The sequence below is a fragment of the Macaca thibetana genome, chromosome X, assembly GCF_024542745.1.
Source record: "Macaca thibetana thibetana isolate TM-01 chromosome X, ASM2454274v1, whole genome shotgun sequence".
NCBI classification, from domain to species: domain Eukaryota; kingdom Metazoa; phylum Chordata; class Mammalia; order Primates; family Cercopithecidae; genus Macaca; species Macaca thibetana.
The window spans coordinates 101897966-101970054 of record NC_065598.1 but is presented as its reverse complement, the minus strand read 5'-3'; positions in this window follow the sequence as shown (position 1 = coordinate 101970054).

The following is a 72089-nucleotide window of genomic DNA, read 5'->3' as shown; positions in this document are numbered from 1 at the left end:
CAACCCTGAACTGTTCACCCTGCACTGCCTTGCCTTTCCCACAGAAATTCCAATAATGCCTTGGCCTAAGGGTCCCTTTTTCCTGTCTTCTGCCTCCTGACCACCCTACTATCTTCACTATGTGTCTCTGAGTGACATGGCATGCCTCTTGTCTCCAGGACCTGTGAGTATAATAGCGTAATCAACTTTTTTTCTTGAGTCTCTTTTCTGTCTCCTTTTGTGGCTGTACCTGACTGACCATCTCATAAAATAATACAAAACAGATGTGCTCCCAAAAAATATGAAAGCAGGTATTAAGGCTGTCTACAGAGCACTGAAGCAAACTTAAGTAAAAGTAGAATGAGGCCTTCCACCTTCAAAACCTTGTCTTTTCCCTTTCTAATCCTCTACTCTGGTCACCAACGACTTCATTTTTGTCCTTTAAACAGATTCCAGTTCTTTGTTCAATTTTCTCCCTTTCCTCTCTTAATTTTTATTTTTTCATTAGGAAATATTGCCAACCTAGACAATAGAACATAGAATATTTTATCTATGTACCCATCACTCAACTAAAGCAATATCACATTACAAAAGCACTTGAGGGCCCCCATGTACCCCCTCCAATTAAATTCTCCTTTGTCTCTCTTCACAAGTCACAGCTACTAAAATGTTTATTGTTCTCATACATTACTTTCTGCATCCTACATAGGCATACATCACACTCATACATTCCTTTTACTACATACATATGCACTAATAGTTAATTTGTGGTGATGGTTTTGAATGTTTTTAAACATTTTTTTCTTGTAAGACCATTTAGAGACATAAATAAATCTTTCCACACTAAAAGCCTGTGTTCTTTTATAAACCATAAACTCAACCTCACAGACTTTCACTTACACTGTCTAGCCAGGGCTTTTCATGGTCCCCACACTACAGAGGCTCCACACCTGCCCTTTTCCAGTCTCACCTTTCTGCAAGCAGCCAAGAGTTCAGTGTTTGGGGTCACGAGAATCTATGCACTCGCTCAGAACCTGTGCCTTCCACCCCTAAACATGCTTCGGTTATCTGGAACCCTGAATTTGCTGTCCAAGTGGCCCCAAACCCCAAGAGGCCTGCAGGTTCCTGTTCACTGAGACTTGTGCTTCTGAAAGTTAAGTGCACTGTCAATGTATTCTGTCAGCACTGAGAGGTAACGAAGAGGTGGGTGGGCTTCAGTATCCATATATATCATATATATATGCATATTGTAGCCACTTGAGGTGAGGAATGGAGCTCAGAGTATGCAGAGAAGTGCTGAGGCATGAGGGGGATCTGGGGCCTGGGATGCAGTATAGGGGTCTGAGGGTGTGGATCTGCTCTAGCTACATCACTGGAACAGAACTTTGAGGTGTTCAAGTATCATGGACAGACCCTAAGTTGACCCCCAATAATCCCAACCTTCTGGCATTCACAGTCTTGAATAATTCCCTCCCCTTCTATTGGGCAGAGCCTGTGACTTCATTCTAAAAATGAATAGAAAATATTTGGAAATATATGGCAATAGGAATAGAAAATATATGGCCAAGGTGATGGGATGTCACTCTTGTTACGAGATTTTTACGTACACACACACACACACACACACACAGCCCTTCTTTGTGTGGTTCATTTTTATGCCACGATGAACAACCAATTCACTGGGCCCAAGAGAGGGCATCCCTGGAGGTTTCAGGTACTTAAGAGGCATAGCCTGGCACCTCACCCAACTATTCCTGATATATACCTGTTACTGAAAGTTCTATGTTTCTAAATTTCTTCCATAAACTAAATAAGAAAAAAGATCTTTAAAATACACCAAGTATTCTAAATTTAACACTGCCTTTCAGATTGATAAGAAGGTATATCTATCATGATAGGAAAGATATTATATTTAACAGTTTATTAGTTGATTTGAACCTTTCAGATATTTGTACACATGGCACATAGGCCTCCAAATGAGCTCTTGCCTAGAACCCTGCAAATATTACAAAAGGTACAGATGATCTAGTTTAAATATTTGGTCTCTTACTCCTTCCTCTCCCTCACTGCTTGTCACAGTTTGTTGCCTAAGCGCAGAAACAGTGCTGCCCCTTGGTTCAGAAACGGCTTCTTCAGCTTGATCCCATAGTCCCTTTTTCTGTGGGCTTGGAGCAACATACCTAGTCCCTGGGCAAGGCTAAAGTATAACCACCAACTGTTCTGCCACTCTAACCATGCTCCACTGCATCCACCTTCTTTCCCACACATCTTGCTTTCTCCCCAAATTCAAGGCCTAAATCCTCTTTCTCAAGACTACTTCTTTCCCATGCCAATAGCCACCTGGAGGAGGCTATCTGCCATCAGTTGGATCAGGCACACAATCCTTCTTAAGAATGCTTTGCTTCTCTGACAATGCTCAGGTCTGAACTGTCAATGTCCTTTTTTATTGTTCTCCACTGCTACATGCAGGTTGAGATAAGCTACAGAAGGGTTTTGTTTTTGTAATTTAGTTTTTCATAGAGCAGAGACCAAGGAAGCTATAAAGAACCTGGCAACTCATCAGAACGTGCTTCTTGATATCTAGATATTCTTTACTTCTTCATTAAGCAACAGTTTTATTGCAAACTTTTGAAAAGAAAATATTAATAGGAAAATTCCAACTTTACATTGGTTCACTATAAGAAAAAGTAAAGGCGTGGGAGGTGTAATAGCTACCTGTCACAATTATCTGGATAAGGGTATCACCCCAAATAAGCTATTTTCCATGAAAAATATAAGGAAATATAATCATTTATATCACCTATAAGGTCCTGAAAATGCTCTATGCAGCATCCTGATTTGCAACCATCACTGCAAAGGCAGTGCACTCAACACTCAGAAGCACAGAACCAGTGAATAGAAGTCTACAGGTTGCTTGGAACTTGGGGTTTGGGGCTCGGGAACACTTGGGCAGAAAATTCAGGGACCCGGGCACCTGGAGCATGTTTAGAGGAAGGGGGTATGGGTTCTGAGTGTACCCATCCCCTAAACTCCATACATTAGACTCTTGGCAATTTGCAGAGAGATGGGGCTGAAAGAGGGCAGATGTGGAACCTCTGAAGCATTAAGTAAATGAAAAGCCCCTTTGAGCCTGGATATCAGAGCAGTATTGTATTTAACAAGTGGTTCAGCATAGGCACTGGGATAGCCAGCCTCCAAGGTTGTTTTGGTGATCCCTGCCTCCTGGTGTTCATGTCCTAGTGTAGTGCTCTCTCTCATTTAATAGAGCTGAGACATATGTGACAAAACATTTGTATGTATTAATAGCAATAGGCAACTAATACACCTGCTGGTACTAAGTGTAAGTTGCTGCAGTAACTAAAACCTAAAATTGGGGAATGGCTTTGAAACCAGACAGAGGGCTGAAGCTGGGAGGAGTTTGAGGGGAGTATTAGTGAAAGTCAAAGATACTTGGACCAGACTGTTATCAAAAACCTGACGGTCATTGTGAAAGTTGTCTCAGAAAGCTTAAATGGAAATGAGAAAAACGTTATTGGAATCTGGAGGAAAAGGATGCCTTGTCACATATTGCAATAATGTGGGGAGTAGAAAATCTACACCTACTGAAATGCGTGATATAACAAAGGAGATTTTCAGACACAGTGTTGAAGGTGCCCCCTGGCTGCTGCTTCTTGTTTGTAGGAAAATGTGTGAAAAGAAAGTTTAACTAAATGAAGGACTTTAGCTTAAACAAAAAGGAGGTAGCACTTATTGCTTTCAAAATTCCTAGCCTTTCTTAAATGGCAAATGATGCCAAAATTAAGAAAAGGATTTTGGGCAAAGAGCAAATCTAGAAGCCATCCAGGAAAATAAGAGTTATAAAGATGAAGCCAAAGGAATGACTATAAAGCCTCAGAAAGATCTGGGCAGTGCCTCAGAGATCCTTTAAATGAAGCAATATGCCTTCTAAGAAGTTTAAGGGTGTTGCTCCTAAGCAGTCTCAGCAACAGCCCAAGACCCAAACTGCTTATGTCAAAGAGAATTATGGATATGTATTTTGTCTAATGGAAGTGAACCCCAATAAGATTCCTAGAAAGACCATGTAGGACTTTTAAAAAATGTTAGCAGAAAGAGTGCCAGCTAAGCAGAAACCAGTCAAGACCAATCTGATGCCCTTCAAATGATACTGCATAGACAAAATCCAATTTGGAATGTCCTTTCATTTTAAATAATGGTGACCAAAGGCCCTGTGCTTTTTGTGATTCCAGCCATATCATAAGGAATACTGCCTGTTGCTACATGATAATACATTTTAGTATGTCAACACTGGTGACAAAAAAGGAGTGTGGTTGGATTATGCTAACTTCATTTTAACAGATATTTATCAGTGTGTTTTGGGGGCAGAGATAAAATCTTGTAAAATCCTGATGATTTAGAAGTTCACTCTCTAGAGGTTAAGGGAGATAGACACACATCCCACTCTCCTGGCTTATTAGGTTTCTGCTGCTATCTTTATCAAAACTTCCTTACATGTGATTTGTTTCTTTTTTCTTACTGATTTCAGGATCCTATTATTATTATTATTATTATTATTATTAACAGCATAATATATCTTGGTGTAGAATTGTTTGAGTCGAATCTTATTGGAAACCTTGACCTTCCTATACCTGGATACTTATATCTTTCCCCAGATTTAGAAAGTTTTTTGCTATTGTTTCTTTAACCTTTTTTATCCCCTTTGCCTCTCTGTCCTTCTTGAACTCTTATAACTTGAAGATTTGCTTTCTTGATGTGGTGCCATAAATCCTGTAAGCTTTCTCCATTTTGTTGCATTCTATTTTTCCTCTTTTGACTGTATATTTTCAAATAATCTGAAGACAGATTATTTTCTTTAGTTACAGATCTGTTTTTCCCCTTGTTCAATTCTGCCATTGATGCTCTTCTATTGCATTTTTCATTCTATCCATTGCATTTTCCAGGTCTGGAATTTTTGTTAGATTTTTCAAAAATAATCTCAATCTCTCTGTTAAATTTCTCATTTTGTTTGTTTATTATTTCCCTGATATTATTAAATTGTTCTTCTGTATTTTTTCTGAGGTTTGCTAATCTTCCTTAAAACAATTATTTTGAATTTTTTCCCTGGTACTTGGTATCTTCTTTCTCAAAGAAATGAAGACTAACTGCCAGAGGAAAAAAAAAAAAAGCAATTAAAATAATTGAAATGAAAATGAAAGTTGGCATTTTCATTTCTTTGAGGTCATCTACTGGGAGATTCTGGCATTCTTCTGGTGGTGCTATTTCTCCTTACTTATTCACATTTCTGGTTGCCTTACATTGATGTCTGCACATTTGAAGAAGTATGGACTTATTCCCATTTTTGCAGACTAATTTTTCTGAGAAAGCCCTACATGAGTCAAACCTTCTAGAGATTCTGGGCAGGCCATCTGGTGTGGCCCATGGGTAGACTTGCTTCTGGAGTCTGGAAGCAGTCTGGCCTGGTACCTGCATTAGTAAGTGGGTGGGCCTGGTGTCTGATTCCACTGGTTTGGACCAGGAGCCTGGATCCATGGGGATGGACCTGTTTATTTGGCTTGTAGGGGTGGGCTTGAGCTTGAGTCCTCATGGACAGACTTGGAGCCTGTAACCTTGGTGGCTGGCCTAAAGCCTGGGTCCATAGGGTCTGGCCTGGAGTCTAGGTAAACTGGGATAGATCTGGGCCCTGGGTCTGCTGGATCAGGCTGTGGCTCTGGATACTCTGGGGCCTGGGGACTCAGAGACCACCCCAGAGCCTGGAGCCAGCCTGGTCCTGTGGCAAGTGTGAAGCCTGGGTTTGTGAGAACTGGTCTGGAGCCTGGTAGTAAGAGTGATAGTCTGGTGACTGGTGACACAGAGGCTGACCTGAAGCTTTGGGCCATGAGGACAGTCCTGGATCCAGGGTCCCTTGGGGCCAGTATGGTACCTGAGGCTGAGGCCAATAGTACTCACCTGGTGCTGAGATGGGCCTGGAGCTTAGGGCTGTGTGAGTTGACCTGGCTCTCGGCTGTTCTGAACCCTGGGGCAGGCCTGGTGCCTCGGGTTGCAGGGGGCTGGCTTGGTGCTGGGTTGACCTGGAGCCTGTATCCACAGAGGCTGACCTGGAGGCTGGGTCCATAGGTGCTAGCCTGATAACAAGGGCTGTGGGAGCTGTTCTGTTGCTGGGGCAAGCCTGAGGCCTCGGACCATTGGGGTCAGCTCAGATGTGGTCTATAGCCCAGGGTTGCTGGGGCTGGCCTGGCCCTGGGATGGAAACTAGAACCTGAATCTGTGGGGGCTTGCCTAGCATTGGGGTGGGCCTGAAGCCCTAGGCTACTGGAGTTGTTTTAGAGTGTAGGGCTGCTGGTGGTGTTGGCCTGGAGGTGGAGTGGCCCAGAGACTGAGTCAGCCAGGCAAGCCTGGAGCCTGGGGCTATGGGATGCAGCCTGATGCTGAGTTGGCCCTGGAGACTCAGTCCATGGGTACTGGCATGGAGTTTAGGGTATTAGCAACATGTCTGGTACTGGGTTTTACTTGGGTGGCCCAGTGTTGAGGGCCAAGACAAAGTGCAATGTTCACTTCCCTCTCCTTCCCCCAAGTAGGGATTATCTCTCTCCATGTTGTGCTGCTATGGTTGGGGGAAAAGGTGATGTGGGTAATGTAAAACCGTTCTTCCTACCCTCTTCAATGAATCTTTTCTTATTTATGTGCCACAACCATGTGCTGTAATCTCTCACGTGGTTTCTTTAGCTCTTGTGAAGATATTTTCATGCGTGGATACTTAGGCAAGTTGACGTTTCTGTGGGGGGATAAGTGCTAGAATGTCCTATTCTCCCATCCTGCTGACATCTGTCTGTCTGTCTCCTGCATGTCTTTCTTTATGTTTCCTGCTTAATTGTGCTTACTAAAACCTCCAGTACAATTTTGAATATAAGTGGCAAGAGCAGACATCGTTTTCTGTTCTTAAACTTGGGGGAAATCTTTCCATTTTTTTTCTTTTTTATTGTACTTTAAGTTCTAGGGTACATGTGCACAAAGTGCAGGTTTGTTACATATGTATACTTGTGCCATGTTGGTGTGCTGCACCCATCAACTCCTCAGCACCCATCAACTCGTCATTTACATCAGGTATAACTCCCAATGCCATCCCTCCCCCCTCCCCCCTCCCCATAACAGGCCCCAGTGTGTGATGTTCCCCCTCCAGAGTCCAAGTGATCTCATTGTTCAATTCCCAACTATCAGTGAGAACATGCGGTGTTTGGTTTTCTGTTCTTGCGATAGTTTGCTGAGAATGATGGTTTCCAGCTGCATCCATGTCCCTACAAAGGACACGAACTCATCCTTTTTATGGCTGCATAGCATTCCATGGTGTATATGTGCCACATTTTCTTAATCCAGTCTGTCACTGATGGACATTTGGGTTGATTCCAAGTCTTGGCTATTGTGAATAGTGCCGCAATCAACATACGTGTGCATGTGTCTTTATAGCAGCATGATTTATAATCCTTTGGGTATATACCCAGTAATGGGATGGCTGGGTCATATGGTACTTCTAGTTCTAGATCCTTGAGGAATCGCCACAGTGTCTTCCACAATGGTTGAACCAGTTTACAATCCCACCAACAGTGTAAAAGTGTTCCTATTTCTCCACATCCTCTCCAGCACCTGTTGTTTCCTGACTTTTTAATGATTGCCATTCTAACTGGTGTGAAATGGTATCTCACTGTGGTTTTGATTTGCATTTCTCTGATGGCCAGTGATGATGAGCATTTTTTCATGTATCTATTGCCTGTATGCATGTCTTCTTTTGAGAAATGTCTGTTCATATCCTTTGCCCACTTTTTGATGGGGTTGTTTGTTTTTTCTCATAAATTTGTTTGAGTTCTTTGTGGGTTCTGGATATTAGCCCTATGTCAGATGAGTAGATTGCAAAAATGTTCTCCCATTCTGTAGGTTGCCTGTTCACTCTGATGATAGTTTCTTTTGCTGTGCAGAAGCTCTTTAGTTTAATTAGATCCCATTTGTCAATTTTGGCTTTTGTTGCCATTGCTTTTGGTTTTTAGACATGAAGTCCTTGCCCATGCCTATGTCCTGAATGGTATTACCTAGGTTTTCTTCTAGGGTTTTTATGGTTTTAGGTCTAACATTTAAGTCTCTAATCCATCTTGAATTAATTTTCGTATAAGGGGTAAGGAAGGGATTCAGTTTCAGCTTTCTACTTATGGCTAGCCAATTTTCCCAGCACCATTTATTAAATAGGGAATCCTTTCCCCATTTCTTGTTTTTCTCAAGTTTGTCAAAGATCAGATGGCTGTAGATGTGTGGTATTATTTCTGAGGGCTCTGTTCTGTTCTATTGGTCTATATCTCTGTTTTAGTACCAGTACCATGCTGTTTTGGTTACTGTAGCCTTGTAGTATAGTTTGAAGTCAGGTAGCGTGATGCCTCCAGCTTTGTTCTTTTGACTTAGGATTGTCTTGGCAATGTGAGCTCTTTTTTCCTTCCATATGAACTTTAAAGCAGTTTTTTTTTCCAATTCTGTGAAGAAAGTCATTGGTAGCTTGATGGGAATGGCATTGAATCTATTAATTACCTTGGACAGTATGGCCATTTTCACGATATTCATTCTTCTTATCCACGAGCATGGTATGTTCTTCCATTTGTTTGTGTCCTCTTTTATTACACTGAGCAGTGGTTTGTAGTTCTCCTTGAAGAGGTCCTTTACATCCCTTGTAAGTTGGATTCCTAGGTATTTTATTCTCTTTGAAGCAATTGTGAATGGAAGTTCATTGATGATTTGGCTCTCTGTTTGTCTGTTACTGGTGTATAAGAATGCTTGTGATTTTTGCACATTAATTTTGTATCCTGAGACTTTGCTGAAGTTGCTTATCAGCTTAAGGAGATTTTGGGCTGAGATGATGGGTTTTTCTAAATATACAATCATGTCATCTGCAAACAGGGACAATTTGACTTCTTCTTTTCCTAACTGAATACCCTTGATTTCTTTCTTTTGCCTGATTGCCCTAGCTAGAACTTCCAACACTATGTTGAATAGGAGTGGTGAGAGAGGGCATCCCTGTCTTGTGCCAGTTTTCAAAGGGAATGCTTCCAGTTTTTGCCCATTCGGTATGATATTGGCTGTGGGTTTGTCATAAATAGCTCTTATTATTTTGAGATACGTTCCATCAATACCGCATTTATTGAGAGTTTTTAGCATGAAGGGCTGTTGAATTTTGTCAGAGGCCTTTTCTGCATCTATTGAGATAATCATATGGTTTTTGTCTTTGGTTCTGTTTATATGCTGGATTACATTTATTGATTTGCATATGTTGAACCAGCCTTGCATCCCAGTTTTATACCATTAAGTATGATGGGGGAGAGGGTTTAACAGATGCTATTTAACAGGTAAGAAATTTCCCTTCTATTCTTTGTTGAATGTATTTCTTATGAAAAGTGGTTTGATTTTTGTCAAATATTTCTTCCTGCATCTATTGAGATCATTATGTAATTTTCTTTAGGCTATGAATATGGTGCATTACTATTTCACTATTTATTGGGTTGTTAAACTGTGCCACAGTATAGAATATAACACGAGGGTGGCCAATATTAAAAGGTAGATAAGTGCCAACTGGGGAAGGAACTAGTGAACTATTTGAGGTTGCTGAGAGTAGTATTATGCACATCAGGCTCAAGTGATAGAGTGTTTCTTATAGCAAGAAGAGTGAGGAGGTACACGCAAGTTCCAGTCCCTGTTAATATGTTAGTTCCTATGGCTAGTGGGTCAGTTAGGCAGCCAACTCAGGCACTGTGACTTCATGTACCCCATTTCATGCTGCAGTGGAAGGACCCCATCCCCTCTCTTGTGGGGTCTGAGATGCAGAAAACTGAGGGCATGCCTTGGGGACACTCAGGCATACACTTAAGCAGAAAAAGAGTATACATCAAGGTCAGAAGAGGGAAAGATATCCCCTCACAAGATGATAAGCCCAGCATAGCCTGTGAAGATTTTTCATCTTCCAGTAAGGAAATGTTCCAGGCCCAAAGCTCATTCTTATGCAGCCAAGTGGGGGTTGACGGATTGGGCATGACTGCCTTTCCCAACAATTGCACTGACTGATTCTCATATGTTAATTGCTGTTGCATTCTAAAAATAAATTCCACATAGTTATAGTGCATAATCATTTTCATATGTTGATGGATGAGTACTGATAATATTTTGTTCATGATATTTATGTCTGTATTCATAGGGGGTTTTGAGCTTTAGGTCTTTTCATGTTATATCTTTGTCTTTGGTATCAGGGTAATATTGGCTTCATAGTATGAGTTAAGAAATGTTTCCTCCTATCTTTTTTTTTTTTTTTTTTTTTTTTGAGACGGAGTCTCACTCTGTTGCCCAGGTTGTAGTGCAGTGGCGTGATCTCGGCTCACTGCAAGCTTTGCCTCCCGGGTTCATGCCATTCTACTGCCTCAGCCTCCCGAGTAGGATGGTCTCCGTCTCCTGACCTTGTGATCCGCCTGCCTCGCCCTATAAAAGTGCTGGGATTACAGGCATGAGCCACCGTGCTGGGCCTCCTCCTATCTATTTTTTGAAAGAGTTTTAAAAGATTGATGTTAAGTTTTATTTAAATGTAGAGTAGAATTACCTAGTGAAGCCATTTGGACCCGGGCTTTTCTTTGTGGGAAGCTTTTTGATTAGTAATTCTATCCTCTGTTAGGGGTCTGTTCAGATTTTCTATTTATGTTTTAGTTGATTTTGGTACTTTGTGTCTTCCAGGTAATTTGCGCATTTCATTTAGGAGATATAATTTGTTGGCATAAAATTTTTCAAAGTACTCCCTTGTAATCCTTTTTAATTTTGTGGCATCAGTAATGATATTCCTTCTTTTATTTCTGATGTTTTAAATTCAATTTTTCTCAAGTTTTTCCTTAGTCAATCTAGCTAAAGATTTGTATCTTTTGTTGAACTTTTTAAAGAACAAAACCTTTTTGTCACTGGTTCTCTGTATTCTTTTTCTATTATCTATTTTACATATTACTACTCTTATCTTTATTATTCTATTTCTTGGGCTGACTTTGGGTATATTTACATCTTATAAGTTTTGATAAATTTTCCTTTCATTCGTATATAATTATTTTATAATTTCTAATGTAAGTTCTTCTGTGATTCATAGGTTATTTAGGATTATGTTGTTTAATTTCTATGAATTTTCCACATCTTACTTTTATTGATTCATACTTTCATTCCATTGCCTTCAGAAAAATTACTTAGCATGATTTAAAATATTTTAAGTTTATTGATGCTTGTTTTACAGCCTAATATAAGGTCTATTCTGGAGAATATTCCGTGTCCATTTGAGAAGAATATGTATTATGCTGTTGAGTAGATTCTTCTAGATGTCTATAGATCTAACTCATTCATAATGATGTTCAAATATTCTAATTTCTGTTTCATCTTCTGCCTAGTTGTTCCATCCGTTTGTGAAAGTAAACTGTTGAAGTCTCCAACTATTGTTGTTGAATTGCATATATTTTTTTCTTCAGTTGTATCACTTTTTGTTTCAGACATTTTGATACTCTGTTCTTTGGTACATATATTTATATTTGTTAACTCATTCCTATGAATTGACCCTTTAATCATGAACTGTCTTACTTCATCTCTGTTTGATAACTGTATCTTAAGGTCTGTTTTGTATGATACGGTAGCAAATGCACCTTTGGTCACTCTATGGTATATATATTTTCCATCCTTTTACTGTCACTCTATTTTGAATCTGAAATGTGTCCCATGCAGACAGAATAATTGAATTGTGGTTTTTAAAATCCATTCTACAAATTTGTCTTTTGATTAGAGGACTTAGTCTATTTACATTAAATGCAATTACTGATAAGATAGGATTTATGTGGGATATTTGGATATTTCTTTACCATATGTTTTATGTCTTTTTTTCCTCCATTTCTTCATAGTTCCTTACTTTATGTTAAACACATAGTTTTACTATACTATTATAATTGCCTTATTGTCAGTTTCACTATATTTTTAAGTTATTTTCTTATTGGTTGCTCTAGGATTTGCAATTGGCATTTTAGCTTAAAACAATCTAGGATGGATTAAGAACCAACTTAATTTCAATAGAAAACAAACCTTTTGTAACTATTAGCATTTTCTCCTTCTTTCTTTGGGCTATTATTGTCATATAAATTTCATCCTTACATATTATAAGCCCATCAGTGCATTTTAATAATTATTGTTTTCTATGATGTCTTTTAAATCAGACAGGAAAAAATACAGAAACAAACAGAAATTCACCTACACTGTCTTTACATTTACCTATCTATTTACATTTTTTGGTGCTCTTTATCATTTTATGTAGAGTTACTGTCTAGTGTCCTTGCATTTCAGCCTGAAAGATTCCCTTTAATACTGCTTGTAGGACAGGTCTGCTAGTGACAGAATCTCTGTTTTTTTCAGTAAAAGTCTTAATCCTTCTTCAAATTTGAAAAATAGTTTTTATATAGACATAGAATTGTTGCGGACAATCTTTTTCTTTCAAAACCTAAAATATATCATCCCACTGCCTTTGGGCCTCCATAGTGGTTGATGGGAAGTCAGCTATTCATCTTATTGAGAATCTTTTATATGTAATAAGTTTATTCCCCTTGTTGTTTCTAGATCTGTTTGTCTTGGGCTTTGGAAATTTAATTATATTGTGCCTAGGTGTGTCTCCTCTGAGTTTACTCTACTGGTATGACATTGAACTTCTTGAATGCATAGGATAATGTTTTTTCAATTAATTTGGGAAGTTTTGACCATTATTTCTTATACACTCTTTCTGCCCCTTCCTCTCTTTCCTCTCCTTCTAAGAATGCCTTATTTTTGCCCCATAGGTTTCTAGATCTACAATTTTCTTCATTCCTTTTTCCCCCTGTTCTTCTGTCTGGATAATCTCAAGTGACCTACCTTCAAATTTGATGATTCTTTTTTTTTTTTTTTTTTTTTTTTGCTAGCAAATCGGCTATTGAGCCCCAGTGGGAAATTTTTCATGTTGGTTACTGTACTTTTTGAATCCAGAATTCTGATTTTTCCTTTTTAAATAATGTCTCTTTCTTATAGTCTCTATTAGGTGAAATATTGTTCTTTCCTTTAACTATTTGAACATATTTATAATAATTTATTTAAACTCTGTGATAAACCCAGTGTCTGGGCTTCAGCAGTAACAGTTTCTATTGACTTGTTTCTTTGTTCATGAGCCATGCTTTCTTGGTTCTTTGCATATTTTATAGTTTTGTTGTTGTTATTGTTTTAGTTGGACCTTTTAAACAATAGGATGTGGCAACTCTGGAAATAAGATTCCGTCTCCCTCCCCAAATTTGTTGTCTGTTCTTATTTTTATTCTTGTTTTCTTACATAGTAACTTTACTCAAATAATTCTTTAAAGCCTGGATACTTTGTCACCTGTGGCCACTGAATTCTCTAACAATGATCAGCTAATGATTAGACAGACATTTCATTAAGTGGCTTGAACCAATAAGTCTTTTAGGTGTAACCTAGGTTCTTTGTGTTTATATTTCGGGATGCCTTTAACACTCAGTTAGGCAGTCTATTATCTTGCCTAAGCTTTCATTTTCTGCTTGTTCAGAGCCTCAACATCAGTGATAGATGAACGCTTAGGGCCTTCTCAGGTATTTCCTGAGTATGCACACAGTTCTGCACATGCTCATGGCCTTTCAGATCTCATTTATATTGGAACTTTTCAAAACATTCTGTGGAAATTTCTTTTGTCACTTTTTCATTTTAAGGTTTTTTGATGCTTCTTGTTAGTCCTCACTGATATCGTATTACCACGTCTGGAAGCTGCAATGTTAAACAATTGCTGCTGAATGTTTTTTCAAATGTGCTAAGGGCAGGCCAGTTTACACAAAATAGATGCTTCAGTGAGATAAAATGAAGTCATGTCTGCAAGTGGAGCATTTCAGAGAGCTGCCAGATGGGTCAAATAATAATCTCTGAGGTTAGAATTGTAAGGGAGCTCTAATCTTGTTTTGCTCTTCCACTGGTTGCCAGGCTACAGGTTTCTCAGGTAACATAAATGAAAAGCTGTTGGTTCTGAAGGCTACCACAGATCTTGGATGACAGTCAGATTAGGCCAAGTTGAAATGCAACAAAGCTTGCTGTTCATAGTAATATTTGCCCATTTTTCTTAAATAAATGTTTTTTGGATGATTGAAAGCCTTTGGTTCATTTCAAGAGTTCTTAAAAGTTGATTTTGACAATTCTTTTTTTCCAGTGTTCTCATTGCTTTTTGGAGGTCCTTACTCTACCATCCCAGAATTGCTTCTCTCTTTCCTACTTTCTCTAAATGTTCCTTTCAGTTGTGGAATTTCCATTTGGATTTATTTACCACGTACTTCTAACCTATTTTGCTTTATAGATTCCCAAATTATGTTGTCATGTACTTAAGTGCTTATGATGATTAGTTATTTAATTGGAATGAAATTTCCCTCTAAGTTCCTTGGAAAGCTATTTGTCATAAATTATACTATTTCTTGTATAGACTTTGCTATATTTATTTTGTCATTGGTCATATATGCTATATTTTCTTTCTCTTTAAAAGTTTTTAAAATAATGTTTAATTGAATATTTGAACAATAACTGCATTCACCTTATAAACATTTTAAAATTATAGAAATACTAAAGTCCTGTTTCATTATCTATCACCATTCTCATTCTCTCTGTCTTCATATGTTACTTCATCATCACATTATGGGGTATAATTCAAGACCTATGTTATGTGCATTAACATGACTTTGTGCACTACAAAAATATATATTTTCCTTGTATGTATCTGTGCGTTTTAAACAAAGGATATAATTTAGCACTTATTGATTTACAATCTTATTTCCACTTGAGTTGTCTTGCCATTACTTATATTTACATCAGTCTCATTCTTTTTAATTGTTACATAATAATTCATTTTCTGGGTAGACCATAGATTTTTATTCTTTTACACTTTGATACACACTTTCATTTTATGAAGGAACATTTTATTGTTATTACAGAAAATAATACAGTGAATAACCCTGTAAACATCTCTTTATGATCATGGGATACCCTGTGTCTTGACCACCAGTGAGGACTGTCAATAGGTGATACAATTACATACCTATCTCACTCACCCTAGAAGTGATAATGAATGTCTTAACTTTGGCAAAGGATGAAATGATTCTTGCCTTTTTATCTCAAAAGACCATTCAGTGATTACAGTTACAGGAATTTTGCAATTCTCATCCATGTCAGGGTCATTGAAACTGGGGAGATAAATTAGGATCTTTAAGAGGAAATTGGCCTGCTGAACTGGTGATAGAAATAAGAGTTTTGTAAATAGAATGTATATTGAAACAGAGGATGCATTATAAAGTTTAAGTAATATGTTGCAGACAAAACTAGAAATAATATATTGGGATTTCTTTCAAGTATGCTTGTTCTTCTAATAGTAAGATGATTTATGTCTGGAAACATTCTTTTGAAAATGGTTTGTTTTAGGAATGCTTGCAAATAGGAGCTTTAATTGTGAAAAATTTGGTGGTATGAATTGTGCAAGTATTTGTGCACCTAAGGTTATTTTGAATGTCAAAACCTTGTGTAAATTTTTCTTTCTGAAATAGGATATTTTACGTACTTTAGTTAATATTTGCCATTTAAATGTTGTTTATTAGTAACCACAAACCACAAAATGAGAAAGGCCTTCAAAAAACCAAAACCTTACAAAAGGAATTTGTCAGCTAGAATTGGTGTGCGTGTGTGTGTGTGTGTGTGTGTGTGTGTGTGCATGCATGCATTTAGGCTTAAGGCATAAAGCATAAAGCTGACAGTGGGGCAAAGGGCAGAGAGATTATTACCTAACTGCTTCTGCATATTGACTCAGATGGCATTTCTGTAGGTCTGAGAACTGAAATCTAACTTTTATCCTAGACATTTCATTTTTTAACTAGATATCAAGCGGTTTAATCAGATAGTGAGATAAATCGTCCGTATTAAAAGGGGAAAATTGGAATCTTTCATTTGGGAATTCTATTTCTCCTTCCTCCTTACCTCCCTCCCTCCCTCCTCCTCCCTCCCCCTCCCTCTTTTCCTTTCTTCCTCCCTCCCTCCCTCCTTCCCTCCCTCCCTCCCTCCTTTCTTTCTTTCTTTCTTTCTTTCTTGCTTTCTTGCTTTCTTGCTTTCTTGCTTTCTTGCTTTCTTGCTTTCTTGCTTTCTCTTGCTTTCTTGCTTTCTCGCTTTCTTTTCTTCCTTTCTTCCTTTCTACCTCCCCTCCCCTCCCCTCCCCTTCCCTTCCCTTCCATTCCCTCTTTCGACAGAGTCTTGCTCTGTTGCCCAGGCTGGAGTGCAATGCTACGCTCTTGGCTCACTGCAACCTCCGCCTGCCTGGTTCAAGCGATTCTCCTGCCTCAGCCTCCTGAGTAGTTGGGATTACAAGCATGCACTGCAACGCTTGGCTAATTTTTGTATTTTTAGTAGAGATGGAGTTTTGCCATGCCGGCCCGGCTGGTGGGAATTTTATTTCTTGACCAATCTAATTTGACTATGAAGTTATTTAGTGGTTTTGCTAGTTGTATTTTTTCCTTTTTGTTATGAATTGTCTTTTCTAACTTAGCTGCCAGGGAAAAGTGGGTTAGTAAAATACTGAGGTATTTGATGGTAGAGAACACCCCAGAACCTCTGAGAATTTGAGGTCCTAGGTGCTATAATAATTACATACATATGTTACATACATACAATAGAATGCTAATACAGATGTTAAGAAAATGAGGTTGAAGGGAGTGTAAGTATTCATATTCCTTTGTAGGGAAGGGATATGAAATAATATCAAGTAATATGGTAAAGGCATATTCCAGAATGGCCTGTATTAAATGATTCCATTTGTGGAGAAGAAAAGAAAACACAATAAAACTGATAAAAACATGATACTATTTGGGTACAAAGATAATGTCCTCTTTACGTGTCTCTGCTAAATTTGATGAAACTTTCTAGGCACTCAAAAAAGTTTCATACATATATTGTGGCTGTCATTGACTGAATCTAGTTTCAATGTCGCATTAAAATTCACTCTGTAGTTTTGGCTTTGACATTTATATCTAATACATGCATGTGTGTGTGGTGTATGCATCTGTCTCTGTGTATGTATATATGCATCTATGTGTATACACATTCACATATATGTGTATATCATCTCTTTATATGTGTATATATATGTATTTACATATGTTTGTATACATGCATGTATATTTATATATGTATGCCTATGTTTGTGTGTATATTTGCATATATGTATAAAGACAGACTGATAGAGACAGAGAGAGAGCAGAGAAAGATGGACAGAATTACAGTATTGATATTTTCAAATACAGTTCATGATAAAGTATGAAGCATAGTTATGCCTGGCATTTTAGCTTCTGTAATGAAAATGGAATTTCAAGCAGAGAAGGAGATGAAGACTGGTGAAGAGAGGACACTGTCTATCTCTGAGTCAGGTAGACCTGGGTTCCAATATTTTTTTCACCACTTACTAGGTATGTGACCTTGGGCACATGCTGAACAGTGTCCTTTTCTACAGATTCTTTACAATGATGTATCATCTTATCCTTTTCTCAGTTTGTCAAGCAGAAGAGGTGAACAAAGTGGAATCCCATGTTTATTTATATTTGTGTTTCTATAATTATTATGGGAGTTGACTTTAAAAAATCTATCCATTACTTATTTTAATATTTGTGGTTTTATCTTTAAAAATTGAGGCATCCCAATAAATTTCATGCTTTGTTCCATGAAAGTTGTAAACATATTAGTTATCTCACAAGAAAGTAGCAATTGTAAGCTGTTATGTCTAATCTGAATCCTAATTTACCATTGACCCATGGATGCTCTGGGATAAACTTGGACTTCTTTGCCATCCACTCTATGCCTTGATGCTGCCTCTTGCTATACATGTTTAACTCTTTATCAAATGTTGTTGTGAATGTAACTCTATATTTCATTTAACATTTTCTTGTGATGTTCTGCATTACATCACTCTTCTTTTTTTAAAATCAACTTTTTGAGGTATCATCTATGTAAAATATATCACACTTGGTTTTGCAATCAATGTATCGATGAATTTTGATAAATGTATCCTAGAGGTACAATTGAGCTATAGAAAGTTTCCATTAGCCAAAAAAGTGCATTCCTGCAACTTTGTATTTTATTTCCTTCTAAATCCCCACCTGAGGAAACCATTGATTTCATTTGTATCACGATAAGTAGTTTTATTAGTTTTATCTGTCTTAGAGCTTTGGTATATGTAGACTAAAATGGTATATGCTTATATGCGTCTGTTATTTTTATTCAGCATATTTTTAAATTTCATTCTATTATCAGTAGTTCATTCCTATTCATTGTACAGTAGTGTTTTGTTGTTATGAATATTTGACAATTTCTAATCTGTTTGTTGAAGATATTTGTTTATCATTTATCATTGTTATCTTCATGCCTTAATGAAGAATAATACTCTTAGTTTGACAGACTCTTGTACAAGTCTGCTGCAAAATACCTAGGAGTAGAAATGCTGCATCATATGTTAAATGTACATTTAACTTTATAAGAAAATTCCAGTTTCACAGTAGTCATACCATTTTATACTTCCATGAGTAATATATGAGGTTTCCAGTTGTTCCACAATCTTGCCATCATGTAGTAGTTTCAATCTTTTAAAATTTATCCATTGGGGGTCCACATGGAAATAAGGATGGAAATAATAGCCACTGGGACTCCAAAAGTGGGGAGGGTGGGAAGAGGGCTAGGGTTGAAAAATCACCTATTGGGTACTATGTTCACTATTTCCATGGTGAGCTCACTAGAAGCCCCATCCTTACCATTATGCAATATATCCATGTAACAAACCTGTACATTACCCTCTGAATCTAAAAGAAAATAAAATAATGAAAAAATAAAATTTAGCCATTGAATTTGGTATAAAATAGTATGTCATTATGATTTCAATTGGCATTTCCCTGAAGAGTCATGATGCTGAGTAATTTTTCATGTGATTAACGACCATTCATATATCTTACTTGGTGTAGGTGTCACTATCAGCTTCTAGCCTCCTGTTCTGGAATGTGGTGATCATTTCACAATTTATAAGCATATCTAAATATCAACTTGTACATCTTAAATATAAACAATATTTATATCAATGCTATTTCAATAAAGCTGTTTGATAAATTCGATAGATGATGATAGAACCACACACACCAAAACAACCTTTGTACTATTATATTGTAAGATTCTCGATTACATTCTATATAATCCATTAGTCAGATATATGTATTGTGCATGATTCTCCCTGATTGTCATTTCTATTTTTGTTTTCCTTAGATTGCCATTTAAAAATCAGAATATTCTTTAAAAGTTCAATTAATCAATTTTTATTTTATGCAATACCTTTTGTCACCACGCTCAGAAATCCTTGCCTATTCCATGGTTGCAAAGGATTTATTTTCTGTTTTCTTCTAGAGGTGTTGGCTTAGATTTTACTTTTATGTCTAAAACTCATTTTGAATTAATGTTTTTTCATGATTTAGGTAGGGGTCAAGATTCATTCATTTCCATACAGATATTTAGTTTATCCAGCAATATTTGTTAAAAAGATTTTCATTTTACCATAGAATTATACTAGTTCTATGGTTAAGAATCAATTCTTTATTTATATCTAAGTTTCTTTCTGATTGCTCTATTGTCTTCAATTTATCTGTATGTTTATCTTTACATTAATATTTGTAGTAACTTTTTTGGTTACTTCAGTTTTGTCTTCAGCCTTGAAATACTCCTACTTTTGTCTTTTTTTTTCTGTATTGTTTTGGATGTTCTAAGCATTTCCATACTATTAGGTTCATCATGTTAATTTATACAGAAAAGCCTGTTGGGATATTGATTGGGTTTTGATTACATTTGTAGATCAGTTTGAGGAAAGTGGACATCTTAAGATTACTTAGCCTGCCAGTCTATAAACAGCAATTTATTTCTCAATTTCTATTTTCTCAATTTATTGAAATTTCTCAAAAGCAATATTTGGAACTTTTCATTGTAGATTTCTTGAATTAGTTTTAAAATTCAACTTTGTTAAGCTATAATTTTATGGAAAAAGAATTTACTTATTTTAAGTAATCAATGGGTATTAACAAATGTATATACCCATGCAACCAGTCACCACAATACTCAAATACACCCAAAATTTATAGTTATTTATCTTTAAGTTTATGTTTAGTTTGTTCACACTTACAGTGAATTTAGGACCTGAGTGGATGTGTATAACCATTATCACAATACGAATTCTGAACATTTCCATCCTACCTAAAAAAATCTCTGGTGCTTTTGCTACGTAGCCAAGCCTTTCCCAAGCCCCTAAAATCCTGGAAGACATTGATTTATTCTCCTTAGAGGTTTCCTTTTTTTTTTTTTTTTTGACAGTCTCGGACTGTCACCCAGGTTGGAGTGCAGTGTCGCAATCTCGGCTCACTGCATCTTCCACATCTCGGGTTCAAGTGATTCTCCTGCCTCAGCCTTCCGAGTAGAGTAGCTGGGATTACAGGTGCCTGCCACCACACTCGGCTAATTTTTGTATTTTTAATGGAGACAGGGTTTTGCCATGTTGGCCAGGCTGGCCTCAAACTCCTGGCCTCAAGTTATCAGCCTGCCTTGGCCTCCCAAACTGCTAGGATTACAGGTGTGAGCCACCGGGCCAGGCCCAGAGTTTTCTCTTGTACATAACATCATGTAAATTAAATCAGAGTATCTAACATTTTGACATATACTTCTTTCATTCAGTTTGATGCCCTTGAGATTCACACTTGTTGCTGTATTAATAGTTTGTTCCTTTCTATTGCTCAGTAGTATTTCATTGTATAGATGTCCCATAATTTATTAATCCATGCACCTGTTGATGGACAGTTGCTTGGGTAGTTTCCAGTTTGGTCAACTATGAATAAAATGCTATAAAAAATTCATATAGGGCCAGGTGGGGTGCCTCACGCCTGTAATCCCAGCAATTTGGGAGGCCGAGGTGAGCAGATGACCTGAGGCTGGGAGTTTGAGACCAGCCTGGCCAACATTGCGAAACCCCATCTCTACCAAGAATATAAAAAATTAGACAAGTATGGCGGCGCATGCCTGTTATCCTAACTACACAGGAGGCTGAGGCAGGAGAATCACTTGAACCTGGGAGGCAGAGGTTGCAGTGAGCCGAGATTGTGCCTCTGCACTCCAGCCTTGGCAACAGAGTGAGACTCTGTCAAAAAAAAAAAAAAAAAAAAAAAATCATTTAGGTTTTTGTGTACAGATAGGTTTCCTTTTCACTAGGGCAAAAATTAGGTGTGGAATTGCTAGATCCATGTGGTAGGTGCATCTTAAATATTTGAGGAAATCTGTAACTTCTTTATTCTTATTAGCAATGATTCAGAATACAAGTTGCTCTTTATTATCACCAGCTGATGGTATTGCCACTTATGTTTTGCCTTTTTCTTTTAGTTGTCTTAATAGGTGTATATTGGTATTGCATTTTTGTATTAATTTGCATTTATCTAACGGATGATTTTGAACACATTTTGGTGTGCTTATTTGCCATCTGTATGTCTTTCTAACCAGGTATCTGTTCAAATCTTTGCCTATTTCTTAATTGTATCTTCTCTTCTTATTGTTGAGTGATATGGTTTGACTGTGCCTCCACCCAAATCTCAACTTGAATTGTATCTCCTAGAATTCCCACGTGTTGTGGGAGGGACCCAGGGGGAGGTAATTGAATCTTGGGGGCCAGTCTTTCCCGTGCTATTCTCACTATAAAGAATGAGTCTCACAAGATCTGATGGGTTTATCAGGGGTTTCCGCTTTTGCTTCTTCCTCATTTTTCTCTTGTCACTGGCTTCTTCCTCTATCATCTCCATTCTGATTTTCAGATCATCCAGTGAGATTTTATATGTATATATAATAAATATATATATTTACACACACACGTATATGTGTGTGTGTGTTTTTAAACAAGCTTTCACTTTTTCACCCAGGCTGGAGTGCAGCGACACAATCTCGACTCACTGCAGCCTTGATCTCCTGGGTTGAGCAATCAATCCCCCGATCAAGCAATCCTCCTGCCTCAGCACCCCCATGTATATGTAAATGTAAAAAAGTTGAACTCATAGAAGTAGAGAGTAAGAATGGTGATTACTAGGGCAGATCTAGGGGAGTAGGGGGACATGTTAGTCAAACGATAAAAAATTTCAGTTAAGAGGAATAGGTTCAAGAGATCTATTGTACAATATAGTGACCACTTAATAACAGACTATATTTGATAACAACATATTGTTCTTGAAAACGGATGAGAGTAGATTTTTTAAGTGTTCTCATCACAAAAAATGGTAACTACGTGAGTTAATCCACATATTAATTTGCCCTATTTAGCCAATCTACAAGGTATACGTATTTCAAAACATCATATTGCACATAATAAATATGTATGCTTTTATTTTTTAATTAAAAATAAATTAGAAAAAAAAAGAAAAGACATGAAAGTTGAAAAAGAATGAAATTATTTCTATTTGCAGAAGGCATGATCCTGTATATAGAATTCCCAAAAGAATATGCATTAAAAAATTAGAACTGACTGGGCACAGTGGCTCATCTCTGTAATCTCAACACATTGGGAGACTGAGGCAGGAAGATCATTTGAACTCAGGAGTTTGAGATCACCCTGGGCAACATGGCAAAACCCTGTCTCTACCAAAAAAAAATTTTAATTAGCTGGGCACGGTGGTGTTTGCCTGTAGTCCCAGCTATTGGGAGGGTGAGATAGGAGGATCCCTTCAGCCAGAATTTGAGGCTGCAGTGAGGTGCTATGGCACCACTACACTCCAGCCTAGGTGACAGAACGAGACCCCGTTGAAAAAAAAAAATAGAGCCAACAAATGAGTCCAGTGTGATTGTAGGATACAATGTCAATATATTAAAAAATCATTCAACATTGCTTCCTGATGAAAACCCTAAAAAAATTGGGGATAGAAGAAACATATCTCAACATAATAAAAGCCATATATGACAGACCCACAGCAAAAGGTTGGCGCAAAAGTAATTGCGGTTTTAAACCATTGTAACTAGGCTCAGTCACATCTTTGTTTATCAAAATAGAAACCATTATAATCAACACATTTTTTGATAATGAGAAATAAGTTTGCTTATTCCTGTCATGTAAAACTCCATGCTTCGGGATTTGACGAACTCATGGAAAGCATTTCCTGCATGCTGCTGCTTGTGGAAGTCTTTTCCTGCAAAACATTGTTGAGATGCTTGAAGAAGTGGTAGTCAGTTGGTGAGAGGTCAAATGAATATGGCAGATAAGGCAAAACTTCGTAGCTCAATTCGTTCAACTTTTAAAGCGTTGATTGTGCGATGTGCGGTTGGGTGGTGTTGTGGAGAATTGGGACCTTTCTGCTGATGAATGTCAGTTGCAGGCGTTGCAGTTTTTGATGCATCTCATTGAATTGCGGAGCATACTTCTCAGATGTAATGGTTTTGCTGGGATTCAGAAAGCTGTAGTGGATCAGACTGACAGCAGACCAACAAACAGTGGCCATGGCCTTTTTTTGGTGCACGTTTGGTTTTAGAAAGTGCTTTGGAGCTTCTCAGTCCAACCACTGAGGTGGTCTTCACCAGTTGTCGTTTGAAATCCATTTTTTTATAGCATGTCACAATCCAATCAAGAAGTGGTTCATTGTTGTTGAGTAGAGTAAGATAAGATAACACTTCAAAACGACGATTTTTTTTTATTTTTGCTCAGCTCATGATGCACCCATTTATCAAACTTTTTACCTTTCCAATTTGCTTCAAATGCCTAATGACCATAGAATGGTTAACATTTAGTTATTTGGAAACTTCTCCTGTAGTTGTAAGAGAATCAGCTTCGATGATTGCTTTCAATTGGTCGTTGTCAACTTCTGATGGCCGGCCACTATGCTCCTCATCTTCAAGGCTGTCATCCCCTTTGCAAAATTTCTCGAACCACCCCTGGACTGTATGTTCATTAGCAGTTCCTGGGCCAAATGCATTGCTGGTATAGTGAGTTTTCTCTGCTGCTGTAGGAACCATTTTGAACTCATATAAGAAAATCAAAATCAATGTGAAAAATCACAAGCATTCTTATACACCAGTAACAAACAGCCAAATCATGAATGAACTCCCATTCACAACAGCTTCAAAGAGAATAAAATACCTAGGAATCCAACTTACAAGGGATGTAAAGGACCTCTTCAAGGAGAACTACAAACCACTGCTCAATGAAATAAAAGAGGACAGAAACAAATGGAAGAACATACCATGCTCATGGATAGGAAGAAATGGCCATACTCCCAAGGTTATTTATACATTCAATGCCATCCCCATCAAGCTACCAACGAGTTTCTTCATAGAATTGGAAAATACTGCTTTACAGTTCATATGGAACCAAAAAAGAGCCCGCATCTCCAAGACAATCCTAAGTCAAAAGAACAAAGCTGGAGGCATCACGCTACCTGACTTCAAACTATACTACAAGGCTACAGTAACCAAAACAGCATGGTACTGGTACCAAAACAGAGATATAGACCAATGGAACAGAACAGAGTCCTCAGAAATAATACCACACATCTACAGCCATCTGATCTTTGACAAACCTGAGAGAAACAAGAAATGGGGAAAGGATTCCCTATTTAATAAATGGTGCTGGGAAAATTGGCTAGCCATAAGTAGAAAGCTGAAACTGGATCCTTTCCTTACTCCTTAAACGAAAATTAATTCAAGATGGATTAGAGACTTAAATGTTAGACCTAATACCATAAAAACCCTAGAGGAAAACCTAGGTAGTACCATTCAGGATATACGCATGGGCAAAGACTTCATGTCTAAAACACCAAAAGCAACGGCAGCAAAAGCCAAAATTGACAAATGGGATCTAATTAAACTAAAGAGCTTCTGCACAGCAAAAGAAACTACCATCAGAGTGAACAGGCAACCTACAGAATGGGAGAACATTTTTGCAATCTACTCATCTGACAAAGGGCTAATATCCAGAACCTACAAAGAACTCAAAGAAATTTACAAGAAAAAACCAAACAACCCCATCAAAAAGTGGGCAAAGGATATGAACAGACATTTCTCAAAAGAAGACATTCATACAGCCAACAGACACATGAAAAAATGCTCATCATCACTGGCCATCAGAGAAATGCAAATCAAAACCACAATGAGATACCATCTCACACCAGTTAGAATGGCGATCATTAAAAAGTCAGGAAACAACAGGTGCTGGAGAGGATGTGGAGAAATAGGAACACTTTTACACTGCTGGTGGGATTGTAAACTAGTTCAACCATTATGGAAAACAGTATGGCGATTCCTCAAGGATCTAGAACTAGATGTACCATATGACCCAGCCATCCCATTACTGGGTATATACCCAAAGGATTATAAATCATGCTGCTATAAAGACACATGCACATGTATGTTTATTGTGGCACTATTCACAATAGCAAAGACTTGGAATCAACTCAGATGTCCATCAGTGACAGACTGGATTAAGGAAATGTGGCACATATACACCATGGAATACTATGCAGCCATAAAAAAGGATGAGTTTGTGTCCTTTGTAGGGACATGGATGCAGCTGGAAACCATCATTCTTAGCAAACTATCACAAGAACAGAAAACCAAACACCACATGTTCTCACTCATAGGTGGGAACTGAACAATGAGATCCCTTGGATTCGGGAAGGGGAACATCAACACCGGGGCCTATCATGGGGAGGGGGGCGGGAGGAGGGATTGCATTGGGAGTTATACCTGATGTAAATGACGAGTTGATGGGTGCTGACGAGTTGATGGGTGCAGCACAGCAACATGGCACAAGTATACATATGTAACAAACCTGCATGTTATGCACATGTACCCTAGAACTTAAAGTATAATAATAATAAAAATAAATAAATAAATAAATAAATAAATAAGAAAATCACACAAATTACTTGCTTTTTGTCTAACGTCATTTCCATAGTCTAAGTTAAATATAAAATAAACAGCAATTAATGTCGTAATCAAAAAAGCATAAAGCGACAAATGTGCATTAAAATGATGTGTAACATAATCACATTTATTTAAGAATATATTCCAATATCAAATTGCAAATTTTAACAATGGAAAAACCGCAGTTAGTTTTGCACCAACCTGATAGTATCATACCCAATGGGGAAAATCTGAAAGCTTTTCCTCTAAGATCTGGAACACGACAAGGGTGCCCACTGTCACCACTGTTATTCAACTTAGTACTGGAAGTCCTAACTAGAGCAATCAGACAAGAGAAAGACATAAAGGGTATTCGAATTGGAAAGGAAGAAGTCAAATTATCCTTGTTTGCAGATGATATGATTTTATATTTGGAAAAACCTAAAGACTCCATAAAGAAGTTTTAGAACTGATAAATTCAGTGAAATTGCACGATACAAAATCAACATACAAAAATGAATAGCATTTCTATATGCCAACCATGAAAAATATGAAAAATTAAAAGTAATTCCGTTTATGATAGCCACACATAAAATTAAAGACCTGGGAATTAACCAAAGTAGTGAAAGATCTCTGTAATGTAAACTATAAAACACCGTAAAAATAAACTGAAGAAGACACTAAAAGATGGGAAAATGTTCCATGTTCATGGATTGGAAGAATTAATATTGTTAAAATGTCCATACTACCCAAAGCAATCTACACAGTCAACACAATCTCTATCAAAATACAAATGCCATTTTTTTTTCAAAAAAAAAAAAAGAAAAAATCAGTCCTAAAATTTGTATGGACTACCAAAGATCCAGAATCGCCAAAGCTACCCTGAGCAAAAAGAACAAAACGGAAGGGATTTCATTACCTGACTTCAAATTATACCATAGAGCTATAGTAACGTAAACAGCATGGTACTGGCATAAAAACAGACACATAACCAACGGATCAGACTAGAGAAACCAGAAACAAATTCACACATCTACAGCAAACTCATTTTTGACAAAGCTATCAAGAAAATACATTGGGGAAAAAACAGTCTCTTCATTAAATTGTGCTGGATAAGCTGGATATCCATATACAGAAGAATGAAACTAGACCCTTACCTCTCACCATATACAAGAATCAAATCAAAATGGATTGAAGACTTAAATATAAGGCCTCAAACTATGAAACTACTGTAAGAAAACTTTGAGAAAAATCTGCAGGACATTGTTCTGGTCAAAAATTTATTGAGCAATACCCCACAAGCACAGACAACCAAAGCAAAACAGGATAAATGGGATCACATCAAGTTAAAAAGATTCTGCACAATGAAAGATATAATCAACAAGGTGAAGAGAAAACCCACACAATGGGATAAAATATTTGCAAACTACCAATCTGACAAAGGATTAATAACAAGAATATATAACGAGCTCAAACAACTCTATAAAAAATCTAATAATTCAATTTAATAAAAAATAGACAAGTGATTTGAATAGATATTTCTCAAAAGAAGACATACAAATGACAAACAGGAATATTAAAAGGTGCTCAACATTATAGATCATCAGACAAATGCAGATCCAAACCGCAGTGAGATATCATCTCACCCCAGTTAAAATCACTTATATCGAAAAGACAGGCAATAGCAAATACTGGTGAGGATGTGCAGAAAAGCAAACTTCTGTACACTGTTGGTGGGAATGTAAATTAGTACAACCACTATAAAGAATAGTTCGGAGGTTCCTCAAAAAATTAAAAATACAGCTACCATATGACCTAGCAGTCTCACTTCTGGGTAAATACACAAAAGAAAGGAAGTCAGTATATTGAAGAGATATCTGCACTCAGATGTTTGCTGCTGCACAGTTTACAATAGCCAAGATTGGGGAGCAACTTAAGTGTCCATCAACAGATACATGGATAAAGACAATGTGGTACATATGCTCAATGGAGTACTCTTCAGCCATAATAAAAAGAGATTCAGTCATTTGCAACAATATGGATGGAACTGCAGATACTGTGTTAAGTGAAATAAGCCAGGCACAGACAGACAAACATCACATGTTCTCACTTATTTGTGGGATCTAAAAATCAAAATAAGTGAACTCATGGACATAGAGAGTAGAAAGATGGTTACCAGAGGCTGAGAATGGTAGTCAGGGGATAGTGGGGATGTGGGGATGATTAATGGGTTAAAAAATATAATTAGAAGAAATGAACAAGACCTACTGCTTAATAGCAACAACAGGGTGATTATAGTAAAAAATAACCTAATTGTATGTCTTAAAGTAAAATATATATGTATATAAACATCAATTATGTTTAGTTGCATTTGCAATGAACAATACAATAATGAAATTAGTAGATCCATTGTGCATACAGTAACATAACATGAATAAAATACTTAGGAATAAATTTAACAACTCAATGTTCATCAACAGATGGATGAATAAAGACAATGTGTTTTATTTGTGAGATATTATTCAGCCGTGAAAAGAAAGTATTGATAAATGCTACAACATGTATGAAATTTGGACATCTTCTGCTAAATGAAATAAGCTAGTCACAAAAGGACATGCAATGTATGTTTTGATTTTATGAAATATTCAGAAAAAGTATGACCATGGAGACAGAAAGCATATTAGTGGTTGCCTAGGTCTGCATCTGAGATTGGGAGCAGGGATGAACTGCAAATGGGCACAAACATCTTTTTGAGATATCAGAAATGTTCTAAAATTGAATAGGGTGTATATAGATTGTGGTGAGGGTTGCATAACTGTGTAACTTTAATACAAAATCATTCAATTTCACACACTTAAAACAGCTGAATGTTATGTTATATTAATTATACCTCAATACATATGTTTAAATGATGTCTTGCTAATGGTGTTTTTATGTTGATGTCAGAGTATTCTGAATTTGTCGGAGACCTTGGTGGAAGGAAAATGCCATTCTCACCTATTTCTCAGACATTGCTTCCTCATTAGAGTCATCTCTGTGTCTAGATTCCAACAGATATTCTTCTACCTGATTCATTCATTCACTCAGGTATTCCGTGAGTCTTAGCGTTGTGAGTCATGTGTGAGCCACTTAGCTGTGGCACAAGGCCATGATTCTGATGATATGTTTAAGGTGTAATGGAAAAAATGTGTTAATCTTGTGTATTAGGTCATCTGGAGCTATTGAATGTTTGCACTGCGTTTGCGGCTGCATGGAATTTGAGATTCCTTTCAGCACAAGCGTCTGTGATTTCCACATTCTAAGGTGATCCTGAATAGAGACTGAAACAGGTTTGGTTTGTCTGACAAGAATGCCAGAATGATTAATTATCCTTTTTGTACACTTTAACCCACTCTATCAGTATATAACCCATTGGTTATTGCTTGAGAATTGCTGGTTCATCTAATATTTTATTCATTTATTCATTGATAGTATTGATTTTGAGGATGAATTTGTGTATCCCAGTTTCCATGGAAAGCTAACATCAAGCTGACTGTTATGCTGATATTATGGTTTAATGGCAACTGGGAAATGCTATTTAATAGCTGGAGATAGAAATAATTATTAGGGATATTAACAGGAAGGAAAGGTGGTATACCTACATACATACCAGCCCTATTGGGCATCTACCATAACTGCGACTGTGTGTATATATGTTTATGTATGTGTATGTGTATGGGAGGATGATGTGTTTTATTGAAGAAGCTGTATCTGAGACTTCTGTTACTTGGAAGAAATGGTTCTTTCCTCATGAGTAAACCTGGAAGTAGCTGAGTCACCAGTTATCCATTCACTTCTCTTCTCTTGTTGCTGTATTCTGAAATAGCCTGACACCTGTACAGGGAGAACCTAGTTAACTTTTGATAATTTCAATTGGATTCTGTTGATAGACATAGAATAAAATTTGGATCATCAGAAAGAAAGCTAAAGGTTTCCATTCTTTTAAGAAATATGAGGTTAATTTTATGCTTTCATAAATGTTGATAATACTTTTAGTTTTAACATTATGTATTAAAAATTTCCCTGCCAAAAAGCATATACTTATTAGAAAAAATTGAAACTTTAGAAAAGACCTAAAATCTCTCTAAATTGTCCTACAAAATGAATATCCAATCAATTCTCAAATATTATTTTTAATTATACAAAGCAATTGTAATACTTATGTAGGAGCCAGAATAGCCAAAACACGTTTATTAATCAGAACCATTATAGACTGTCTTTACATAGTAATAAAAAAGTTTCTTTTCTCATTACTTTTCAGAAATTTCAGGTGCCTTTACATTTATACCAGCTACATCATACAAAAATCTCTGAGGTATAAGGTTGAAATTTCTGTTGTTAGAAAAAAATAATTTTTTTCCATGGGTGTTCATGCGGGTAATTTAAAGAAACATACTTTTACATAGAGAAAATGTCACACCTGAGATTTCCTTGTAGATATATGTTAACTAACCACCTGGCTAGGGATTATCAAAATATGACTTCCAAATTATTACTTTTATAAGGTATGCCTATCTATTGGATAACTGAAAACTATTTTTTGTCTACTGATTTTACTTTTAACCTAATAGAAATGATATAAAATTAATCATTATTTTTATTAGAACCATGGAAATTAAAAACTCTGCATTTGGACATTTTATTTCTTGATTAACCTTATGAAACTTTTAATTTATTGGGCATGGATTTGACCAGAGTAATATTTATTCTTTATGTTAATTATTGTGGAAAGTGAAGGGTTAACTCAGCAGGCCTCAACATATATAGTCCAAACAAGGCCTTATCTTCCTGACACTCCTGAGAGATAACCTCCGAGTCCATGAAATATTCGTACTAATAAGTTTGGTTTTGCATGTCTGAGTCCATGGGCCATGCTCTACCTGTTTGACTAGTTAAGTTTATCCTAACAATGTGAATTATTGTGAATGCCTATTTTTGCTTTGAGGGATGGACTAGAATCTGCGTAGCTGTAGTCAGTCAAGCAAGTGCTACATGCCTACATGATTGACTCATAATAAAAGCCTGGACATCAAGGCTCAATACATCTTTCATGGTTGGCACACATCATTTCTGGTATAATTAGATGTATCCATGTCTGACTTATCTGGGAAGGGACACTTAAAAGATTGTACCTAGTTTTTCTTTCACTTTGCCTCATGTGCCTTTTTCCCTTTCCTGACTGTAATCTGTATCGTTTCATTGTAATAAGCCATACCTGTGAGTACAAGAGCTTCTCTGAGTCTTCTGAGTTCTTTTGGTGAATCATGGGGCCTGAGGGTGGTCATGATACCCAACAGAGTTGGCTTCAGAAGTGGGATTTGCTAGAACAATCTGACTCACCAAAACATGGTGAATGGATTCTTTGAAGAGAGGAAGGATGAAGGGGTAGTGGATGACAAACCTTTGATGCCTGGATTCTATTTAGTCACCCATTGTACAAAACAGCTGTTATATGATCAGTTACTAGAGGTAAATGTTACATAACAATGGGATTTACAATCCTGAGGAGGTGGCTTCCCTGGATACATGAAAAAAAAATACAATACAATGAGAAAAAAAAGCCAAACGGACAACCTCTGAGTTCTTTTTTTTATCTGTAATAAGTAAAATAAAAGTGAAGGAGAGTTTTGGGGTGGATCCTAGCACTGCATGAAATTCAAATTGTAGCTAGCCTGAGATATGACTCCTAGTCTCAGAACCGCTATAATGATGAAAATTGTGCTGGAACAACAGATAGCACTTCTATGACCTCTGCTCACCAAGAATATATTCCAGGTGGCAGGTGGAGGCAAATCTGAGAAACTACTGAAACTGATGGGTATGGTGTTAAAGAACTGTCTCCTCTTCTGGAGTCATATCATCAGCTTTTTGAAGATCATTGAGTAAAAATGGATTGTGATAGTGATTAAGTTAGGAGCAGTCTCCTTGGTTTTGCATGTTGCAGAATGGAGGGGTATGCTTGGGTTGGTGCAGGACTCACGACTTACTATTGAATAGATGGCTGTACATGATCCAAACACGCAAGTGGTTTTTCCTGAAGAGATCCCTAGCCTTGTATACTGAATAAAAGTCACTGTGAAGCTTCTTTAACATGAAAAGAGGAAGGACTTTTTCCCCTCCTTTAAAATATAAGTGAAACTCTTAGATGAAGCAGACTGATGTGCTGCATATGCAAAACATGCTAGATTGGCTTTGCAAAGACCAGGATGTTTATATACTTATTATGCCTCTTACTCAGGTCATGTTAAATTCTGTGACTTAGGGGAACTTGTTGCATGGTCACCCCATGAAATCTTGCCGTTGTAAAATCAAGCAATGATTTGAGAAGCTGTATCAGATTCATTATCTCAGCTTCCCCCGTGGGTCTCTCAGATGCTAAGAAAATTATAATGATCCACAAGACAATGAGGAAAGAAAAGGGAGTGAGTCAAGGGACTCAATCAAGCAAAGCAAACAAATTTTAAATAAGTACTAAGGAATGTGAAGAATAAAGTGGCATTGATAGAGTTGAAAGTAATATCGGGAGGATGTCAGGATACAATGGTTGACGGAATAAAGGTCAATGTTCGGATAAAAATGGAAACGTTTGAAGAGATTCTATGTGAAGTGGTTGTATCTCTTTTTCCTGCATGTATTACTGAGATGGATATTATGTCCACTGGAAAACAATTCCTCTAATAAGCATGGTAAAACAAACGGTATGTAAGTTTATCTGTTAGGTGGTAATAATTGGACATAATAAGTGGGGGCCTACAGAATTTTCTGAGCCCACTCAGGTTGTAAATTTGAAGCAGTATAGAAAACCTGGTGGAGAAAAAAAAAGATTATCACTTTAATTAGTGAATAAAGAGAGGGCCAATGGCCTGGCCACATGGTCAGACAGATGGACAATGGAAAATTGAACTATTAAAGGGCTACTGTAAGAGTCGCAGACCTATGGAAATCACAATGGAAATTTAAGAGGCAGATTAAAGAAGGACAAGTTAATGCCCATTCAAATAATTCCTTTCCCCAATCAGGTGATTGTTATTAGCAAGTGAACATCCTTTTGTGCTTGTTGAGGTGTTGACCTGGTCCATGGAATGAGTGGACATGGAATAGCTGCAGCAAAGCAGAGGTGGGCTTATCATCAGCATATTCTACTTGCACTTTCTGAGGCACCAAATCGCAGCAAGCACTACCTGTGTGCCAGCCAGAAAGAGAAAGATTGCAGGTAATTATCAGGCAGATTCCCTTGAGTGGGGGGCTTAAGGGGGAGGTTCCCACATAGATACCACATTAACTATATCAGACTACTACCAGTGGCCCTGGGGCGGGGGCAGGGTGCTATAAATAGGTCCTGATAGAAAGAGTTACTTACTTTGGACTATGTTTTGTATACTGGACGGCAAATACAAATTCTGAAAATACTGTAAAGTATTGGAACAGAAGATACTGTACCAAGTTAGAACGCCACATTACAATTTTTCAGACCAATGATCGTAATTTATAATCCGTAGGGTTCAACAAGAGTCAAAGAGATAATATCAGGTGGCCACATCATATTGCATATCACCTTTGGAGTCGTGACTTGATAGAGAATTGGAATGACAAAACATTTGTTGAGTAAATTGAGTGGAGATAACGGTATGAAAGGCTAGCTTACACACCATCGTGAGTGTGTGCTCACATTCAACATGGGAACGGAGGACAAAGCATACTTCCCACCAGGTAGATTTTTCTGTTTTTCTGGGGGACTGGGGAAGAGTCAGTAAGGGAGAATGCTGGTGTAATTACATAATGTATCCCCACACAAACCCACCTTTTGTGTTCCTAGCTGATTCCGTGGTCCCAGGATTAAGGCTGCAACTCTAGGTGTCAGAGGCACAGAAGATCGCTAAAGCAAAACCCTTAACTATACCTTTACACCTTTATGCCAGTGATTAGAAGGGCCTGAAAGGATGAATTGTGCCTTTATGGCATCTGGCAAAATTAAGGTTGGCGGTGAATGCAGGTGCATTTCCTATATGGTCCAGAAAGCCCACTGGTTGTAACCCCACCCTATTTGAATGAGATTGGACTGAGCTTCTCCTCACATAGCCACTTTTGAAAACTGTTGAGGGTAGGCACTTACCAGGCTGGTACTGGTATCAATGATTTAGACCAAATAAATGGTAAAACCTAACATCCCATTCAAAGACAGAGAAGTTTTGGTAAATCTCAATAACAAATAGAAGGAGCGATAGTAGTTGAGGGTAAAGGAATGAATAAATGATCTATGGAATAAAAAAGTCAATATGACATTGGTGACCTAAAGAGGCTCAGAGTAAGAAAATGTTATTGTGTTTTAGCACTTGTACCTTGATGCTCAAAAGAGTGAAGCCATGTATTTGCCAGTACCACACCTGCTTTTTGAACTGCACAAGGTCAAAGGGAAGCCTGCAAATCTGAGTTGTATTGTTCTGGGAGACATTTTGGTCACATAATATGATGAACTGCTTCTATGACTAATGACTACGTGCAACTGTAGAAATATGCTGTATATTTTGACTCATTTTTCAGGTTATATCTACTGCAAAGTATATCACTTAGCAAGAATTTTCTAGGAACAACTCCCTATCAGGTCATTTCTCCGTGTAGGGTTACAGCTCTCGGTAGACTAATTACTGTGTAACCATAAACCTTGATGACAAAATCATGAGAAAGGTCCCTGGTTATAATGAATGAAAAAAAATAATGATGGCATGTCTGACATGCCATGGTGTGCTGTGCACAAATATTTATTATTCTTGTTTTAGCGGATGAAAAGCTTTTGAACAAAATAGAAAAAGGAACATGGATTCCTGATGGGAATAAAGCAGTGGCATCACGTGGTAAGTTTGAGTTCTTCTATGTAACGGCCCCAAGGTGACCAACTGTCTTATGTAGGTAAGTGATATGAAAATACTGATACAGATTATCAAAAGTATTGGGAGATCGAGTTGAAGTCTACTTAGTATATAATACTAACATGAAAATGACTAGCCTGAGGAAGAGCTAGATTTAGTTAACCATCAGCTAACTTCTGTGTTAAATAGTACTGCACAGGTTCCTCACAAAGTACAAATAACATTAGATCGAGGGGAGAAAGAAGTCATCAAATTAGGATAAATGTAGAAAAGTATATGTTTTCTTTATAGGATACATTGCTTTCTTCATTAGATATAGCCCTTTCCTATACTGGCTCTTCTCATTGTTAGATATATTCATACTAATGCTATCGCTATATCTATTATATAAATGCTATGCTAAAGGTAGAAGCACAAGAAAATGTGATAATTTTGCTGTAAGATATCCTAGGCCAAAGGCCAGGGGAGCCAACTGGGCAGGAAAGAGTTACGTCCACTTACCTGGTTTCCTCAAACACAAGACATTCCAAAGAAAGTACTGTTTTCAGAACTAGTCCTTAACACACTCCTGGGAGATAACCTCTGTACATTGGAATACTCTCCCTCAAAAAGATTTCGTTTTGTTTAGGTGTTTGTTTAGGTTTTTTTTCGGTATCCCTGAAACCTTGGGCCTTGCTGCACCAGTTAGACAAGATACTTTCATCATGCATGGTAAATGCCTGTTTTTTTGGCTCTAAGAGTGGACCGGGGGCTGGGGTCTAAACTGATGAGGTCATACAAGCCTTGCATGTCTATGTGACAGATCACCCCCCAAAACTCTGAATGTCAACTCTCAGAGGAGCTTCCTAAGTTGGTAACACATTACCTGTGTGGCCACACACTGTTGCTTGGTGATTTAAGTGTGTCCTTGGGAAAGTTCACCGGGTGGGGGCCCCTAGAAGCTAGAGCCTGGTTCCTCCTAGACTTCACCTGACTTAACTTTTCCCATTGCATATTCAAGGCTATTTTACCGAAATTTCACTGTAATAAACTGTAACTGTGATCATAAGAGCTTTTTAAGCCCATGAGTCCTTAGAACAAATCGGTGAGCCAAAGAGTGGTCTTAGGGACCCCTGACATACATTGTGCATTTAAACATACACCACGTGTTAGAAGATCAATATATTTGGTTATCTGTGAAAGTGCCAAAACTCTGAGAAGTAAGGGATAATTTACCACACATGGGTGTTGTTCAGTATCCTGTACTAATGGCCAAAGAGAACACTGTTGTGAGAGGGGGAGTGGGAGAAAGAGGGTAGCAGGAAAAGGGAACAGGGTAAAAGGCAGGAAGAAAAGAGAGAAAGAGTGAGATTTCTGTGGGTGCAGAAAATGAAATTTCTGAAAGTTGACATACAACCTGGGAAATCGAGGATATATTGAGAAGGGGCCACTGAATGGTGTCAAAGGACATTTCAACATTTTTATGTAAGGAATTTTTTCTATTACTTGTTTAAGATAAGCATGCATTTTTATTTAAAAAGAACTGAAGTCTGTATTTTTAGGGGATCTAAAATTATATGCCTTCAGCGTGATTTTATGAGCTATGAGACATAGAAATACAAATGATAAATTATGTTGAAAACTGGTGTGATTTTTTTTTTAAATAAAAGCTTTTCTGTTAGTTGTAGAAATAAGGAGAGAAAACCAGAATAAATTCTGGAACTACAGATTCAAACTCTGACAACAAAAATTATTACCCAGTTTTATTTAGTTAGTTTTTAAAACAATTTTAGCAAGTATTGCTAGGCTGATGAATGCAGGGAAGAGACATAGCCTGCTTTGATAGTTGGCAAACTCCAGTGGCGATCTGACTTTTCCACTTCCCCCTTATATTTCCTTGGACACCAGCAAGTTCCCTCCCAGTGATGCTGTCCTCACACACAGGCCAATCCTGTGTTTGCATTCCTTTGTTTTGGCGTTTGGAATACATTAAAATATAGAATGCCTTCCACATTCATTTTCTTTATTACTGACAAAGGTATCTCTTCAAATCCTCACAGGCCATTCTTTCTTCTTTTGCTTTCTTATTATAGAATTGAGGGTGCAAGATAGATCTCATTTCTCTTCATCATGCAGTGTGTGAAAAAGTGAAGGTAAGTATCTAAACATTTATTTCCTGGGAATTTAAATTCTGAGCACTGGAGGCCAGCATTTCTAGACTGAAATCCAATGGTCCCATGGACCTTGTGTGGCTCTATATTACCAGAAATTACCTCAGATTACCAGGAATTACCTTTGTTACCCGTATTTACCCTTTGTATTCCAGATGAAACAATGTGCACTTTGGTGTCCTTCTATCAACCCTCTTATTGAAGAGATGTGGATATTTTGTCTATTTCTTCAGAAAGAGAGAGTAGAAAACAGAGCAGCTGAGGACAATTTTAATGTCACACACCACTTTCCATAAAAGAGCTACACTGAAACCTCATCTACCTTTCTGAATGATGCTCTCATTGGAAAAATAACCCACAAAACGACCGCAATATTTTATAACTGTGCGAAATTATGACAGCCCGAATGTGCGTCAAGATATCTGTCCTGCTTTTCTCCTCACAGAGAAACTGCTGAAAACTATCCCTTACTTAGTATACAGGAATGACTCTTGTCCCAGCCTGACCTTAAGCTTCTGTATATCCCAGGAAGAACAGGGTTGCTTCTCAAATGAGAGTCCACAGGATGAACAACAAATGATTTCTTTCTCTTTGCTTTTGAAATCTGAGAAGAACTGCTTCATAGAGCAGTTGTGCCACTCTAAGCTCAATGCCTATGTGTGACAGAAACTGTGTATATTTCTGTCCACTGATGAACGTGTATGCTCCTGGAAACCCTCACTAAATTTCTTTCTAAGCATCTTAAGATATCACATCTGTAAGAGCCATACGACTGAACATCTTTATTCATTGGCAGTATGTAGATTGCAGCATTGCCTGAGAGAAGCAAATTCCAAAATATCACAGGTCCTTCTTCATTTGTCAGTGACTGCCTAACACGGGGCTTTCTGTGGGAGTTCAATCTCTTGCCAGGACTCTTTCTTCTATTATCTTCATACATAGTTTTACAAATACCGACCAGTGTGTTTTGGCCCAGGTAGTAACTCAATGTGGGGTTTGCCTTCCTCTGTGCATGGAGAGTTTGACATCTCTACTTCCTCCTGTCATGACATTTCACCAAAGGACGCTGAGAGTTTGCGGGCATTTCAGTCACACCAACCAACTTATGACAGCCCTGGGGAGTGTTAAAATAAAAAGGGTATCTGTGATTGCAACTTAGGTATTGTCCAGAGGAAAAAATCTTTTCCCATGTGTTGCCTCGACTGTGTTCTGAATAAGCCATCACAATTTCAGGTTCTAACTTGTTGTCATCCACTTCATTCGTTTGGTTAAAACAATGTGAGTCTCAAGTGAGCCTTCTCAATCCTGTTCGATTCAGATGTTCTGATGATAAATTTAATGTGTCATGGAAAATGTTTATTCATCTTTGACTCAAAAATGCCACGCAGTTTCTCTGTTGACTGGTGCTACAATGACTTATGACTTAAAGTAGGGATGACTAACTAATCAGTTTGGGCAATTGACTGCACCTTCTGTGCATCAGCTATGAGGAACTGTCTTGACACAATGTTAGTAGAATTGGGTATGGGTCATTGCTGGCCAACGGAGGCAAACATCATAGCCTTCTTCACACAGAAAGTGCCCTGAGACACTTAGCGAAGGGCTTCTGACACATATTTCTGATGCCTCCGCCCCATCCTTGAGTTTGGTGATCAGCAGTGGGCACTGAGTATTAGAGGTGGTTTGGTGGGGGGCCTTGTGGAATTTGGCATCCGTTCACAACCAAGCATGCAGTATGTCGGTTCCAAAGAAATCCCCACAGTGATTCTGAGGAAGAATCTGACCCTATTAACAATCCAAAGCTTCCTCCATTATCTATGGCTTGAAAAGCTTGTGCCAGGAAATACCTAGTAGTTAAATGTAGCTAGCATGTTCTTTATGTTGTTTGTTCACCTATTGCTCGGACTGGTATAGTTTTGAATGGCTGGCAGCTCAAATATCAATCCAGCTCTGAGAGTAAATGTATATATTTTACTCCTTACAATACTACTTCTAATGCAGGAAACGTAACATTTTGTTTTTTATGAAAACTGTCTATCTTATTGTGTCCTAAGATGTAGATCAGATATTATTACAAGCAGGAAAGGTTAGGTTCTGAATGAACTGTATTCTTATGCGAAGCCCATCATGACAGTGTTTTTGTGTGCGTCTGTGTTTGGGGGCTGACGTATTTATTGGAGAAAGAGGATGTTTGATCTTTCCTTTTGTGTGGGAGATGCCGGCAGCTCTTGCTGAGTGTAATCTGATGAGGATGAGTCACCAGTCAGTGTTTTTCCTTTTTTGGTTCTGTGAGCTAAGATGACGGGACCCCTGTGTTAGATGGGCTTCATAATGTCTATTTTCATAAAACAGAGGTCTCTGAACTTTTCTACGCAAGCATCCTTGTTTAAGAAAGATTGTTTTCTAGTACTCTAAAGATGTATCATGAATCATTAAATATCTCCATGGAATAATCATCATTGTTTTACTTTAGGCAACACACACACACACACACACACACACACACACACACAGGTGAAATTATAAACTAGGAGTTGGCAACTTTTTTCAGTGAAGCAGCAGATATTAGAAATCTTGGACTTTCAGAGCCATACAATGTCCGTTACTATTACTCAACTCTGCCATTATATAACGAAAGCAGCTCAAATACCAAGATTAAAAAATATATCCAATAAGATATATCTGGGGAAAAAACAAACAAACATGTATCAGGCCAGATGCAGCCCTCAGGCTGTAGTGTGCTGACCCGTGATATAAAAGATTGAATATTTAAATGTGTGGAAAAATCTCATGCTATCTTTCTAGGTCCCAATACATCATCATTTGTTGATGGCTGGTGTAGCTGAGCATTCCTTTGCAAACGGGCTGTGTAAAAGAAAAGTTGTGTGTCTCAATGGCTTTTCTGTACTTGTGACAGAAAGCACAGGCTGCTTAGTAAAGCCTGTTTTATGTCTTTTCAGGTGCCTGCTAGTAGATATTGTTGATGATGGGGCTGGTAACTCATTCTATCTATCAATAATGGTTTGAAAGAGATGCACAGTCTCTTGGGAACTTATTGTTGACTTCTTGTATGAAATATGCCTTAAGAAGCAGCAAATGGTAGGTCAGGGATGTCTGAATCTCTCAGTTCCACATTTCTTAGGGTGTGCCTCGATGCCATTTGCCCCATCTCTGGCAATACCCTTTGTCCTTGACCACCCAGCTCCCTACTAGGTCTGGTCCCTTGGACTTGTGGGCATTACCGGCTTTGATAAGGCCACTTGGAAACAGGAGGCCTAGGAGAGAAGGAAGCATATTGTAACTCCCTTTCTGCCTCCTCTTTCTAGCATTGCTACCCCAACAAATGCTCTTCACCCAGCAGTGCCATGCAGTTTCCTTTCAGGGTATGAAGGAACAGCTGGCATTTTCTTCTAATTTTAGGGATATTATGCATCGAACCCACTCAGGTCATTCAACAGAGTAGCCTGCTGGTGACCTCTCTCTGCTCAAAGTCTGAGTCCCAGCCCTGAGGAAGCCTCCCCTAAGGTTCTAATGCTCAGCACTTATCGGGCAGCTACCCTTGCTCAGATGTAAGTACCCAGGTTCCTGGGGTCATTCCTCTTTGCCCCTTTAAAATACACTGTTATCTGGGCCACCCTCTGTGCTCAGCATCTGGTTCCCAGCAATTTGGTTCTGTCCTACCTCATTATGAGTTCTCACAACCCTCAGATCTTCCTTTCTTTTGCCCTACTCTGGGTATGGGAATTCCTTCCAGCACTCCCAATTTTTGTGCCATGACTTTTCTCCTTAGGCCTATGTATATATGCCAAGCCTATGTTGCTAATTTCCTCCATGCAATCCATAGTCTGGAAAACCTGGTGTTTTCTCTAGACTGAATCCTGCCTTTGGCCTTCCTGGTATACATGGTTTCTTATTGGATCCTGTCTTTGCTTTTTGCGACTACTTCTTTTATCTGTTGTAGGTATCTCCCACATTTTCTTTTCCAATGTAACTCCTTCTCCAATCTGTCTCCTTAGTCTCCTAGAAATCTAACAGTTACAGATCTCTTTGAAATTCCATTGTGTCCTGTAAGTCTTTTCTGCATTTCTATATTATTTCACCTATACAGGCATTTTATTATTTCTTCTTTCACTGTGTCTAATGTGAATAGATTCTTGATTTCAGCAATTGGTATGGAGTTTCTAGATTAACCCCTTTGATGTGGTAAAATTTATTTACTCTTCTTTCAGAAGAGTTTTCTCAGTGAATACAAATTTGGATCCATATGAAATATCTCTGCAAGTTTTTTCCAAGGCTTCCCCCTGAATTTTAATTTGTCTACTACTGTTATAGCTCCATTTGTATTTTTTGCCTTCATTTAGGCCCAATATATCTTTTTATGTCTCCTTGAGTTTTTAGGATACTTTGTTTAGGTGCATTTGCAAAATCACTGCCCACACATCTTTTGAAACATTACAGTGTATTTTAATAGTAAAGCTGAAAGTCCTCACTCATAACTGGCTCTGATCCTGTTGTAGTGGTGTTTTTTGTTTTTTTTGTTGTTGTTCATTTTCTGTTTCCACATGGATTCCACTTCATTGGCTTTGGAAATGGCACTTACAACAGTTTTTTCCCCCCTAAGCATTCATACATATCTTTCTGTTCCAAGTAAAAATGACATAAAATGGTGTTCTAAATTGATCGGGGTTTCACATAAGTTAGGCAGTACTGTATTGAGTATATTGGTCTGAAACCTGATATTGTTCCCCAATATTTTCTTTCTATGTTAAAATTTTTCAGTCTATCTTGTTATTTCGTAATAACACCCAACTAAACAAGAAATAATACACAATTTTTCTTAACCTGACAAGCAGCATCTAAGGAAAACCAGCAGTTAGCATTAGACTTAGTGAGGACAGACTGAAACCTTTTTTTCTAACGTTAAGAACAAGACAAGGGTGTGGACTCAACACTTTAAAGTCAGTAATTGATAATAGAAAAACTATTTTAACCATTTCAAATAATAATTTGAATTACTGATGTTAGTCTCTATAGGACAAAATATGTGTGCATCGCATAGAATAAAGATGGTTTAGGTTGGAATGGACAGGAAACTCCGGTGGTGGTGTCAGTTTTCTTCAACTGAACTTCTCTATCCCTATCGACGGGTAAAGTAGACTAATCAATCAAAAACAATGAAAGAGGTTTACCTGTATAGCTAAAGATCATCTCCAGAGGTCCCAGTAGCCAATGATCAGTATTCCACTGAAAGCACCCCAGCTTATCTCTTGTTCCCATTGCCGAGTCTTTGACATGTTTTGTAGACATGCTCATTTTAACACTTGCCATTATCTAAGGAAACTCCTGACCTAGAGGTTTTTTTTTTCTCCCTGTAGAATTGTTCAAAGCCACTACTTAGGGAAGGGGTTATTCATGTCTAACTTCCAAATTAATTATTAATAAAACATGGAATTCACATGACTGTAAGCCTAATTTATTTTATAGGCATTTCATTTTTCATCCAAAGAACAATGTGGCACAATTCAATGTCATAAAGATATCTTAGAAAATATAAAGTATTTATTTGGGAAGATCATTGCTTGATCATCCTCAATAGACTGTGAATTTAGAATATGAATAATTCCCAGTAGTAATAGTTACCCTTTGTTAACTGGATTGTGATTTTTAAACTTGCAGGCTTAGAATTATTTTTCAAGGATAAATTGAAGTATTGGACACTTGTGTAAACCGAAGTTTCTCTGAGAAATCAGTATTGATCAAAACTAGTTGGGTAATGTCCAGTATCCAAAAATCATCCGATTGTTCTAAAAGTAAATATGAATCTAGCAATAGAGGACATATTGGGAAGGAGCCAAGGAATGAAGTGACAGGGCAGCTTGATGTTTTTTGTTGAAGGTATTTTCTTATTATTTACCTTAAGAATATATTCCTTTCTTGAGAACAACAACTCAAATTATTTTTGGGGGGTTGTTGGGGTATGCCCTATCAATGTGATTCACACTCAGATGCAGACAGTGAGAATTCTGAAGGCTGGGACAACTGTGCTATGCACTTGTTTTAAAAGGTTATTCATATGATTCATAAAGTATATGTATGGGCAGAATAAAAAACTAAAAAAACTAGATGCACATATTCACACTGAACCTTTAAACCAATTTTTAGAATTTTCAAGGAGGATTCTTATGATATGGAGAAAAGAAGAGATGAAAACAGTACTGCCCTTGTGTAACACAGCACACTCTTTTGAGGTGAACACATGCAGACATATAGACTAGCCTTGTCATTAGGTGATGATAGACTCTCCATGGGCTGGAGATTCTTGCATGTGAACTTTGTCCCTGGTGGCCTAAGTGTCCTTGGTGTGCTTTCCTTTCACTGTCATTGTGCAGAACACAAGCTCTGCTCAGCAGGTGGCACTTTTCTATACTTCTGTGATTCCTCAGAAGGAATGTTTTGAAAAAGATATTTGTGATACAGCACAGACACAATACAGACATACATAGATCCATCTATGCAATGGGAAGATAATGAGATAGAATGCTATGTAATGGTATGGAATGACATTAAGTTGCATGAGAAAAGTACATTCAAGGACGGTACACATTGAAGGATACGATGTCTAGGAAATGTGAGGGATACAGTGAGGTCCCTGTATCAGATGTGAGGTCCACCATCTGATTTTTTGTCAACCGAAAATGCAGACTGAACTTCTCATTGTGACTCATTACTGGATTATGCTTTTTGGACAGAAATGGTGCAGGAGAGAGTTGAAGATTTGAAAGTCAGCTCATGAGACTGTATGAAGCTGACTTAAGGCCACCTTCCTGAATTCTATGAGAAGAGTTGTTCGGAAACATTTTGTTGAGAAGACCGTCTAAAACTTTTGTTTATGTGGCTATTTCTGCTGATATTTGAAAATTAGAAAATAATGCTATGGCACTTTAAATATATTTATTCATTAAAATAACAATGTTAAACCTATTTCATATTTAAATTTAAAAATACTTGCTTTGTGAAAAATAACTATATTTTCCAAAACAAAATATTCAATTTTCTGCCACCTAAATGCAGACTATAGGACAGGGAGGTTTCGCAGCATGTTGAAAGTTGCACAGCTGGTGAGTGGCACAACTCAAACTCAAACCCCCATCTGTCTTCCTGAAAGTGTCTTTGAATTAAAAGGATTGACCATAAAAACACCCCACTATTTGCTTTTCCTGAGAAATTAGATAAGTTAGATTGTGGGTGCTGATATCTACCTCCATTTCCTCTGCCCTAAGAACCTGTGGAATCATTCCTTTCATGTAGTTTGCACACAGGTATATATCTAATCCAACATGGCCTTTTTTTTTTGCAGCGTCCATATAGAGTGGGATGACTTTGTTTTGCTCTAGTTCACAGGTCCAGTGGTGTTCTGGAGCTGGCTCAGAGCAGTGCATGAGAACTGATTCTCTGCATCACTTGTCAACTTTGTGTTCAGTCAGTGACGTCATCTTGGTGGCTAAAAATAATAGGCCACAGTGGGAGTTCTTAAACCAGAGAAACCAAAAAACAGTGGAAGTCAGAACTGCATGCCTCCCCACCTGAGGACCTGTTATCTGCATGTTACTGGCCAGGACTGGGCACATAGTCATGGCCTCTAAGCTAATTATAGGAGAAAGTGACACATCATAGGGCAGCTGTCTCCTCAATGTGAATGGCTGTGCATGACAGAACCTGTGTGTACTTGTATGTCCTGATGATGGCTTTGTGTGGTCCTCACCAACCTGACTGAATTTTTAAAAATCTCAACATATTTGTAATGGAACTCCCTCAAAGTGTATTATCCACTGGCAGTGTGGTTTCAACATTACTTGGGCAGAACAGATTTTCAAATATGGGATACTCAGCTTTAGCTCCCTGTTGCCCTAGGGCACGGGATACTTTGTGGAAGTTGTTCCTTCTCAGGAACCATTTTGTCCCTGCAACACTTCAAATACACATTTGTCCAAATATAGGCCCAACTTCCTTTGGCCCTGGCAAAACCTGAGTTTCTGGTTTGTCTTCCATTGACATCCAGGTGTTTTGTCTTCATATATTTTCTCCTTCATAGGTTATTTTAGAGACCAACAATCCACAGGCTCCCTCCTGCACTGAGGTACCTGGCCCACACACATGTACCCAGCCTTTTGTGTTCTGGAAGGCTGAAAGATGATGTGTAACAGGAATTGGAACTTCAGTCTGTCTCTAACAGGAGAACCAAGCTTCTCAACCCTGTTTTACTTCTTCCCTAATCCCTTGTGTAAAAAGCTCCCTTTCCCCAAATGCCTATTTCATTAAGAATTTTGGGTATTATTGCTAATGTTTCATTCATTCATCTATTCATTGGATTGGCCATGGGGAAATAACTGAGGTCAACATCAGTGCTCTACTTCTGATGATGTAGGTGTATTTTCTGGTTTCCTGAGAAAGCTAACGTTAAGGAAAATGCTTTGCTGACATTCTGGTTTCTATGACAACTGGGTATGCCATTTTATCCTGGAGGCAGAAACACTTAACAAGGATATTTATATGCTGGAAGGATGGACTACCAGCAAAAATACATGGCCTAGTAGGTGTCCCTTATCACTGCGAGATTGTGTGTGTGTGTGTGTGTGTGTGTGTGTGTGTGTGTGTGTATTTTGGGAGAGTGAAGTTTTTCGTTAGATATTAGGGGCTATAAGCCCTCTTGTTCTATTGAAGAGTCTCGAAGTTTCTCCTGAACGGAGTCTGAGGCTATGAGTCACCTCTCATCCCTTCTGTGTTTCTGTGTTCTAAGATGACAGCTAGTGTGTGAGAGCATCATCATCTGAGTTCTTTAAAGCAGAAGTCTTCCAAGTATTTCTGATCTGACACCTCAGCTTAACAAAGGTTTTAGCTTGTAACAGTTAAGATGTTCTTTATTTATATCTACTTACAGCAAAAGGATTTATGTGTACATTATGGGAGAGAAAATTTGATGTCAGCATATCATGAGACAAAATGAGTAGGATTGGGCACTTGAATGTGAATTTGTGGAACTTTAGGGTTGATATTGTGCTCATCTTGAGTAACTGACAAACGAATTAAGAAAAGTTTTCTCTTTAAAAGACAAATTTCTGTCATCCTGTGACTAATTAAAATATGTAAATGGCTCCCCTTTATCATATAAATACAAGGTACAAGCTCATTACAAACATCAGGTTCTGATTTTTTTTTCACATTTTAGGAAGTAGATGTTGCTAATGTTATACTTATTTCTGTATTTATTATGTTTCCAGAGAAATGTACTGCATCTAAAATACTTACTGTTGCATTCTTTGTTGGGATATGTGCTTTCAAAAGAAGCAGGTTCTAGTTAAAGGATATATAAGTCTCTAGGCTTCAAATCCTATGCTCTATGATGTTGGCATGCTGCGATCCCCATTTTGCTTTTACCAACCTGCTCCCTGTTGGGCTCTACAATTTGGGCTCATCAGAGGGAGACAGAAAGTGTGCAGGAAGAAGAAGCAGGATGTACATTCATCTCTGTTCTTGTTTCTCTCAGTGTCATCCCAGTGAAAGCTCTAGACAAAAACAAGGCCATGTGATCTCAGTGGTGGTAGATCATTCATAATATAGGTTTTGTCCAAACTCCAAGGACTGTCCATGTCTGGCCCTGTCAGCGAGACCAGCACTAGCACACTAGTGAACTCTTTCTCTCCTCTGAGCTCTGTGTCTCAGCCTTGAGGCTGGCCTCATTCAAGATCTTGATGTTCTGGCATGAGCAGAGATCAAGTCACTATCATCATGGGTAAGTGTCCCATGTTTTAGGGGTATATTCTATGACCTTTAGAAACCACTTCTAACCAGGCAGCCTCCATTCCTCAGAAGCATGTGTCCCAGCTCTGATAATCTTCTCATCCAAGCTTATTGGTTTTAAGAACTAGCATATCTTCCCTAAGTTTCATCCAGACCTAGAAGTGCTTGCTCCTTTCTACCATTGTTCTCTTTTTGTTACCTCATTGCACCCTATTTGCCTCTTTCAGCCTCCAAATAATACCATAAAGTTCTTTCTGATTTAAAAAAGGAGGACCCTGCCTGGTAAACATGTTTGTTTTTCTCTCTTCTCTTTTAGAGTTTCCTTTTGACTTTAGTTTCTAGGAGTTTTACATAGTGAGTGTAGGTGTGTGTATATGTTGGAGTGTGTGTTTTGTGAATACAAAGAAAGCAACTATAGCAAAATGGTACCATAAGGAAGAGCATGTAAAGAAATATCTTTGAAAAGATATTAGACTGATATTTTATATTGATTGAAGGAAATATTCATTATAACATTGTCTCTGCATGTGTGAATGTTATACTTGGGGGAATTTTTAGAACGCCTTGAATATTTCACTTGATATTTTTCATTATTTTGTTCCTTTCATTATGCTACTCTTTAGGCTGTCTTCTGGGACTACAATTGTATATCTCTTATGTGGTTAGGTATATAAGTTTTAATAATGAAGATTTTCTTTGATCAATATAAAATATCAGCCTAAGGACTTTCAAAAATATTTTCCTCTTTATGGTCCCATTTTGCTATGGTTGCTTTGTTTTTGTTCACTTATATCCCACATTTCATGTCATATCTCCTTAGAGTCTCTATAAAAGAATACTTAGGTGTACATGTATGTGTAAATGCAGCCTTTGTGTAATCTTTTACAATATGATGGGGAAAGTCAAGCCCAAGTCCACGTCCACTTCCATCCTCGTTCCACTCTTGTTTCATGTGTATTCATGCCATCAGATTTCTGTTTACTGTTCAAGGTATTGTCTCATTTTCATCTTAAGTTAAGCATCAGAGCATTGTGCTCCGTGTGTGTATGCTTTACATAACCTGCATCATTTTTACTGCATTGGTCACTAATCTGATTATTTTAACCTAAATTTTTTTCTGTGTCAGCGCATTTAGATCTGTATCACCCTTTGTAATAAAGAATACATAATTGTTGGCTTAGACAAGAGATTTTCAGTCTGTCTCATGGATAGCACCTTGGTTTCATACAATTTAATTGTTGTCTATTATGAACTACCATGCTATGACTTATTTTGTGAACACAGACAACTCCTTATTTTTGTGTAAAACTCAGGGAAATCAATAGGTCCTGAAAGACACACATTGTTTGCTCACCTGGATGTTAGTAATTGTGGAGGTCTCACCTTCAGAAAAAGAAGTTACCCTAACCTTTTAACCCAAAACACTGTGTGTGATATTATTATAGTTACAAGGGGATATTGAACACCTCTTCTGTGGTAGGGTAATGGAGACTGAAGGGTTAAAAGAGCACCTTTGAAAGAAAGCTTCCTGGAATGGAGAAACAATCTTAGTTTGCAGAGGAATGGGCTTTAAAAGGGAAAATATTCACTTTCATCTTAAAATTTTGCCCTAAAGATAAACCATGAATGTTGTACAGTTCTTTTCTGAAGTACTCATGTTTTCCCTTTACTTAGTAGGAGCTTGTTCTCAAAGATGTACCTGAAGAATAGGCTCTGTGACTGAATGTTTAGAGAAATATTGGGACTCAGAGCTTCAATACTGAAAATCTGGTAATTTGAATGTGTGTATGTATATTACGGTCCTATGATATAATTTGGAAAGTGAGAAGCAATTCTAATTTTGTTATTGCTAAGTAAAAAACTGAGGACAACTTCATGAGTTATCAGTTTGTAATAGTTGCCATTTAAATATTATTTACAAAAGCAATATTCCTCCAATTAGGTGTGACTCCTCTGAAGAAATATATGAAGCCAGAGAACAATATAAGAGAAAAAATTTAAGAGACATAAGTTCTTACCCATGTTTAAAAAACTCACCATTAACCCAATGAAATCCTTAAAGCCTCTTTAAAAGGATGTGTGAAAACGTATGCTAAAATTAATCTGGACATGAAAAAGTGCAATAATAGATGAGAATGTATTTTCTTTATAAAAACAATTTTATAGTTGTGCTTTTATTATGATAAAGGGAAATTCCAACACATATTTTATGAAAATACTTTTTTGGAGGCTTTAAAATCAAAAGCCTGGAGCTTACAAGAAGCTCTAGTAAATGTCTGGTGGTTATAGGGAATGAGCATTGGGATAAAAATGAGAGAAAATGAATTGCTGTCTGTGGGTAATGGTGTGGTGGGGTTTATATCAAGAAAAATACCCTCATTTTGGAAGGATTTCTTGCCTAGAATTATGTTCTTTTTCCACCAGAAGTGATTTAAACCCTCACTCGGGAAAGGGGTTAACAAAATAGAGCTTCCAAAATATTTCCTACAAAATTCAGTGCTCTTTACTAAGCAAACAAAATTTATTTCCAACTAATTATTTTGCTCTTCAACTAAAGAGTAAATGTCATAGAACATAAGTTAATGGCGAATTCAAAAATTAAACTACTCAATTTGAAACATTTATTTCTTGATGATCTAAAATTGACTATGATGTTATGAATTTCAGAGTTGCCAATTATGATATGTCCTTTTTATTTTAATATTATCGCTTTGACACTTTTCAGACAGTGTGCTGTTGAATTCTAAACTGAGATATTGGATACACTTTTATACCAATGGTCTTCTGAAAAATTGAACTTATTTTAAAAGTTAGTGTGGTGTTGTTCAATGTTCTATTAGTATGGTATTGATTTGCAAAAGAGGATGAATATTTTATTTTATATCTTTATTTTTCACTCGATCTGTGTGTCCATATCTGTATATCTGTCTCCCTAGAGGAAGAGAAGAGAGAGGAATTCCTCCTAGTACAAAATATAAAAAGAAAAATATCTGCAAGATTATATATAAGAGACAAAAGCACATAGAGAAGGAACAGCTTAACATACTTCCCTTCTGTTTCTTTCACATATACATTAGTTTTGTAATCAGAAAAAAACCTTAATTGACATTTTGGTTACATATTGAAAGTACTCTGATAAAGGATTTCACACATAAAAAGATGCAAGCAAATGTGAATATCAATAAATACAAAAATACAATTTAAAATACCTTTTGGATATTTCGTATAACATATGTAGAGCTAAACAAAAATTTTGGGGTATGTGAACTCATATCTTTATAATACATATTCCTGGGTGATTGGTATACTTGTGCTTAATATATTTCTTTGGTTTGAGTTTTAAACATTTCACATTTCCAAGAGGTTTCAGGTAATAAGTAAATAGTGAAGCTGAACATAATGTTAATACTGGAAACAGAACCATTTACAGAAATGTGTACAGGCAGTGATCATGGAATATATGCATCAATATCAGGACTCTTGTGGAATGCAGTATGTGTGTTTATGTTGGGTTGTTGGGGGTCATATTTGTTTGGGGGATGATCAATCTGGTTTTGCATGAAAGGCTTACAAGTCAGGCTGAGAGGAGACTGAAGTGACTGAGTCACAGGTTATTTACATTTTTATTTTGTTCTCAGATGGCATCTGTAGCTTAATAACTGACTTGTCTCTGAATTCTCCAAAGTATAGGCATCCAAACCTGTATGATTATGAGCTTCTGTTCAAGAAAAAGGAATGCACGCATTATTACCAACATATGTATGTGTAAATGTCATTACATATTGCTTATTAGATATATAAGCATGTGTAAATAAACATGTACATATACACATTTACGACGAAAATTATTGTTGAACTATGAGACATATAATTTGAAGTCAATAATAGTTTTTCTGTTATCAACAACTGACTTTAAAGTGGCAAGAATCCACACTCTTGTCTTGTTCTTGATGTTAAGAAAAAAGGTTTCAGTATGTCTCCACTAAGTCTAATGTTAACTGCTGGTTTTCCTAGGATGCCCCTTATCATGTTAAGGAAAATTGCCTCTTAGACCTAGTTTAGTTGAGTGTTATTATTAAATAATAAGGTAGACTGAAAGGTATTAATAAAGAAAGAAAATATTAGGGGAGAATATCAGGTTTTAGATGAATATACTCAATACAGTCTTGCCCAACTTACATGAAACTCCCATCAACTTGGAACACCATTTTATGCAGTTTTCACTTCAAACAGGAAAACACGTGAACCCTTATGGGAAAAATAAAATCTGTTCTAAGTGCCATTTCTAAGTTGATGAAATGGAATTCATATGAAAACAGAAAAACAAAACAAAACAAAACAAAGCAGGATCATAGCCAGTAATGAGTGATGACTTTCAGCTTTACTATTCCAATGCACTGTAATGTTTCAAAAGATGTGTGGGCAGTTATTTTACAAATGTGCCTAAACAAAGTATCCTAAAAACACAAGGAGACATAAAAAGATATATTGGTCCTAAATGAAGGCAAAAAATACAAGTGGAGCTACAATAACAGTAGACAAATTAAAATTTGAGGGTAAGCTTTGGAAACAACTTGCAGAGATATTTCATATGGATGCAAATTTGTATTCACTGAGAAAACTTTTCTGAAAGAACAGCAAAGAAATTGTATCATATCAAAGGGGTAACTCCCACCCCAATTGCTAAAATCAAGAATCTATTGAGATTAGACACAGTGAAAGAAGAAATAATAAAATGTCTGTGTCGATGAAATAATAGAGAAAACGCAGAAAAGACAGGATACAATGTAATTTCAAAGAGATCTGTAACTGTTAGATTTCTAGAAGGCTAAGGAGACAAACTGGGGAAGAAGTAACATTGGAAGAGAAAATGTGGGAGATATCAACAGCAGATACAAGTAGTCGCTAAAAGCAAAGGCAGGAATGATATGGTTTGGCTCTGTGTCTCCACCCAAAGCTAATCTTGCAGCTCCCATAATTCCCACAAGTTTTGGGAGGGGCCCGGTGGGAAATGACTGATTCATGGGGATAGGCCTTTCCCATGCTGTTCTAATAGTGAATGGGTCTCACAAGAACTGATGGCTTTAAAAACGGGAGTTTCGGACGGGCGCAGTGGCTCACGCGTGTAATCCCAGCACTTTGGGAGGCCAAGGCGGGCGGATTACGAGGTCAGGCTATCAAGACCATACTGGCTAACACGGTGAAACCCCGTCTTTACTAAAAATACAGAAAATTAGACGGGCATGATGGCGGGCGCCTGTAATCCCAGCTACTCGGGAGGCTGAGGCAGGAGATTGGCATGAACCGGGGGGAGGCGGAGCTTGCAGTGAGCCCACACTGCGCCACTGCACTCCACCCTCGGTGACAGAGCGAGACTCTGTCCCAAAAACAAACAAACAAACAAAAACACAGGAGTTTCTCTGCACAAACTCTACCTTTGCCTGCTGCCATCCACATAAGATATGACTTGCTCCTCATTGCCTTCTACCAGGATTGTGAGGCTTCCCTAGCCATGCGGAACTATTAAGTCCAATAAAAATCTTTCTTTTGTAAATTATCCAATGTCAGGTATGTCTTTATCAGCAGCTTGAAAACGGACTAATACACGGATCCAGCCAGAAACACATGGACAGCAGGCAGGTTGAAGCATGGTGTCTGTCTAGAAAAAAAACCCAGATATTCAAGACTGTGGATTGCATAGAGGGAATTGGTTACATAGGCCTGGGATATGTACATACAAGCAGGGTGAAGCATGGTTTCTGTCCAGAAAAATAAAACAAAACAGATATTCAAGACTGTGGATTGCATAGAGGGAATTGGTTACATAGGCTTGGGATATGTACATAGGCCTAAGGAGAAAAGTCATGGCACAAAAATTGGGAGTGCTGGAAGGAATTCCCATACCCAGAGTAGGGCAAAAGAAAGGAAGATCTGAGGGTTGTGAGAACTCATAATGAGGTAGGACAGAACCAAATTGCTGGGAACCAGATGCTGAGCACAGAGGGTGGCCCAGATAACAGTGTATTTTAAAGGGGCAAAGAGGAATGACCCCAGGAACCTGGGTACTTACATCTGAGCAAGGGTAGCTGCCCGATAAGTGCTGAGCATTAGAACCTTAGGGGAGGCTTCCTCAGGGCTGGGACTCAGACTTTGAGCAGAGAGAGGTCACCAGCAGGCTACTCTGTTGAATGACCTGAGTGGGTTCGATGCATAATATCCCTAAAATTAGAAGAAAATGCCAGCTGTTCCTTCATACCCTGAAAGGAAACTGCATGGCACTGCTGGGTGAAGAGCATTTGTTGGGGTAGCAATGCTAGAAAGAGGAGGCAGAAAGGGAGTTACAATATGCTTCCTTCTCTCCTAGGCCTCCTGTTTCCAAGTGGCCTTATCAAAGCCGGTAATGCCCACAAGTCCAAGGGACCAGACCTAGTAGGGAGCTGGGTGGTCAAGGACAAAGGGTATTGCCAGAGATGGGGCAAATGGCATCGAGGCACACCCTAAGAAATGTGGAACTGAGAGATTCAGACATCCCTGACCTACCATTTGCTGCTTCTTAAGGCATATTTCATACAAGAAGTCAACAATAAGTTCCCAAGAGACTGTGCATCTCTTTCAAACCATTATTGATAGATAGAATGAGTTACCAGCCCCATCATCAACAATATCTACTAGCAGGCACCTGAAAAGACATAAAACAGGCTTTACTAAGCAGCCTGTGCTTTCTGTCACAAGTACAGAAAAGCCATTGAGACACACAACTTTTCTTTTACACAGCCCGTTTGCAAAGGAATGCTCAGCTACACCAGCCATCAACAAATGATGATGTATTGGGACCTAGAAAGATAGCATGAGATTTTTCCACACATTTAAATATTCAATCTTTTATATCACGGGTCAGCACACTACAGCCTGAGGGCTGCATCTGGCCTGATACATGTTTGTTTGTTTTTTCCCCAGATATATCTTATTGGATATATTTTTTAATCTTGGTATTTGAGCTGCTTTCGTTATATAATGGCAGAGTTGAGTAATAGTAACGGACATTGTATGGCTCTGAAAGTCCAAGATTTCTAATATCTGCTGCTTCACTGAAAAAAGTTGCCAACTCCTAGTTTATAATTTCACCTGTGTGTGTGTGTGTGTGTGTGTGTGTGTGTGTGTTTGCCTAAAGTAAAACAATGATGATTATTCCATGGAGATATTTAATGATTCATGATACATCTTTAGAGTACTAGAAAACAATCTTTCTTAAACAAGGATGCTTGCGTAGAAAAGTTCAGAGACCTCTGTTTTATGAAAATAGACATTATGAAGCCCATCTAACACAGGGGTCCCGTCATCTTAGCTCACAGAACCAAAAAAGGAAAAACACTGACTGGTGACTCATCCTCATCAGATTACACTCAGCAAGAGCTGCCGGCATCTCCCACACAAAAGGAAAGATCAAACATCTCTTTCTCCAATAAATACGTCAGCCCCCAAACACAGACGCACACAAAAACACTGTCATGATGGGCTTCGCATAAGAATACAGTTCATTCAGAACCTAACCTTTCCTGCTTGTAATAATATCTGATCTACATCTTAGGACACAATAAGATAGACAGTTTTCATAAAAAACAAAATGTTACGTTTCCTGCATTAGAAGTAGTATTGTAAGGAGTAAAATATATACATTTACTCTCAGAGCTGGATTGATATTTGAGCTGCCAGCCATTCAAAACTATACCAGTCCGAGCAATAGGTGAACAAACAACATAAAGAACATGCTAGCTACATTTAACTACTAGGTATTTCCTGGCACAAGCTTTTCAAGCCATAGATAATGGAGGAAGCTTTGGATTGTTAATAGGGTCAGATTCTTCCTCAGAATCACTGTGGGGATTTCTTTGGAACCGACATACTGCATGCTTGGTTGTGAACGGATGCCAAATTCCACAAGGCCCCCCACACCAAACCACCTCTAATACTCAGTGCCCACTGCTGATCACCAAACTCAAGGATGGGGCGGAGGCATCAGAAATATGTGTCAGAAGCCCTTCGCTAAGTGTCTCAGGGCACTTTCTGTGTGAAGAAGGCTATGATGTTTGCCTCCGTTGGCCAGCAATGACCCATACCCAATTCTACTAACATTGTGTCAAGACAGTTCCTCATAGCTGATGCACAGAAGGTGCAGTCAATTGCCCAAACTGATTAGTTAGTCATCCCTACTTTAAGTCATAAGTCATTGTAGCACCAGTCAACAGAGAAACTGCGTGGCATTTTTGAGTCAAAGATGAATAAACATTTTCCATGACACATTAAATTTATCATCAGAACATCTGAATCGAACAGGATTGAGAAGGCTCACTTGAGACTCACATTGTTTTAACCAAACGAATGAAGTGGATGACAACAAGTTAGAACCTGAAATTGTGATGGCTTATTCAGAACACAGTCGAGGCAACACATGGGAAAAGATTTTTTCCTCTGGACAATACCTAAGTTGCAATCACAGATACCCTTTTTATTTTAACACTCCCCAGGGCTGTCATAAGTTGGTTGGTGTGACTGAAATGCCCGCAAACTCTCAGCGTCCTTTGGTGAAATGTCATGACAGGAGGAAGTAGAGATGTCAAACTCTCCATGCACAGAGGAAGGCAAACCCCACATTGAGTTACTACCTGGGCCAAAACACACTGGTCGGTATTTGTAAAACTATGTATGAAGATAATAGAAGAAAGAGTCCTGGCAAGAGATTGAACTCCCACAGAAAGCCCCGTGTTAGGCAGTCACTGACAAATGAAGAAGGACCTGTGATATTTTGGAATTTGCTTCTCTCAGGCAATGCTGCAATCTACATACTGCCAATGAATAAAGATGTTCAGTCGTATGGCTCTTACAGATGTGATATCTTAAGATGCTTAGAAAGAAATTTAGTGAGGGTTTCCAGGAGCATACACGTTCATCAGTGGACAGAAATATACACAGTTTCTGTCACACATAGGCATTGAGCTTAGAGTGGCACAACTGCTCTATGAAGCAGTTCTTCTCAGATTTCAAAAGCAAAGAGAAAGAAATCATTTGTTGTTCATCCTGTGGACTCTCATTTGAGAAGCAACCCTGTTCTTCCTGGGATATACAGAAGCTTAAGGTCAGGCTGGGACAAGAGTCATTCCTGTATACTAAGTAAGGGATAGTTTTCAGCAGTTTCTCTGTGAGGAGAAAAGCAGGACAGATATCTTGACGCACATTCGGGCTGTCATAATTTCGCACAGTTATAAAATATTGCGGTCGTTTTGTGGGTTATTTTTCCAATGAGAGCATCATTCAGAAAGGTAGATGAGGTTTCAGTGTAGCTCTTTTATGGAAAGTGGTGTGTGACATTAAAATTGTCCTCAGCTGCTCTGTTTTCTACTCTCTCTTTCTGAAGAAATAGACAAAATATCCACATCTCTTCAATAAGAGGGTTGATAGAAGGACACCAAAGTGCACATTGTTTCATCTGGAATACAAAGGGTAAATACGGGTAACAAAGGTAATTCCTGGTAATCTGAGGTAATTTCTGGTAATATAGAGCCACACAAGGTCCATGGGACCATTGGATTTCAGTCTAGAAATGCTGGCCTCCAGTGCTCAGAATTTAAATTCCCAGGAAATAAATGTTTAGATACTTACCTTCACTTTTTCACACACTGCATGATGAAGAGAAATGAGATCTATCTTGCACCCTCAATTCTATAATAAGAAAGCAAAAGAAGAAAGAATGGCCTGTGAGGATTTGAAGAGATACCTTTGTCAGTAATAAAGAAAATGAATGTGGAAGGCATTCTATATTTTAATGTATTCCAAACGCCAAAACAAAGGAATGCAAACACAGGATTGGCCTGTGTGTGAGGACAGCATCACTGGGAGGGAACTTGCTGGTGTCCAAGGAAATATAAGGGGGAAGTGGAAAAGTCAGATCGCCACTGGAGTTTGCCAACTATCAAAGCAGGCTATGTCTCTTCCCTGCATTCATCAGCCTAGCAATACTTGCTAAAATTGTTTTAAAAACTAACTAAATAAAACTGGGTAATAATTTTTGTTGTCAGAGTTTGAATCTGTAGTTCCAGAATTTATTCTGGTTTTCTCTCCTTATTTCTACAACTAACAGAAAAGCTTTTATTTAAAAAAAAATCACACCAGTTTTCAACATAATTTATCATTTGTATTTCTATGTCTCATAGCTCATAAAATCACGCTGAAGGCATATAATTTTAGATCCCCTAAAAATACAGACTTCAGTTCTTTTTAAATAAAAATGCATGCTTATCTTAAACAAGTAATAGAAAAAATTCCTTACATAAAAATGTTGAAATGTCCTTTGACACCATTCAGTGGCCCCTTCTCAATATATCCTCGATTTCCCAGGTTGTATGTCAACTTTCAGAAATTTCATTTTCTGCACCCACAGAAATCTCACTCTTTCTCTCTTTTCTTCCTGCCTTTTACCCTGTTCCCTTTTCCTGCTACCCTCTTTCTCCCACTCCCCCTCTCACAACAGTGTTCTCTTTGGCCATTAGTACAGGATACTGAACAACACCCATGTGTGGTAAATTATCCCTTACTTCTCAGAGTTTTGGCACTTTCACAGATAACCAAATATATTGATCTTCTAACACGTGGTGTATGTTTAAATGCACAATGTATGTCAGGGGTCCCTAAGACCACTCTTTGGCTCACCGATTTGTTCTAAGGACTCATGGGCTTAAAAAGCTCTTATGATCACAGTTACAGTTTATTACAGTGAAATTTCGGTAAAATAGCCTTGAATATGCAATGGGAAAAGTTAAGTCAGGTGAAGTCTAGGAGGAACCAGGCTCTAGCTTCTAGGGGCCCCCACCCGGTGAACTTTCCCAAGGACACACTTAAATCACCAAGCAACAGTGTGTGGCCACACAGGTAATGTGTTACCAACTTAGGAAGCTCCTCTGAGAGTTGACATTCAGAGTTTTGGGGGGTGATCTGTCACATAGACATGCAAGGCTTGTATGACCTCATCAGTTTAGACCCCAGCCCCCGGTCCACTCTTAGAGCCAAAAAAACAGGCATTTACCATGCATGATGAAAGTATCTTGTCTAACTGGTGCAGCAAGGCCCAAGGTTTCAGGGATACCGAAAAAAACCTAAACAAACACCTAAACAAAACGAAATCTTTTTGAGGGAGAGTATTCCAATGTACAGAGGTTATCTCCCAGGAGTGTGTTAAGGACTAGTTCTGAAAACAGTACTTTCTTTGGAATGTCTTGTGTTTGAGGAAACCAGGTAAGTGGACGTAACTCTTTCCTGCCCAGTTGGCTCCCCTGGCCTTTGGCCTAGGATATCTTACAGCAAAATTATCACATTTTCTTGTGCTTCTACCTTTAGCATAGCATTTATATAATAGATATAGCGATAGCATTAGTATGAATATATCTAACAATGAGAAGAGAGCCAGTATAGGAAAGGGCTATATCTAATGAAGAAAGCAATGTATCCTATAAAGAAAACATATACTTTTCTACATTTATCCTAATTTGATGACTTCTTTCTCCCCTCGATCTAATGTTATTTGTACTTTGTGAGGAACCTGTGCAGTACTATTTAACACAGAAGTTAGCTGATGGTTAACTAAATCTAGCTCTTCCTCAGGCTAGTCATTTTCATGTTAGTATTATATACTAAGTAGACTTCAACTCGATCTCCCAATACTTTTGATAATCTGTATCAGTATTTTCATATCACTTACCTACATAAGACAGTTGGTCACCTTGGGGCCGTTACATAGAAGAACTCAAACTTACCACGTGATGCCACTGCTTTATTCCCATCAGGAATCCATGTTCCTTTTTCTATTTTGTTCAAAAGCTTTTCATCCGCTAAAACAAGAATAATAAATATTTGTGCACAGCACACCATGGCATGTCAGACATGCCATCATTATTTTTTTCATTCATTATAACCAGGGACCTTTCTCATGATTTTGTCATCAAGGTTTATGGTTACACAGTAATTAGTCTACCGAGAGCTGTAACCCTACACGGAGAAATGACCTGATAGGGAGTTGTTCCTAGAAAATTCTTGCTAAGTGATATACTTTGCAGTAGATATAACCTGAAAAATGAGTCAAAATATACAGCATATTTCTACAGTTGCACGTAGTCATTAGTCATAGAAGCAGTTCATCATATTATGTGACCAAAATGTCTCCCAGAACAATACAACTCAGATTTGCAGGCTTCCCTTTGACCTTGTGCAGTTCAAAAAGCAGGTGTGGTACTGGCAAATACATGGCTTCACTCTTTTGAGCATCAAGGTACAAGTGCTAAAACACAATAACATTTTCTTACTCTGAGCCTCTTTAGGTCACCAATGTCATATTGACTTTTTTATTCCATAGATCATTTATTCATTCCTTTACCCTCAACTACTATCGCTCCTTCTATTTGTTATTGAGATTTACCAAAACTTCTCTGTCTTTGAATGGGATGTTAGGTTTTACCATTTATTTGGTCTAAATCATTGATACCAGTACCAGCCTGGTAAGTGCCTACCCTCAACAGTTTTCAAAAGTGGCTATGTGAGGAGAAGCTCAGTCCAATCTCATTCAAATAGGGTGGGGTTACAACCAGTGGGCTTTCTGGACCATATAGGAAATGCACCTGCATTCACCGCCAACCTTAATTTTGCCAGATGCCATAAAGGCACAATTCATCCTTTCAGGCCCTTCTAATCACTGGCATAAAGGTGTAAAGGTATAGTTAAGGGTTTTGCTTTAGCGATCTTCTGTGCCTCTGACACCTAGAGTTGCAGCCTTAATCCTGGGACCACGGAATCAGCTAGGAACACAAAAGGTGGGTTTGTGTGGGGATACATTATGTAATTACACCAGCATTCTCCCTTACTGACTCTTCCCCAGTCCCCCAGAAAAACAGAAAAATCTACCTGGTGGGAAGTATGCTTTGTCCTCCGTTCCCATGTTGAATGTGAGCACACACTCACGATGGTGTGTAAGCTAGCCTTTCATACCGTTATCTCCACTCAATTTACTCAACAAATGTTTTGTCATTCCAATTCTCTATCAAGTCACGACTCCAAAGGTGATATGCAATATGATGTGGCCACCTGATATTATCTCTTTGACTCTTGTTGAACCCTACGGATTATAAATTACGATCATTGGTCTGAAAAATTGTAATGTGGCGTTCTAACTTGGTACAGTATCTTCTGTTCCAATACTTTACAGTATTTTCAGAATTTGTATTTGCCGTCCAGTATACAAAACATAGTCCAAAGTAAGTAACTCTTTCTATCAGGACCTATTTATAGCACCCTGCCCCCGCCCCAGGGCCACTGGTAGTAGTCTGATATAGTTAATGTGGTATCTATGTGGGAACCTCCCCCTTAAGCCCCCCACTCAAGGGAATCTGCCTGATAATTACCTGCAATCTTTCTCTTTCTGGCTGGCACACAGGTAGTGCTTGCTGCGATTTGGTGCCTCAGAAAGTGCAAGTAGAATATGCTGATGATAAGCCCACCTCTGCTTTGCTGCAGCTATTCCATGTCCACTCATTCCATGGACCAGGTCAACACCTCAACAAGCACAAAAGGATGTTCACTTGCTAATAACAATCACCTGATTGGGGAAAGGAATTATTTGAATGGGCATTAACTTGTCCTTCTTTAATCTGCCTCTTAAATTTCCATTGTGATTTCCATAGGTCTGCGACTCTTACAGTAGCCCTTTAATAGTTCAATTTTCCATTGTCCATCTGTCTGACCATGTGGCCAGGCCATTGGCCCTCTCTTTATTCACTAATTAAAGTGATAATCTTTTTTTTTCTCCACCAGGTTTTCTATACTGCTTCAAATTTACAACCTGAGTGGGCTCAGAAAATTCTGTAGGCCCCCACTTATTATGTCCAATTATTACCACCTAACAGATAAACTTACATACCGTTTGTTTTACCATACTTATTAGAGGAATTGTTTCCCAGTGGACATAATATCCATTTCAGTAATACATGCAGGAAAAAGAGATACAGTTCACATAGAGTCTCTTCAAACGTTTCCATTTTTATCCCAACATTGACCTTTATTCCGTCAACCATTGTATCCTGATATCCTCCCGATATTACTTTCAACTCTATCAATGCCACTTTATTCTTCACATTCCTTATTAATTATTTTAAAATTTTTTGCTTTGCTGGAGTGAGTCCGTTGACTCACTCCCTTTTCTTTCCTCATTGTCTTGTGGATCATTGTAATTTTCTTAGCATCTGAGAGACCCATGGGGGAAGCTGAGATAATGAATCTGATACAGCTTCTCAAATCATTGCTTGATTTTACAACGGCAAGATTTCATGGGGTGACCATGCAACAAGTTCCCCTAAGTCACAGAATTTAACATGACCTGAGTAAGAGGCATAATAAGTATATAAACATCCGGGTGTTTGCAAAGCCAATCTAGCATGTTTTGCATATGCAGCACATCAGTCTGCTTCATCTAAGAGTTTCACTTATATTTTAAAGGAGGGGAAAAAGTCCTTCCTCTTTTCATGTTAAAGATGCTTCACAGTGACTTTTATTCAGTATACAAGGCTAGGGATCTCTTCAGGAAAAACCACTTGCATGTTTGGATCATGTACAGCCATCTATTCAATAGTAAGTCGTGAGTCCTGCACCAACCCAAGCATACCCCTCCATTCTGCAACATGCAAAACCAAGGAGACTGCTCCTAACTTAATCACTATCACAATCCATTTTTACTCAATGATCTTCAGGAAGCTGATGATATGACTCCAGAAGAGAAGACAGTTCTTTAACACCATACCCATCAGTTTCAGTAGTTTCTCAGATTTGCCTCCACCTGCCACCTGGAATATATTCTTGGTGAGCAGAGGTCATAGAAGTTCTATCTGTTGTTCCAGCCCAATTTTCACTCTTGATAGTAGTTCTAATGTGCTGACGAATGAATTCCAGTCTAGGCAGCATTCACGAAAAGCTGACTTAAGAGACTTTGGGCCTTAAGGGAAAATTGGCAGTAGTCTTTAGAGACCTTGGGCCTTAAGAGAACATTGACAGTAGTCTGATGGTACTCCTTGTGGCCTGGGGTGGCAAAGGATACCGAGTTAGGCTGTTCAACCTTTGGAAAAGGGAGAGACAAATAAGAGGACTGCTTCTTATCATTTCATTGCCAGCTTAGCCACAATACAATTGAACACCAGGTAGACTTCTAAGATTTTTGGCTCTGGTCTCTGACCCCCTGAGAGCACCTCTGTACCTACCTGGTCTACAGGACCTTGTTGCCCTGAAGGGAAGAATACATGCCTGGCTATCTGACTAGCCACCTTCCAATTGTAGAGCCCCAGAGCCTTGACTGAACATAGGCAGTAACAAGGGAGTGGTTACAGTAGGCCTTGGGTGAAACCCAGCACTGTGCAGGCTTTCAGTCTTACCCAGCACAGTCATAGTGGTGGTGGCCATAAAGGTGCTTTTGTCACTCCACCCCCAGCTTTAGGTGGATCAGAACAGACAGACAGACAGACAGACACACACACACACACACACACACACACACACAAACACACACACACAGAGAGATAGAGAGAGAGAGAGAGACTCTGTATGTTTGGGAAAAAGTAAAGGATGAGAACGAGAGTCTCTGCCTGGTAATCCAGAGAATTCTACCTAGTCTTGTCCAAGACCTTCAAGTCAGTACATCCACCGTGTGCAAAAACCACAGCATTACTTAGTTCGAGGTGCCTGCTAAAGCAGATAAAGCTCAGATCACAACCAGTCTTTTCAAATATCTGGAAATCCTTCCTAAGAAGGATGGATACAAGTAAGCACAAACAGTGAAGACTACAGTAAATACCTAACTCTTCAATGCACAGAAACCAATTTATATCTACTAGCATCACCACTATGCAGGAAAACATGACCTCACCAAATGAGCTAAATAAGGTACCAAGGACTAACCCTGGAGAAATGGAGATATGTGACCTTTCAGATCAAAAATTAAAAATAGCTATATTGAGGAAACTCAAAGAAATTCAAGATAACACAGAGAATTCAAAATTCCATCACATAAATTTAACAAAAACATTGGATTAATTGAAAATAATCAAGCAGAAATTCTGGAGCTGAAAAATGCAATTGGTATACTGAAGAATGCATCAGAGTCCTTTAATAGCAATATGTATCAAGCAAAAGAAAGAATTAGTGAGCTTAAATATAGGCTACTTGAAAATATACAGTCAGAAGAGACCAAAAACAGAATAAAAAACAATGAAACACACCTAAAAGATGTAGAAAATAACCTCGGAAGGGCAAATCTAAGAATGATTGGCTTTAAAGAGGAGGTAGAGAAAGAAACAGGGACAGAAATCTTATTCAAAGGGATAACAGAGAACTTTCCAAACCTAGAGAAATATATCAATATCCAAGTACAAGAAGGTTGTAGAACACCAAGCATATTGAACCCAAAGAAGACTAATTCAAGGCATTTAATAATAAAACTCCCAAAGGTCAAGGGTTAAAAGAAGCAGCAAGAGAAAACAAACAAATAACATACAATGGAGCTTCAATACATCTGGCAGCAGACTTTTCAGTGGAAACCTTACAGATGAGAACAGAGTAGCATGACATACTTAAAGTGCTGAAGGAAAAAAAAACAAAAAACAAAAAAAACAATTTTTACCCTAGAATAGTATATCTGGTGAAAATATCCTTCAAACATGAAGGAGAAATACTTTCCCGGACAAACAAATGCTAAGAGAATTCACTAATACCAGACCTGACCTACAAGAAATGATAAAGAGAGTACTTCAATCAGAGAGAAAAGGACATTAATGAGCAATAAATTATCATATGAAGATACAAAACTCACTGATAATAGTAAGTACTGTTAAATCAAGTTTAGCCTAAAGCTGCCTCCTTACATATTTTAAGTTCGGCCTAAAGGTTTCTCTGTATATCATGAACAATAATAAGTGGAGATGTAAACTGACTGTAGCCTACGCTTTTGTCAATCACTGAGTTTTGGCCAATCAAACGTAGCCAACTGTTGGAACCGTGTTCAAATAAGGCAAAGGCTGAGCTGTAACCAATCTGTCTCTTTCTGTACCTCACTTCCATTTTCTGTATATCACTTTCCTTTTTCTGCCCATAAATCTTCTACCACGTGGCTGTGCTGGAGTCATTGAACCTACTCTGGCTCAGAAGACTGCCTGATTCTTTAGTCATTCATTGCTCAATTAAACTCCTTTCAGTTTAATTTGGCTGAAGTTTTTCTTTTGTCAGGATGGCATCAAAAGTGGGATCCGAAGTAGAGCTTCTAAAGACCCCCAGGAGCACTGAGTAACCAAGTGAGGTATTCACTAAGCCCCTTGTGCCCATTGCTCTTCTGGAGCAGCTGGGAATCATGTTAAATTGTCTCTGGGATTCTGAACCTCAACGGATTTGTGTTTTGAGCTCTCTGAGTTTCTTTGAGCAAACGTCTGATCTAAACTGGGTTTGGAAGTTGTGACAGAAGCTGGACTAGGTACAGGATCTAATTGAATCCAGTAATTAACTGGCTTGGATGCAGTTGGAGGTCTCTTACATCTGACTACATCAGAAAGAAACTGGTAGTAAATGGCACGATTGCAGGGGGTGTAAAATTTGGCTTTTGGAAATTCACAGGGGTTTTAGTGTTCTACCCCTTTGTTTCATTTTTCTTGCATGCTTACATAGGAAAAAGTCATTGGCTAAGTTGATTCAGGGAATCTGAGAGCAAAGCCAATATTTGAGGTAAAAATGAGATCCTTAATTTCTGAAGAACTGAGTAGCAAAGTCTTACAGAAATGATAAAATCTTACTAAAGATAACTTACAGTGGATTATTCCAAATGAACAACACTGCACTGTAGTGCATTTGAAAATGAGGGTTCCCAAGTTAGTCTCATCTAGGGACACCTATTGATATGCAGAATCTTCTAAAAAATTTCAGTATATTTATTTAAAGAGTTTTTGAAAGGCAAATAAAAAGCTTAATTACTAATTGATTCAAAAAAATAAAACTGCTAACCTTTTGGGTTGGTTATGATCCCTATCCAAAGGAAATAGATTGCAGCACCAATTGGCTGACATTGGGTAAGTAGTGGGTACATTTCACCTTCGTAAAAGATGGGACTGGTTTAGAGGCCTTCCCCTCTGTAAAGTCCCTCTTGGTTAAAAATTGACTTGGCATTATGGGATGTTAACCCCTATTCTCTTTGGATTAATTTGTCTTGTACTCTTTGCTGATGGCTGTGGGTGACAGGAATAGGCATGTAAAGGACGGTGGGACATGAGAAACTTTTCTCCTCCCTAAAAGGGGCAACTTGAGAGCTGATGGATCTCTTGGAAAAGATTCCTTCGTGACCTACAAGCGGCCACCTGAACTTTTGATTCAATGTTGCTCCAATGTGTGAGTCTTTCTCCGGACTCCCTGAGTGCCTCACCTTCTTACCCTACCACAGGTAATGCTTTTCTCCCTTCCCTTTCCTCTCTCTCTGTGCAAACCAGTTGTGGGAATGGTAAAAATCACTGTCTCATGCAAAGTTTTAATTAATGAGGAAAAGGATTCATGAAACTAGTTTTAAGCTGCACCAAATCTAGTGTATTTTGTGATATAAATTTATCTTTCTGTGTTATGCTGCCATGAAGAGGGGTACCTTAGGATAAAACACAGGCTTAATACCCCATAAGCTCACTATTCAAAACAGCCCAGCAAGCTGGTCAGTAACAAACTTTGCTTCAGGTCCCTGAAATAAACAAACAAACAAACGAAAACTGAATGGGATCTCTATCTTGTCTTGTTTATGTCTTTGGGAGCTTGACCTTGTAACTGTGTGGCAGTACTTTCTCTTGGTCTCCGCCATCCAAGGAATAGGAATTTGGGGGTTCATGCCATAGTTAGCTCTAAAAATTATCTTGAGCCTTTGCAAGCTCAAAATTGACTGCTCTGGACTCCTTCTGGGAAGGACAACAGAATCTACCCAATGCTGCAGCTCAGCAACTAGGGCTTCACCATTTTACAACAGTGGCCTGGGTTCAGTCCTGGCTTAAGGCATGAGTATTTCTGGTTGATATCTGTGTGACCTTTACCATTGGTTGATTCTCCTCCCCTCCATGAACAGTTTTGAATTTTTCTTTCCCTGAGCACCTGGAAGCTTACATTTAGCAAAGTTCAAAAGCCAGAAATAATAGCAGTTTAGCCTGGTTAAAGTAGGGTAATAAGAAATTTAAAAGGACTTTTATTTTTAAAGAGTATTATGGTTAAAAGTCAGCTTGATTAAAAGTGAATATCCAAGCTATGCATACATTGAAAAGGTCTTTATGTTTTTTTCTCTTCTTGCATCTTTTTGTTTTCTTTTAGAAAAGGTTTTTTCTTTTCAGTCAACTGAATTGCTTTTCTCCAATTTGTCTTCTTGCCACTCTTGATGCACACATGAAAGGACCTAAGATAACTTGTAACAGCTTGAGACTCCTTGGGAAAGACAAAGGAGGCGCCACAGACTTTGTGTCGGGAAAAACCTGTTTTCCTCATAAAGCCCCAGGAAGTGAAATTGGATGGATCCCTCTCAAAATCTGAGACTCTGTTCTGTTTTGCATTGTGTTATCTGATCGTTTTGAGTTTTGAGGGTATCGGAAATTACTTCACATTATGAGAGAGCTTTGGGGTGTAAGAACTAGGTAGGAAATATACATTTAGGGATGGCTAATGACAGGGGAGATATTCTGCACATTTGGATGAAAGAAGCATGCTATTGGCCAGTTGGAAGGTATGACAATGTCCCTACCCTCCACTGAGAGATAAGACTCCCTTGGCGAATGGGCTAATTACAAAATGGACTCATTGGAATTGGGTTGCTTTGCAATCAAATGCATAGTATAATCATTGCACTGTCTTGTTCCATAGCATTTCACTTTTGGAGATCCAGGATCCAGTATAAAAATGGGACCCTGAATTTTGGGGGTCTGCTTGCCTTCCAGCTGTACCTGCTTATTAGGCACTAGAAGCTGAATGTTTTCCTAGCCCTGTTCCTCAAAGAACTTCTCCTGAAGCCAGTAATCCAATTAAGAAACTTAAAAATTGGCCAATGAAAAATCTTACAACTGCTGGATCTTCATTTGTCTGTCTGCATGTGTGTTTATATGTGGTGTGTGTGTAATGTTTATATATGAAAGAACTTTGATTAATTGGATTAAACAAAAGTAAGCACTTAAATCAAATATCTTGTCAGAAAAATAAAAAAGAATGCCTTTTAGTTCATGTGACTTTAGTAAGCTTTGGGAAATAAAGTTTTTTAAAGATTACTGGCAAAATAAAGATATTTGCTCTAAATTAGGTAGATCAGATATTAGGTTTGCTAAATGCTTTAAGGTCATAAACTGCTCCTTTGACTTTTGAAAATTGTTCAGCTTATTTATTTTGGAGCCATTAGATTTGACGTAAGGCCTGGAGACATGTGGAGTTAGCCATGCCCCCCTAACTGTGCTGGAAAGAGTCAGAACTTATCTACACTTCTGTCTGGTGTCCTAGGCTCCAAACCTCGTTCATAAATAAAATAACTTACCAGGTTTTTCATCAAAAATAAAAAATTGCTAAGAGTTAACATTGTAACATGTAATTGAGACCACTGGAAAAAACAGTTTTACATGCAAGGTATGTGAAGAAAGTGAAATGTGCTTTCGGTAAATTATTGTAAGAAGGTATGGGAATGTACATTTTTACCTAGTTTAGAGAATTAAAGGATTGTTTTAAATTAGGTGGAAAAAAGCGGAAGGTTTCAGCAAGTTGTAGAAGATATGTAAAGTTAATATTTTAAAAAATTCTATGTATGAACATATTGGCTAAATTTAAAGAATCTTCAGTTTTTCCATAAATTGAATTTTGGAATAAAAGCACAACAGGGTTTTCTTAGAACACTAATCTGTTTTTTAACAAAAATTTGTAAAGGATTATAAAAGATTTATGAGAATCTCACCTTACAGTCAAACTGATTTAGATTGGATAGATTCATCCATAAGGTTTTATTAAAAATTGGGGTTGACATTAATAGTATACTAATGCAAGGATAAAATTTGGCTTTCTCTCTTGAGTAAGATTTTCATGTACTATTAAAGGATAATAAAAAATTTTTGTTTGTATTTTGAATGAACTACAGGAAAAGAAGGGAAAGACAAGAGACAGATTGTTTGGAAAGCTAAGTCTTCCCTCTATGAATGAGTAAAGGTTTTTGCCTTTTTAAAATGTTTGAGTCATTTTGGCTAAACAAATGGCTTAACATGACCTGGAATTCTATTTTATGCTATCAAGTGTTTTAAACCTTTATCATATTTGACAGGTTTCTCAAAATCAAATTTCAGCTGCAAAATTAAGTGTTTTTTAACCTCTAACTTAGGGATGCTGCAGAGGGCCCTGAAGTATCCAAAAGAGAGATAAACAGGATTATGTGAAATGTTAAGTTTCATGGGAAACATTGTCAAAATAAAAATATTTAACCTTGTTCAGGTTATATTTTAGTGAATAATATTAATATTTGCTCCAAAAATTTTATGGGATTTCTAAAATTTTAATATGTCAGAGTATATGCTCTCAATCATAATTATAGTTATTATCTTAAGTTATTATAGCACATAAATAATCAAACTTGTCAATTTTGTCTTTATGACTTTTTAAAGTCATTTCCACAGTTTATTGCTTAATACTAATGCAGCTTCTGAAAACTTTGCAAGCACATAAAATCTTAGAATACGGTATCTTTTAGGAGGTTCATGAAAGAATGGAAAGGATTCTGAAAAACACTCTTGAATACAGGTTTCTAATAACTTTAGAATCACATCATTTGGACTGGGTAAGAATTTCTGGAACTTTAATGAAAAGACTGACTGCTTTATCAAACTTGTAACACAAGTAGAGCAAAAATAAATTGAGTACCAAGAAGATGTTTTGCCATATTATCATGCTAAATCAGCCAATACTGAAATCGTTTCAATATACAATTTGAATGAACTTCATGATCTAAGTCAAATGACCTATGATAACCCATCAGTTATCAGTGCTATGCACCTAAATTGGAGAAACAACTGATATTCAAGAGGACCTAAGTCCAATGTTAAGCATAGACCCATGCAGAACCAGGACAACTGCCTTGTCTTTCCTGAGTCCCTAAAGCTTTTGTTGTTAAAAGTTTTGCATTCCATGACTCATCATGGAAAAGCTAAAATGATCCAAATTAAATATATATTAGTGTGGTGACTTCTAAATTGCTAACCTAGTTTATGACCAATTTTGCTGTGTCAAAACCATATTCCTGGGAAGATAATAAAAGCTTCAGGTACATTTGGCTATCTGATGGGCCATTTAAACATTTGTAGAGGGATTTCATTCCATTGTCATTTTCGATGCATGTTTTCTGCTTGTATAAAAGCTTTTCCATGCAAGAGGAGTGATGTTATAACATTAGATTATTATGTCACAGTGCATTTTCACCAGGTGAAGAAAGCTTTTTATGATTCACTGAGGACAATCAACCCTTTCACAATCTGGAACCCAAAGACTGGATATTCTGAGAACATCAGGGAAAGTCTGCCCTTGCCATGCATACTACAGCAAAACTTTGGGACTTTGAACTTTGGGTTTATAATCTCACAACTGAGAAGGGTCCCTCCACACTCTCGGAAGCGTACACCCATTGGAACCCTTAGGATAAAGCAAACCAAGAAAATTTCTTCTCAGAAGAAGATGGCATCTTTGATGTGATCTTTTCCCAAGATCACGGATCAAGACTTCTTTATTCTCATGAGACTCTTATCATTGAATATTTTTCCATTGCTTATACCTCTATGAACAATAGAAGTGAAAAGGGGGTCTGTTGTGTGTACTCGTGTGGTATACTTTTATTTGTGAAGGATTTTGCAGCCAGCTTTATACATGGATAGCCTTATACCTTGATAGATGGAAGATGAAGGCCCAATGAAAGTGAGAAACATTAATGGCATATACTTTGCCTCATAAACAGTCAGAAACAGAACATTGGTTCTCTCCTCTTAACCCACATAATGGATTAAAATAACATTGCAGGAGGCCTTCACTATTCTAGAAGGGCATCATTCATTAGGTCCTTTTTCCATGGTTTGGAGTAAAAGAGGCAATGATTAGAAATGTATCCGTCATGAAAGGCTGTATAGCAGATTCTACTGTAAAGGCTATAGTTACACAACCGACTGTGAAAATTATGTTAAATAATAGAATCACTCTACATAACTTACTGGCTAAACAGAGAAATATCTGTGCAGCTGCTGGCTCTTGTGGCCTATGGAGAAATACAGCACATTAGGTATTATACAGATTCAGTTTTGGGGATTAGTGAAGAGACTGTTTAGTGAAGTGAGTAGACTCTTTAACTAATTCTTTGATCGATTTAATTTAGGTGGTTTGTTTTATGGGGACTCTGGGTAAGGAGCATACTCCAAACTCTTGGTGTTATCCTCCTGATAGTCATAATAGTACTCTCCCTGGTGTGTTGTACTCTCTCAAAAGTTTTAAATATTTGCATGCAGCCATCTCTAGAATATCAAATGGCCTCTCTTCAACTGGAATGACGAGAGTCATTCTGAAAGAAATGTGTGACCATGAGAGTACTATAACCTATGAATGACATGCTGAGACCATAAACCCAAAATGATGGTAGCTAAGAGTGGTACTAAGGCCCTAAGTTTTGGTCACGTTCTCATGTAGGTGAGAACGTGAATACAAAGGGGGAATTTTAAAAATAAAATTATAGGAGTGTCATTGTTTTGGACCGAGCTCATGCACTAGGCCCCAACAGACCAGACCAAACCAAAATGGAGTTGCTCATTCTAAAGGTGACATAATCACACTAATAATTTAAGGAAACATGTAAATCCTAAAAGAGACCAGGTTTTCCTTTTAAACAGGTTTCAGCATGGGGAGGGTATCCTCCACTCTAACCCTTACAAAAAATAATAATAATAACCTGAAGTTCTTGTTCCCACCTTACAAAACCCACAGTTCTACTGCTTTCCAGTGGGTTTCAAGACCAGCTAAGTATATTTATGATAGTGATAGTGACATAAATGACTAAAGTTTTGGTCAATCTCTCAAAATTGAAAAGACCAACAGCGGGGAATTGTTAAATCAGTTTTAGCCTAAAGCTGCCTCCTTACATATTTTACGTTCAGCCTAAAGGTTTCTCTGTACATTGTGAACTATAATAAGTGGAGGTGTAAACAGACCATAGCCTACACTTGTGCCAATGACTGAGTTTTGGCCGATCAAATATAGCCAACTCTTTGAGCCATGTTCAAATAAGGCAAATGCGGAGGTGTAACCAATTCAGCTGTTTCTGTACCTCACTCCATTTTATGTACATCACTTTCTTTTTCTGTCCGTAAATCTTCTTCATCACCTGGCTACACTGGAATCTCTGAGTCTACTCTGGCTCAGAAGGCTGCCCCATTTGTGAATCATTCATTGTTCAATTAAATTTCTTTAAATTTAATTCAGCTGAAACTTTTCTTTTGTCAGTACACAGAAAAACAAAGAATACTATATCACTGTAACTATAGTGTGTAAACTACTCTTAAGTAAAAAGACCAAATGATGAGCCAGTCAAAAATAATAACTACAACAGCCTTTTAAAGAGATAGTACAATAAGATATAAATAGAAACAACAAAAAGTTCAGAAGTTTAGGGACAAAGTCAAAGTGTAGAGTTTTTATTAGTTATTTTTTGCTTGTTTGTTTATGCAAATAGCATTAAGTTGTTATCAGTTTAAAATAATGGGTTATAAGATAGTATTTGCAAGCTTCGTGGTAAACTTAAAACAACATACAACAAATAAACAAAAAATGAAAAGCAAGAAACTAAGTCATATCACCAGAGAAAATAACCTTCACTAGGGGTAGACAGGAAAGAAAGAAAGATAGAAGAAAATACCATAAAACAACAAGAAAGCAAATAACAAAATGGTAGGGGTAAGTCTCTACTTTTCAATAATAACATTGAATGTAAATGGGCTAAACTCTCCAGTCAAAAGATATAGACTAGCTGAATGGATGAAAAAACAAGACCTATCAATCTATTGCCTACAAGAAACACACTTCACCTATAAAGACACAAACAGACAGAAAATAAAGGGATGGAAAAAGATATTCTATGCCAATGGGA